At 38.6% G+C, this 72,089-nt stretch overlaps 1 protein-coding gene across 3 annotated transcripts; it reads left to right on the top strand.

Moving 5' to 3' along the window:
• The first annotated feature begins 27,495 nt into the window (after positions 1 to 27,495).
• Positions 27,496 to 49,314, top strand: ZNF366 (zinc finger protein 366). 3 transcript variants are annotated; one of them, XM_054004262.1, is made up of 6 exons: positions 27,496 to 27,520; positions 30,538 to 30,542; positions 32,235 to 33,548; positions 35,411 to 35,602; positions 41,273 to 41,447; positions 43,382 to 49,314. In XM_054004262.1, the coding sequence occupies exons 1-6, from the start codon at positions 27,496 to 27,498 to the stop codon at positions 43,915 to 43,917; spliced, it is 2,247 nt and encodes a 748-aa protein (XP_053860237.1). In that variant the 3' UTR covers positions 43,918 to 49,314. The 3 variants fall into 3 exon arrangements, with proteins under 3 accessions (XP_053860237.1, XP_053860236.1, XP_053860235.1); XM_054004261.1 differs by lacking the exons at positions 27,496 to 27,520; positions 30,538 to 30,542 and adding an exon at positions 30,876 to 30,940 and having other exon boundaries at positions 32,220 to 33,548; XM_054004260.1 differs by lacking the exons at positions 27,496 to 27,520; positions 30,538 to 30,542 and having other exon boundaries at positions 32,157 to 33,548.
• Positions 49,315 to 72,089: the final 22,775 nt, after the last annotated feature.

The raw sequence follows: 72,089 nt of genomic DNA, 5'->3' as shown, positions 1-72,089 counted from the left end.
AACACTAGGGGTCATATTTAGATAACCCCTGACATACTGCAGAGCACATGCAGGAGAAAAACAACCACTCACTCATCAATGATCCATGAATTTTAAAACATTTCCAGAGGAACAGCAGTGATTTTCATAGTACACATAGTACATAGTACCAGCAATAACTGGTTTGCTGTGAAGTGCTAGGTTGACTCCTGTATTTCTGTGTTTTTGACAGGAGCTGGGAAACAAAATGGGAAGGCTTACAACATGCTCACAACATCAGACGAGCCCTGTCTTTCTCCCTAACAGGGACTGCCCTGTGCAGGTCTATTTGGTCTTTTCCTTTTGTATTTTTGGTACCACAATAGCTCTAGTTCAAGAAGGCAGGGGCAAAACAATTTTTGTTGTTGAGACAAAGTGCTCAGGAGAAAGCTGCAAAGTTAATTTAGGAGTCAAAATCAGAGACAGAAGCATGGGTGTTTTCATCAGTTTTACTAAGCTTTTGTATACTTACACATTTCCTGTAGTTAATTTTCACTGCCAGAGAACAGGCTCCAAACAAAGTACCTTGAAGTTAGTTTTCCACCATTCCCACAGCAGTGGGAAGACACATCAAGGAGATACATGCATTTATGGAAGTGAAACCCTACCAATGTTGAGACATAGATGTGTTCCCATACATCAAGCAAGAAAGATGAGAGGTGGCCTGGTGCGTGTCTTTGCATTCCCACTGTCCCCAGCTATGCCATGGTTCCCCAATGGCTGCAGAAGGCTTGTTTGCTCATGCTGCTATGGGTTATCGTAATTCTGAGTAGACCTCCACTTGCAGCATTGTGCTGCTGCATGAATCCATGCAATGAAATGCAGATATAGAATACAAGAGTCATCTCAGGCATAGCACCTTTCTGGCCTCACGGCTTGCTTGTTTCCTGTGTTATAATTTCCACTATATAATTGTCCAGTCACCTTTAAAGTCCTAAGTACTGGAGTTTCTAGCTTTTGCTTTTGAAGACTATTTCACAATTCAAAATGTCTTGCTGTCACAGAGTTATTCTTGATGTCCCTCCTAAAATTTCCTTTTCTTAATTTCATCTCACTATTCCTAATTAAACACCCATGTGAAAAATTCCTTCCCACACCTAGAGACAGACTATGGCTGATCTTTCATGCACATGCAAGCTAAATAAGAAACAAAGAACCTGAATTTCCCCTTGCCTGTAAGATAAATGCAAAAGTAGCACCAAGAAAATATCTAAACAATATTCTTTCAAATTTGAAGTGATGAGTGTGTTAATATATAGTTAGTTTGAACTCAGATCCTGTAGAAAACATGAAATAGAACTGAAAATAAATAAGCAGCGCAGGACAAATAGAATGTCTAAGGTTTTTTAAAAGCCTTTACTGCTCTTTCATACTAAAGATATCATGTCACAAACATGTCTTTCAATCTCTCTTTGAAAATGTATTGCCACACTTAAATATCCCAACTATTTTGTGGAGCTTCTTGTGAAACTACCTGACCAGTACAACAGCTTTCTCAGACGGTTGACAAGTAATTCCAAAGCCTTATTTCTGAAAACTTAGTAGTAACAGATTATTAATTGAAGCAAGGATTTTCACTCAGGCAAGATGGTAAAAAATTCTGCATTCAGAGCTTTGACTTAAAGTCATCAGCACTTTGCACACTAATAAGAGATTACTCCATGTTTTCCTGGTTAAATTCTAATTAACCTCTATTGTGTTAACTTTCAATTTTCCTGTAGTTTCAAATTGAAAGGGCTGGTTTTTAATACCCCTTCTCAAAAATGACTGTGTTTCTAGTACACAGTGGCTGGTTTGGTAACACGTATCTCAGACACTTAGCCTCAACACTGAGTGGAACCATGGATGAGATACTTCAACCTCTAAATACCCTGCAGGAAATAAAAAAGTTATATTAATATAGAAATCTAGCAGTATAGATACTTTTTAAAAAAATATGTAATTGTTCACAAAGTCTGCTCTTCAGAAATCCATGTTATTCCATATATCATGTTTATCTCAGATTCAATTGCAGAAAAGCCAGAATACAGAACTGAGACTCAAAAGGACTAAACTAAAAACAGTCAAAACCCTAAAGAAGTAAAAAGAACCTTTAAAAAAATGCTCCAATCCAAATGAAATGACAAACATTTAAAATAGCCTTGTTTTCTTTAAGATCTCTGGAGAGACATCAGTCTTCAAAAATTGATTAATTTTAGAAAGCACACTAAACACCAGCTACTAAAAAATTATATTTTTTATTCCTTTTTGCTGCTTGGGACAGATAAGCTCCACACAACTAATTGCTGAAACATGCTTTTTCCTACATCATGCATGGCTGGATTTGTGGATTCGTTTCAACCCTAAGTCATGCCAAAGAGTGTTGCATACGTATCCCTCTCCCAGTTCATCTCAACAGGGTGGATTTTGTCTGGGGACAGTCAGTAACATGATGCTGACCCTGATTTCAGGGTGGATGAGGAGAGCACACGTCTGGATTATGGCCACTAGGGATGGGAACTTCTGTGGATTTCAGGTGAAAAGCCTGCTCTCTGCTCTGCCAATTGGAAAGGGCCTTGTCTGGAGTAAAGCCAACCAGGCAGTGAAATTAAAAAAAAACCCCAAAATCTGTTTTCTTAGAGGCCTATAGACAATTTGTATTACTACAACCAGGTGTAGTAATAGCATAATTATATATTAACATAATTTTTTCCCTTGGGTGTGATGTGACAAGGTAAGCATGTAAGGTCGAGGTTGGTAGCTGAAAGAGTCTTCTTTGAGTTTTCACAAAGCTTAACTGGTAGTATTTTCATGCTGGTAGGTTTTATATCGTTTGTTGCAGTATATCATTGTGGCCCATTTCAAATCCCAAGGAGTACCCTATTAATTCTGGAAAATGTCATTTCAAAAAAGGGAAAGTTTTACAAATTGTTGGAAGCTCTGTGTTTCGCTAGATCTCAACCTCAACATTTTTAACAGTAGGATCTCCACCCCATACTACATAGAAAATTATTTTATTCAGCATTTATGTTTATTTTAGCATAATACATTTCTGTAATCAGATAAAAACTATAAGAGGAGGATAAATATTAAACTACAGAGTTTCTACCCAGTAGCAATAGAGTACTATTTTTATCAAATGTGTGACTTTGGGACAAAATAAACACCTGATGTACTAAAGTAAGGCAGATGGGGCAACTCATCAAAGGCAGGTCAGAGGTTGGAAGAATTAGCACAGGACTTTTATGCTAGACTCTTAGACTCACCTCTACTTGATATGTTTTTGAATTCCAATAAGAAATCACATAAACAAAACCTGTGGACTTAAATATTGAATTTAGAATTTCAAATCACTAGATGGACACCTTTTAAAACCCGGTGAGAAGATTTAGCTGGGGAACAGATTATGCAAAACACTGAAGCATGGACATTTGCTGTGACAATGAAGAGGAGTACTCATCTTTGGAGTACTAGCTTCATGATTTGACTCTTCAAATCACAGTTTCCCTGACTGGGAATAGAAAAGGCCCCTACAAAGCATGGGGCTGAACATCCTCACTTCTTCTTTTTAATGAGGATTGGTGAATTCAGCACCTTGCAATAACTGGGTTATGTTTGAGGAACTACAGTGCTGTGTTTTGCTGTAATTTGCTGTAAAGCTGAGAAAATCTTCCCTCAGTAAATTGTGGTTGGAGAATTATTTGCACACTGAAAGTAAAATTTTGTTACTGTAAGAACCAGGCCTATATGCTGCAATTTTATCTGGTGTTTTTTCCAAAACATGTAAATAAAATGTCCTGATTCTTTGGGGAATACCCCACAAGTCCATCTACACCAAATATTATTGTTCTGCTCTAGCAAAAAAGGATATAAAAGAAGGAAGTATATTTCTATGGGCTGTCTCAAGACACATAGCAGCAAACCAGCAAGACAGCTCAAGAAAGGGAGAGCTAATGACCACTTGACTGTAGCTTTGCCTAAGGGAGCGAGAGGGTGGGAGTCCCTGGCTGTTCTAGGAGCTCTCTTTGCTGCAGATGTGGAGCTGTTGATCCAAGAACTCTGCAGGACTGCCAGGTGGCCTTAGGACGAGAAGCTAAAATGTCACCCCTCCCCTTTCTTCCTCATGCACCTTTCAGAAGGTGGTTGATTCATGCACCTGTGGCTTCATGACATGACATTTTTGCGGTAGAACCTGCTCAAGATGTTGCAGTCCTGATTTCTGCACTCTACATGCATCCTGTGTGGCATTGCTGCTGTTTCTAAGTGACCTGGCAAACAGAGATTATTCCTTTAGTTTGGGATGGATGAATCATTGTTCCAGGTGTGACTTTTAAGCACATATTCTCTGCACCTCCTGCCCAAAGCACTGCAGGTCTGTCCTGAACTTTCATTTCCTCTGTCACCAATAGCTCATTCTTTCCCCATTGCATCGCAGCTGGAAGAATGACTGCTAGCACTGGGGAGCCTGCTAGGGAGGTCACAGACATATAGCAGGTTCTCTCATGCTCTTTCTCATATTCCAACTGGTCCCAGGGCACAAAGACATTTTAGGGCTAGATGGAGAGGGAAGTGAGACAGCATGAAAAAAGTGAGGGTTGTTGTGGATTCAATTCTCCTTTGAGCTGTGATCAACTCATAGGATGCTTCATAAGACAATTAGAGCTTATCTAAGGCAACATAAGCTCCCTAGAGATGTGTTCACACTGTCTAATTTTAGACATCTAATGTATGTGCTCTGACTAGGCTTCTGAACAGTCCTGTCTCTTTCTCCATTAACTCTGTGGGAGCTCAGGCACCCAGGCTCTCCCCAGGCTCTTCTGCATTGTTTCCTGCAGTTACAAGTCCAAAGTGGTCCAAAATATTGAGACTATACATTTGCAGAAGCTCCACGCTCTTGAACTTCAGCAGCAGGGGCTGCTAGCTAGTGCAGGGAGCAAAAATCCCCCAGCATTTCTTTTCCTGATGGACCAACCCCTGTGGGGGAGGGTATGAGTGGGGCATGGGAAGGTCTCCCCATTAGCAAGCACTGCTGTGTGTGTGCTTGTGCCCATATATTCTCTGTAGTATTCATGTAAAGAGACCGCTTTGACATAAATGGCCACGCCTGAGTTTCTTCTGTCTTCCAAGGGAATGGCAAAGGGACTAATGAGGCTAGGATTGTTATATCAAAGATATACTGAATGCAATAAAAAGCCTACAAAATGAACATTTTTTTGTGCTTTCCAAGAACGGGTGATACATTTATGAAGTGTTTATCTCCCACTTTATTCTTGAATAGGTTGTGATCTGTTTTGGAATTGCAAAGTGCTTCAAATCTTATCCTTCAGTGACATTGTGTTGATGTGAAAATGAGATGCACCAGAGACTGAAGACTTTTTACTTTATAGGTTCTAGAAGCAAATTGTTATTTATAACACACAGGTGATCTTTGTGTGACTATCTCTCCATGTATCCGGTTCAGTGACAGCTGTTGGCAAGGAAGATAAAAAGGAAATCTGTATTTCAGGAAGACATGGGAGAAGTAAAAGAAAAGAAAAGGAAAATATCTTCATAATCTATTAGCTGTTTTTTAAAAAAATATTGCATTAAAGAAGTTTTAGGACACAGCTTCTTCAGAAATACTCAGGAACCCTGCAACACTGTTGCTTGGGTGGCAACTTCTCAGAAGGGATATTCTGGCAGTATGCTCATATAGAATGATCACCAGCAGAGTTGTATCAGGATATGCTTGTGGTGCATGAACCAAAGCAAGCAGCCCTGATGGACCAAAGGTGAATATAGTTGCTAAAGAAATCCTAGTAACAAGACTTCTAGTGTAGTCTAAAGTTTTTCCTGTAAGTGGGTTTTTTTAACTGTACTTTAAAACTTAAACAAATGGTTTTTTTTGCAAAACAATAGGAGTCTCAGCAAAAATATTTTGTTAAAATAAAAAAGTGCAATCTGAAAACAAAACCCATTTCAGCTTTTGGAAGAAGAGAGGAAATCTAAGAAACCTAAGAGGTCTGCTTTTCTTTCCCCCAAATTATTCTTGGCTACATATAGTAACAATCAATTTTTTATGTTTTGAAGTACTGTAAGCTCATGCTTACAGAACTTGATGCAAATCCACATGCTCTATCACAGTCAGTTAGTTTAGATAGTGACTACTAGTCACCAATACATGTATGGAGCCTAAAAAATTATCTCCAGTTATGGAGAAGTCTTATAGAAGTCAATAAGAGCATCAGATGAAGGAGGACTTCAGGACTTGAGGAGGGTTTGCTCTGCTGAGTATTTTGAAGAAAACAAACCTCACAATACCAGAACTTTCCTTCCTTCCTTCCTTCCTTCCTTCCTTCCTTCCTTCCTTCCTTCCTTCCTTCCTTCCTTCCTTCCTTCCTTCCTTCCTTCCTTCCTTCCTTCCTTCCTTCCTTCCTTCCTTCCTTCCTTCCTTCCTTCCTTCCTTCCTTCCTTCCTTCCTTCCTTCCTTCCTTCCTTCCTTCCTTCCTTCCTTCCTTCCTTCCTTCCTTCCTTCCTTCCTTCCTTCCTTCCTTCCTTCCTTCCTTCCTTCCTTCCTTCCTTCCTTCCTTCCTTCCTTCCTTCCTTCCTTCCTTCCTTCCTTCCTTCCTTCCTTCCTTCCTTCCTTCCTTCCTTCCTTCCTTCCTTCCTTCCTTCCTTCCTTCCTTCCTTCCTTCCTTCCTTCCTTCCTTCCTTCCTTCCTTCCTTCCTTCCTTCCTTCCTTCCTTCCTTCCTTCCTTCCTTCCTTCCTTCCTTCCTTCCTTCCTTCCTTCCTTCCTTCCTTCCTTCCTTCCTTCCTTCCTTCCTTCCTTCCTTCCTTCCTTCCTTCCTTCCTTCCTTCCTTCCTTCCTTCCTTCCTTCCTTCCTTCCTTCCTTCCTTCCTTCCTTCCTTCCTTCCTTCCTTCCTTCCTTCCTTCCTTCCTTCCTTCCTTCCTTCCTTCCTTCCTTCCTTCCTTCCTTCCTTCCTTCCTTCCTTCCTTCCTTCCTTCCTTCCTTCCTTCCTTCCTTCCTTCCTTCCTTCCTTCCTTCCTTCCTTCCTTCCTTCCTTCCTTCCTTCCTTCCTTCCTTCCTTCCTTCCTTCCTTCCTTCCTTCCTTCCTTCCTTCCTTCCTTCCTTCCTTCCTTCCTTCCTTCCTTCCTTCCTTCCTTCCTTCCTTCCTTCCTTCCTTCCTTCCTTCCTTCCTTCCTTCCTTCCTTCCTTCCTTCCTTCCGAAATTCCTTCCTTCCTTCCGAAATTCCTTCCTTCCTTCCGAAATTCCTTCCGAAATTCCTTCCGAAATTCCTTCCGAAATTCCTTCCTTCCTTCCGAAATTCCTTCCTTCCGAAATTCCTTCCTTCCGAAATTCCTTCCTTCCTTCCGAAATTCCTTCCTTCCGAAATTCCTTCCTTCCGAAATTCCTTCCGAAATTCCTTCCGAAATTCCTTCCGAAATTCCTTCCTTCCGAAATTCCTTCCGAAATTCCTTCCTTCCTTCCTTCCGAAATTCCTTCCTTCCTTCTGAAATTCCTTCCTTCCTTCCTTCCGAAATTCCTTCCTTCCTTCCGAAATTCCTTCCTTCCGAAATTCCTTCCTTCCTTCCGAAATTCCTTCCTTCCTTCCTTCCTGCCTTCCTTCCTTCTTGCCTTCCTGCCTTCCTGCCTGCCTGCCTTCCTGCCTGCCTTCCTGCCTGCCTTCCTTCCTTCCTGCCTTCCTGCCTTCCTGCCTGCCTTCCTGCCTGCCTTCCTTCCTTCCTGCCTGCCTGCCTTCCTGCCTGCCTGCCTTCCTGCCTGCCTTCCTGCCTTCCTGCCTGCCTGCTTGCCTGCCTGCCTGCCTTCCTTCCTTCCTTCCTGCCTTCCTTCCTGCCTTCCGAACTGCCTGCCTTCCTTCCGAACTGCCTGCCTTCTTCCCTTCCTTCCTGCCTGCCTGCCTGCCTTCTTCCCTTCCTTCCTGCCTGCCTACCTGCCTGCCTCTCACCTTCCCACACTCAGGCTATAAAAAAGCCTTGGAGACACAATTTAGCACCATTCACACTGGTATAGAGTACACATTTCCCTACAGTTCTTTGTCTCTACAGTCTAGCAGCCATAAACCAGAGGTGCCACACTAGGTAGCACTTCTTCATTTTGCCCTCAGAAAGGGCCTTTGAAAAGTGCCCACAGAGCTTCAGCTGTAGCACAATCACTGGATACTTTGGAAAAAGTGTCAGAAACTAAAGGGCAGAAAGTGTACAGCAGCTGGAGACCGATTGAAAAAAAAAAAATCATACTCTTTTCAAATTAATCTTGACACAGAATATCAGGCTTCCAGAAGAAATAGTTCTATTATCAGACCTAACAAGGTAAGAAACATCACAATACAAGGAAGAATATGCAAAAATGCCTTTTCTTCATATTTTGTGAAGATTCACACATTTTACCACATTAGATGCCCAGCCTTCACCTGTAAACATATTAAGTAATTTCAGTACTACAGTATCTTAATCAGACATCAGAGTCCGTGAGCATACTTAACTGAGCAAGACAACCAAGATCGGAACAAATGCTGGATTTACTTTCCCATCTAAGTAGATGCAATAACTGCAGGTAAAACTGCTGTCAAATGGCCATTTTGCAAAAACACCAAAAAACTTGGTGGATACTTTTTCAATTTCCACATGTTGCAGATCTTCATTGTGACACTAAATTCAAACATAGTGCCCAAAGCCACATTTTTGTCCACCTCTGACCTGAGTAAGGCTAACAATCCTGCTCTCCTAACTTCATGCATGTTAGAAGATGAAAACACAACCTCTTAATCAGATCATAAAATTTTAAAATAGATTTTGATTGCATTGTTTTAGTAAAGGCAGTTGTGATGATTGCATACAGGGTACAGGAAAAGCTGTCTTTAAAAGACTGCAGCCAATGTAATTTACTAGAAATTATCTTGGCCCAGAATAAGTTTTAAAGGCCACTTTAAATTATAGTAAGATATTTATTTCCAGGAACACTACTCTCTTTGATACAAATTTCCCCAAAACTATCAACATGTAAGTGGTTGGTCCAGAGGTTATGGTCTGCAAATGTTAATTGTTCTTTAAAGTGGCAATTGGGTGTTATCTGTCTCTCTCAAAAGTAATACATTGATAAAACAGTAGTAAATTTGGCCGTGAAAACACATACTCATGAGAATACTCTGGTCATACTGTAATCATGAAAGATAGGCAGTAGAATAAAATCTTTGGAATATCTCCTAGCATTCTCATTTATTGTTAGCTGAGAAACTAAATTATATACATACCAGTGTATGCAGATTTATTTTGTCACAATACAATAAATTGCAAAACATTGGTAACTAGAGTGATGTCCTCCACATGCTGCAGCACAAGGGCTCTTTTGGCTCAGCCTGTACCTGTCTCTGGTCCCATTAGCCTTCTGCCAGATTGTTCCAGAACAATCAATGTGGAACATGCAATGCAGAAAATAGACCAGGAAAGCACATAAGAGAGGGATTTATGCAAAACAATTATGTGTCTTTCAGTACTTTTGTCTCTGAATGAGAACTGTATTATTTTTACTCAGCTAAAATGCCACAGGTATGCTGTAGACCAGAAGGAAGATATTGATCTTATTTTTTCACAGGCAGTTCAGATATACATTATTATTGTCCTAAAGCAATGAAGAAAGCTAGTAAATTTGTCTAGGCTTTGCCTCTGGTTTAATTTTTTCAGGATAAAGTAGGTTCTCTCCTATTATTCTGGATAGAGTTTGAACTTATTTATTCCATTCTTATTTTGAACATATAGGAAAGTATCCCTGCTGTCACTGGAAAGAGGCTGTGAAACACAATTTATTCCTCAATGATGCAAAAAAGAAAAATAAAAAAGGGCCTTAATTTCACATATGCTAATCAAATTAAAGGTCTAGTCTAATCATACAGACTGGTACTAGGGGAATCTTCTTGATCTTCAGAATTTACCTTGACCATGAACACAATACTGGCTTTTTTTTCTTGACCACTCCTTCCAGGACATTATGTACTGGACCCAGGAAGTATTTACACTCAACAGTGCTCATCTAACTGCATTGAGGCTGACACTGTATCTGTCTGAATTTGTATCAGTGCCTTCATTTCGATAACAGTAGACTGAGAAAAGGTTAAAATAAAAACAACAAAAAAACAGACAAACATTTCTTCCAGAAATGTTCTGAAAACCACACCAACTTGTCCCTTAAAACTTGAGTAAATATCATGCCTTGTTACTTGATTTGCATGACTCTAGATACTAATAATTTTGTACATGCATTTTTTTTCCTCCACCATCAGTAATTGCACATTGACCTGACATTGCAAAAGACACGCATTGCAAAAGACATAACCTTGCAAGATATTTTTATGACATGAAAATCTCAGTGCCTTTTCCTCATTGGGTTGTGATTTTCTGGCAGCAGTTAGGAGAAATTGGCAAAAGTAAGAACAGGCCAAGTACTTCAGTGGCTGCATGCTGGGACTTAGCTGATTGACTAAGTAAGTTCTGGCCTCTTGGATGGGTGGACGGGCTGCCAACAATGGAACATGAGATAGAATTAAGTGAAGAAAGACCTTACATCTCCTGCTGTCCTTGCTGAAGTAGGGGTCTCTCACAGTCCCCTTTAATCAGGATTGCAAAGTACCTGTTGAAGGTACTTCATAGATATTTGTGTCCAGCTCCTTAGCTTTGTAGTCTTCAAGGAAAGGGAAGTGGCTCTTTGAAGAAGTATAGGATAGCTGTGACAATTAAGTCCTTCACAGAGGACTACAAAGACTATAATGTATGTTTAGAGTCTTACTTAAGAATGATCCTAACTTAATCAGTATAGGTTTTCAAATATGCTTCTGCACTGGGTTCCCAATGGGGAGAAAAAAAAATGCTACATAATGGCAGTGTACAGGGTCTATTAGCCTGTTCTGCCTGGAAGATAAATCAATTAAACTATCTGGAATGGCTTGGAAGCTGCTACTATCTTCAAGATGATGAAAAACAACTTTGAAACAAAATTACAGGTTTTGTGCTATTAGGTTGACCCTGCAGGACAATACATTACTTTGGTGGATTTCCATGCCTCTTTTCTTTCCTTGTGCCCAGTATACAGAGGAGATCTATTCAATTAGGACCTCCATTCCCAAGGAAGAATTAAGGACTTCACTTGCAATATATAATCTAAGTGCATTGCATACTTTTGCTATTATATGGTTTTACCCATTTCAGAAAACTCTGGTGGTGTTGAAAGGCCAGAGATCACTCATAGCACCTGCACTGCTCTGTCAAATGCTGATGTCCATTATCAAAGATTTCATTTTCTGAATATTAAGATAAAAGCCTCTCCAACCAAATAATGGCTAGATAGCTCCAGGAAATAGCACCAGGAATCACATGAAGGAACACAGGTGCTAAAGAACTACTTGCTATGTTGGTTTAAAGCTTATCAATTCTCATTATTGTACAATAAATGAAATCATAATCTCTATGGGATAACATACTAACTTGTCCTTCCATTAAAAGTGGATTTACAGCAGTAATCTAAATTATTTCAGCAGCATTGATCTAGATACTGCTTCCAGAGCAAAGTCTGAATGCAGACTATGTTGGAGAGGGCCTTTTGAAAGGGCTTTTTTTAAAAAGTCTTTCACAAAAATCAACCTGAATTGCAGCTCCATATTCACTACTGCATTACCAGACAAACTAAAGACATAGTGCATGACAGTGCAAAGGTGTTTACTGGCAAGTATGTTAGAATGAAAAAAAAGAAAATGGGAAAGAAAAGGGAGCATCTAATCACTGTAAGTGACCTTCATATGATAGATAAATTTAGGGGGAAAGATACAAGCAAACAAAAACACAGTGGAGCACAATGGGCTAAACTTATCCCAAGTTAACTCCAGCCAGCCTTCCAGTATCTGGTGGTCAAAATATGTTTAATGGGGCAAGAACAAAATAAGCAAATTAAGTATAAAATCTGTTCTAGGACACAGTACATTGGTTCTGTTTGGTTAAATCAGTGTGCCTTCTATAATAGCATTCTTTGAGATCAATTACTCATTATTGCACTGCCAGTATCAAGCTATGATCCTTGCAGTTTTTCTGACCCCTTTCATCACCCTTCTTGTTCCCCCACAGTGTTCTATAAATAGCCAATGTGCTATTTTCTTATGATCACTGTAAACAGCGGTTTAGGCATTTTTTTACCTATATCACCATGGAAACAAGATCTGTGTATACATCTATGATTAGTCTTTCTCTAGAGTAAAATCCTTCATCATCTATGCAGGCTTACAGCTAATTGTTCTGCATAAGATATGGGTGTCTTATTCCTACCTACCACTTCGGAAATTCATTTCATGTAGTTGCACATAACAAGCTGTAAAGAAGGTTTTATGAAGCCAATAATGCAGATATAATACTTGAGGAATTCCTTTTGGATTGGATATAGTTATTTTTCCAAACATTTTGTTTGAGAGAAAACGAGATTGCTATCTGCTGTTTCCTTATTTTTTTGCAGGAAAGCAAAGGGTTGTTGACTTCCTCTCCCCTCCCTTCCTTCCTTCTTTCTGAAGGTACTGTACTCATCTGAAAAAAAAAAAAAAGAGAACGAAATGATTGTTCCTGTTCTCCTTCTTAAGTCATTTGAAACATTGTCCCTGCTAGTTTTCTAAGTTTACTGCAATCTCTGCACGGGGGGAGGGAGACAGCGGGAGAGACAGATATTACAAACATCAGAGCAGGTAGTGTTTAGGGCAAGACTCCTTCCAGCTTCAACAACTGGTAAGTTGAGTAAAATGCTTTTATGTTAACTCTTTAAAAGTGCAATATATATATCTGTGTTTTTATTAAGAAAAGGTGTAAATCAGATACACATTTAACTGATAAAAGAGTAATAACCATATGCATTAATAAGCAGTCTATTTACGCTAGAGATACCTATAGTCTAGTTTTTAGATACTGGTGCTATTACCATATAGTTTAACCTATGCAGAAAGTATTTTCCAATGAGGCTGATAATATTCATAATATAATCCCCTGTGAATTTTGCGTATATAAGTCCTGCTACGAGAATCTTACAGGCTTCGCTAACTTTATCCCAACAGTTTCAATGAGATTAACTGGGCCATTGCTAAAATATAGAGAGGAGCTGTGTCAAACGGGAATCAATGTATGTCATTTATCATCTGCCAGTACTGAAGTCTCCAACACACCAACCTGTGCTATATTGGGAGAAGAATTACTGGGGCTGTTTTTGTTCCCTTCGAGCTGCATTGTGTTTAGGATTATACATGTTTATCTCTACTCATCTGTGTATATGATTAGTCTAGGAACAATGACATTTAAGAGGTGGTATGATGGTTCCTGGATCTCACTTGGAAAAAAACAAAACAAAAGAAAAGTTCATGTCATGCAGTACATAACAGCACTGAGGCTGATCACCCACATCAGTAATAGGATGGATTCAATTGGATATTTGTTTGCAATTTTTTAGACATCAATAATGTTTTTCATGTTGATCATAAATGCATCAGAATGATCAGAAACGCTATGTGAAATGAGTGACTGAATGCAAGAGCATTTTTCAAATATTGCATGAGAAAAATCCCCCTCTGCACACTTTTATAGAAGCAGAATGCAGAGGTGGGGTAAGAAATAGGATAGGTGTCCATTTCTTTGCAGAAAGAGAACTTGTTCATCTTGTGATTAAGTGTTTCTTCAAGCTGCTGCTCTCTGAAGTGCAGGGTCCTCTGAAGTGCAGGATGGCCAGAACTCAGACAGAGAGGCTACAAATGGTAGGCAGATATTGCAGAGGGCTGTCAGGCAGCTCCAGCTGCCCCGCTCCAAATCCTGCTCCCGCCAGGGTACCTGAGCTGAATTTCTGCCCTGGGACAGCCTCCTGCTCCCACCCCTCACTGAAATAACTAGTGGAAAGGACTTTCTGCCTCTCTCTATCTGGTGTCTTTCTGCAGGTTTTTCCATAAGAAGGAATAATCTACCACAAATTCAGTCCAGTTTCTAGGTAAGTTGCATATTGCTTTTGCTTTGGGAGCAGCCAAAGGGGGTTTTGCCAAAGGAGATGGAAATAACTTGTTTCTTGAACTCCTTAGCTTAATGTTGCCACTCAGTCTAGTTTGCTATGAGTTAGTTGTTTATTTGGTTATACTTAACTCACAAACAATTTGTTATCTGCTAATAACAAATGTGTGCCAGGTCTTGCCATGAAAACCATCTGTGACATCTTCCCCTTGAGTCATCTGGGTTTATTTTTATGTGACTATATACTGATTCAAATTAAAGACATGATTTGGACAGCTATTTTGACAGTTACATGTCAAACACCTGGAATCCTAGTTTTTACATCAAGTGAGACGTATAGGAGTCTACCAAACACACACAGAAACTTACATAAGCTCTGTGTTTGTGGTGGTATTTTGTTCAAACTGCAGGGTATTAGTCTGGATTGCAATCACTTTTAAGTTTTTGGTCTGGTTGGTTCAAAAGTTAAGTTTGCCATGTAGGTAGAAGTAAGCTGTAGCCTTTAGATCCAGGTTTTATTTCTGAAGATGATAAACATTTGTACTTCCTTGAGTTAGATTATATATACAATAAATCCTTTCTCCGAAACATCATCTGAAATACATAAATATGAACTAATTTGTTCAAATCATAGTAGGAGAACAAAAGAAGTACATATTGTTTTAAAACCCAGTTCCCAATAATAAGCACAGAAAAAGCTTTTTAAAAGGAATGCTTAGTAATTTGACAGTAAAAAAAAAGACATTGAATTTTAAAATTAATTCTTATATTTTACCCATTAGGTTTATTTTCCTTTAAAAGATACATCTTTGCAATCCTTTGGAGTTTATCTATTTTCACTTTGTATAATTTATTGCCAGAACCACTGCAACATGATTTAGTGCAACAGGAGCTTGTAACAGAACTAATATCTTTCTTAAGGTGTCAGAAATAAGTTTTTTTGCTGAGATGTTATTCCTACATCACTGAGCTATTTACAGTAGAGAAAGGTATAGTCTGAGTCTGTATTGTGTACAGATTTGCTACTAGTTTACGGCACAAATTAAATATTTGTGCAATTAGTTTTCAGTTATTCACCCCAATGTTTGTGAGAGACTGGACTGTTAATGATTAATGACTCAACTCTTAAAATTATAAGCCAAGAATAAAAAGAGACAATTTGTGTTTATTTTGCTTAAAGCCTTACTGCTTCTACTGGTAATAGTCATATTTATGTATATAACATAAATAAGTAAATGATAAGTCAATGTATGGATTTCCTCAGAGAATTATTTCAAGCCATTATTTCCATTTGATGTGTTCTCAATTATAATGAAATAAAACATAGAAGATTATTGCTATTGTTTGGAAATAGAAAAATAAAGCTATACCAGTAATGGCAGAGAGGTTACAGAAACAATTTGTAAGCCTGTGGAAATCCAGAGTTAACAGGTCTGGTTCAAAAAGCATAGAAGCTAAGAGAAATCTTCCTGTAAATGTCATAGCCTTTTTATATTTAAGACCAGTTTCTTTAATGGTATAAACTATTAAGACTTTTTGGATACAGAATAGTAGAATAGTAGAATAGTAGCACTGAGTTACATTCCTCGTAACACTGGCATGTCTAATGCACTTTTTTGGCCAGGAGATAATTTGAAGCTTTGAATCCCAAGGAGGTGTTGGGATTTTTTTTTTTTTTTTTTTTTTTTTAATGTGTTTTTTTTTAAATTGTTTTTCATTCTTACAAAAAAGCACATCAACTAGAGCCTTGTTTTAGGACTATCTGGGTGCAGAGCAGATAGTGGTGATTTGAAAGACATGATGTGCATCTCACATCTAAACATAGTGTTGTATCTTTAAGGTGCTGTTCCTAGTAGTGCCAGAGAGATAGACAGGATTTAGACCAGGACAAGCATGAGGGGATGAATCATGGAAACAACCCAATTCAAGCCCTACACACTGAGACAGAAGAGTATGGATTTCAAACAGAATTTACATTGTTTTGAATTTTTGAAATTGCAAAGACTCAGTGGTGCAGGAAGATTTCTGAGTGGACTGTTCCACTCTTCTGGACATGTCAGCAGAATCTCATCATAAGAAACAAAAGCAGTAAAGGCTGCATAAAGTAATGGGGATTTTCTGTGTCTGTGCTGAAAGGACACAAATCAATGGTGTGTAAAGCAACATCTTATTTACGAATTGATAAAAAATAATCCATATTTTTTGAGCACCAATGCATGGTCTTCAGTACCAAGGGATCGAATCAAACTGCTCCTTCAAATCTTATAAGTGCTGTGAGATTGCTACAGATTGTTGTCAAATTATTCGTTTATTTGATGGACTAATTTTATAACCCAGCAAATTTTAAAAAATAAACCACCTATTAAAACCAAATATTTACTTTCTTCTTAAGTGCAGTAATTTTCCATGCTCTATTTTACAATCTCAGAAGATCACTAAAAAGAAAGCAATGTCATCTTGGAGAAGAAAGAATTATAGAGACACAAATAATGCAAAGCCTTTGAAAAGAAAGAAACAAATCCAGGGGGAAAAATGATGGGATTATTTTTGCTGAAAATTTGCTATTCTGAAATTGAGACTGGAGCTTTCCATTTCTGTAAAAATGCAGTGGAATTTTATAAATTATATTCAGATTTTTATCCAGTGAAAAGACCTAAATTAATCCTCAGCAATTATTTACAACAAACATTGAGCTGCATGCTGGATGTGTATTTTTTGTTTATATCTACCTGACAGGGACTAGTCTTTCATGCTTGACTTCTAAAATACTAATGATCCAGTGAAAAACATTGCTTAATGTTTGGTTTAGATCCTTCCAAATGTAAAAACGTTTTTACTAGTTTCTGTAAAACAAATGGTTTTATACATATTACTGTGCTCTTGATAAGTGAAACACAGTATTTTCTTTCTCAACCAACAATTCTTAATGTACTGTAAAAACTGTAATGTTACTGGTAGTAATTAAGCTAAGTAATCATGTAGTAAAAGAAAATATTTTTGTGCTCTGGAGGTTATGAGAAGAAATTATGTGAATAATTGCTTTTTTCTTTTTACTTTCATTTCTAATTTCCTGCTTTTGATATTAGAAAAAACTTGTTATTAATTATTTAAATGTAGGATGAAAATACCACCCTATTTTGAATTTCTCTTCCCTTCCTCCTTCTTCTACCGTGGAAGCAAAACCCTAACACATTTTTCTTCTACTTTGTGGATATGTAGGAATTAATTTGATTTAAAGGAAAAAAATCTTAGGTAAGAACTGTGTTTCCTGAAAACCTATTTTTTCCTTGTCAATCTTCAAAAAAAGTAAACCTGGAAACACCCAACTTTTCATATGCATATGCTCATTAGAAGCACTAGAATTCAGAGAACACTGAAAAATACAAAGTTGATGATTGGTTTAATTACTAAAAGTGATAAGTTAGTCTCCTACACTGATAACATCACATTTTGCTAAGAGCTTGAGACAGGTAAAACTGATTTAAAATTGAGAGCCAAGGCTGTGAGAAGGGGCACACATTTTTAGCTGTTCTCCTTGGATGATGCTGTAGTAGAAGGGATGTTAATGCACCGCAAGTAGGCATCACCCACACAGTCCTCTGGCTGCAGGCCTGATGAAGAATAGACATTGCCTAATTTCCCTGCATGGAAGAATCTTGGTCTTCCCACAATGGAGGACCAGACGTGGTGGCTCTGGGAGAGAACCATGTGGCTTTGCCCCTTCCTGTTCTGACACCAGCCCCTCCGATAAGCCACAAGTGTGTTGGCTGGGAAGGACAAGATGACTTCTAGCCTTCCTTTTAATGTCTTTGTTGCTATTGCTGGTTGTGAAAGAGACACTTATACTTCAGTCTTCCCTTTTTAGGGTTGCAATGTAACTGCTAGACCCTTTTTGCAGTGATGAAAGACTTCCTGTTTCATGGTGGGCTCTAGGCTGGATCTGCCACTTAAAACTTTTTAAATTGGAAAGAGTATGTGCTCTTACCAGCATGCAATACATGGGATCTAAATCAAATCGAAAGATATCCAGGATGGATGTGTTGGAATGTAGTGAGTATTTCAGGTTTAGTTGTTTCTCTGAGCTGCTTTCTAGAGCATATAGTGTTGCAGCTTTGGTGTTTCAGCTCCAGATAAAAATTATTTGAGAGCATTATTTGAAAAGGCAGCCTCTGTCATACGATACCTCCAGTTAGCATAACATTTTTCTATTAGTTTGCTTTTTCTTAAAAGTATTTAGAGTACATGTGCAATGAAAACAATACCAGGAGGTGGAAAGGGAAGGAATGACCTGTTTTTAGAGCATCTGTCAGCTTCTAAGAAACAGCAGAAGTTGTTTGAAGCATCTGGTCAGCACAAGCCCACCCTGGATCTATTTCTTAGTGCAGATTTCTGAAGCTGTGAAGATCATCCTGTATTTGTCCAAAAGTATCATCCTGTAATAGGGATTCCAGAAAACTGTAGAGGACCTCCTGGAAGAGCCCCCGGACAACAGTTTGTTCATAGGTTCACCAGGAATTAAGCCCATCCATTTATAAATGAGGAGGAAAATATTTTTTCTATAGAAACACAGAGCAAGGAATCACAGCAGTGTGAATGCTATATCAAACAGTTTTCCTGCATAATGCTGCACTCACAATATAAAGTCACCAAGATTTTTTGAAGAATTTTGTGTCTGTAGCAGCATTTTGTCAGGATATCACAGAAAGTGTCACATATATCAGATGACTAGTGCTCACCAACTCCTCTTAACTCTGCCACACAAATGGAAATACCAATATTTAATTCCAAACACATTAATTGGTTTTTTCACATCCCACAGAAAGTGAACCCCACTTAAACTTCAGCCACGGGTAAAAGATGCAGTTGAATGGCTATCACTGGATTCTGCAGGACAGTGATCAGGACCCTAATGACTTGCTGCAAGAATTTTGAGTAGTTTGTTTCCTGCTAGAAAACAATGAACAGGCTCCCTCTAGAAGGCAGTGAATCTGTTTAGGACAGTGAGTTATGACAGAATTCACTGGGTAATGTTTCCATGCTCAGACCAGAACCTTACCTGTTATTCCTCCTAAAAGACTGCAATAATTCCTGTTAATTTTTCCATGTTTTTGTATAATTAATTTTTTCCATATTTGTGATATTTGTTTTTTTCCAGGGAAAAGTCCCTGGATACAATGATTGGGTGTGGGGTTGTGGATGTATGGGCAGGGATTGGTAGAGACAGTTACATTAATAGATAAGCTGATTTCTCACAAAACTTCATTTTATGATGCTAGTTGGCCATTCTTAGTCATGCTGTAGAGTCACAGTGGTTTGATGGGGCTTTTGGTTTCCTTTTTCTTGTGATGAAAATCAGAACTGAGTTAGTATCCAGAGCATCACTCATGGTGAAGGATTAGTACTAGAGTGGTTTCGGAAATGTTCAGAATTTCAGGTTTCAAACTGCTGATTTTCTTCTTACTTCTTTTTTTTTGGCAAAAAAAAAAAAAAAAAAAAAAAATTGCTTATTTATTTGTGATTCTAGTCTCTGTTCCAGTATCTGCTTCAGTTTAAAATAATTAACCTCAGGAATTTTTCCCCATATTGAACAAAGGTATTTGTTTTCTAATTGATGAAAATTGTAGAAGCAAAACAGAATTTGTTTTGAATTTCAGATTTTCTGTAGTTTTGGCAACTAACTAGTGCTTATTTTTAAAACTTTCTAAAAGTTAATAAAATAATTAAGATGCAGGATGTGTTTTGGGGATCAGAGAGGGAAAGTATTTTTGTTGTTCAGGCACAGACAAGACTCAAGTTTGGCACCACAAGTGAAGGGCAAAGGCAGAGAGGAAGGTATCTTAAATTACTTGCAGGTACTTCATACAATCAGACAAAAATGCCATTCTGTGCTGGAACTGAAGAAGTAAACACATTTCTCTTCACACTAAATATTTTTTTTTTAATGAACCCTCATTGAATGAAATTGTGAGATGAATGTGCAAGTGATAATTTTTCTGGACAATAAATACATATTCAGCACAGTTTCAAAGCTTTTACGGAAGTTTCATGCTCTGGCAGTTTGGAAAATCACGATCACAATCCCTAATCACAATGCAGATATATCAAAAGAAGTTCCTTCCAATGGCTCAGCAATTTGCCTTAAAAGAGTTTTTAAATGCTGTTCTATTGATATGATTCTTATTTTTTTCTTGTTGGGTCTCAACAAAATAAACACAATGGTGTCCTAAGAACAGCACTTATATGTCTAATTCCTTTTTTGTGTTTTCTGTTGTACTTAGGTTCAGAGGGAAATAGCTAAGTCATACTAAGCCAGCTCAATTACAAGTAATAGAGGCTAATAAGGATTAATCAGTCTTTACAGCCAAGCAGCTTTTCCAGAAAGAAATTTGCTCAGTCTTCAGCTGAAATAAAATTTATTCATCTTTCCTAAATGAATAGGAGGGCATTATCTGGTGATTACTTTTAATAACTGGACACTAAGATAAGTGCTTGGTAGCAGATATGTTTTTATAAAGCACACACACACAAACACACATACACACACATAAATATATACTCACTTCTGTCACTTTGTGGATGAAAACCTCTTCTTTCAATTCTTGTAGGATAATACATGTCTCACTGAAACACAAGGTACCTACCACTTTAGCAACCTTCAGTTTCACTATGAGTTTTGAATTGTGTGAAACGAGGAATTGAGCACAAACTAAATAGAAAAAGTAATGGTTCTGCTGAAGACTAATTATACTCCTCCATGTTTAAAAATACCTAACTTTTCATCAAAACTTAATCTGTTTCGGAAACTTTTTACAAAATCTCTTGCATACAATCCTCTAATCCCCTGGCTCTTTTCCAAACATGTGTACACATTTTATCTGGTCCTTTCTTTTTTGAGATAAATGCAATGCCCATAAGGTCCCATTAACTGCTGATGGGGAGCCAGCTGGCTGGCTTGAAGAACCAAGCTGAAGGTGGCCCTTAGCTACCCTATAAGACAACAAAGAGATAGGAGAACAGACCATCTCTCTGGCTTCCATATAGGTGATAAGGACACTGGGATTACAGTAGGAAGTGTATTTCCTTTTTAAAGGTCATGAATGCCAGTGAAAGGTTTGCTTTCAAAATAAAAGCTCAAATAGGACAGCATGAGGGTTATGGAAGGGCATGCCTTTTTGATCACTCTAATTTTTGATGTTCTTCATAGCACTGTTATTTTTCTTAAAATAACAGCTCAAACCCTCTGTGTTCTGTTTATAGTGTTTAATGATTGTTCATTGTAGGTGGAAAAAAAAAAAACCTAAAGTTTCCTGGATGTTATTTGCTAATTTCCAGAGGAAAAACTATTTAACACATAGAATTCCCACAGTGCCAAAAATGCATTATTTTAATTTGCATTGGCAGATATGGCATAGACAGGAAACAGGGATGGAGTGATAGGACTTCTATAAACAGTGATTAAAGTGATTCTGCATACTTTATAAAGGCAGGGACACATCCATGGTTCCAGCCAATGATATGAGATCGCCTTATCCACTTAAGAAAAGGAAGAAATGTGTCTAATTGTCATCACCTCACATCAGTCTAATCCCAAATCTTGTTCTCAGCTACACCCCAGATATTCCATAATTATTTCAGTGCAACACAGATGATGTCAGAGAGAGAATTAAATCGGCTGCTTAGGATGAGAGTTGTTTAATTAAGCAATTAATTGAGCTGGCCAATCCATCATTAATTCCAATGCCGAGTGAAGGCAGGACCAAATTGCACTTCCACCCTGTCTGCTGGCACCAGTTACACTATGCATGTTTGAAACTCTTCTACTACATGTGCTGCAAATGTCACCATTATGGCCTACCTGATCTTGTCAGCCCTGAGCTTTGAGCAGGGTCTGAAAACTCAGGATACCTATGCCCAAATGCTCTCAGGAACCAAATTCTGTAAGAATATTTACATGTAACTGAATATACACTGACAACATCAAATTTTGGGAAAAATACAACAGCTACAAGACGGGAAATTGATTAATTTTCCTCCCAAGGAGTTTGGACCCACATCACTAACCTCTATGGGGAGTGCCCTGCCTAAAGCTTGTGCTGGTGACTCTGGTCTCCTTTGGATGGAGCTGGGCCTTTAGACTAATAAAAGCACAAGTGCCAAGGGGCAGGGAGCAGAGGGAAGTCAGATGTGATTGTTAGGGGCTGCCGACTCCAACCCTCTGGAGTTTGGACTCCTCCTAGGTGTAACTTCAGGTTACAATCTGTTTGCAGGAAGATCAGGCTGGAAAGCTGACTTAATATGCCTTCCTGTTTCTTGTATTCTTCCCAGAACCAGTGTCTTGGGCTAGCTACACTGCTAGACTGACCTGACATGCCTGGTTTTACATCCTCCTGTGCCTCCCAGAGGCTCTGTTTCCTCTAAGATACACTTAGCAGGTTTTTGCGGAGGAACAGGGAAAGGCAAGAGGTTGGGTCTGAGCCCACCCTGCTGTTGGAAGGGATGGGGCAGGGCTATGCTGTGGACCCAGAGGTCTGCCAGCAAGCAGCTCTTCTCTTTCCCTTGCACTCCAAAGCAGCTTTGAATTCCATGTTAGTACCAGCAAATCAGGCAGATGCAGGTGCTTGGTTGAGGACATAGACTCTTGGTCCCTTTACACACTTTAAGACTGTATAATTTGATGTACCTTGTAGGCTCCCATCATGTGTAGCTGTGATTTGGGGTGACTTTGTGTAAACAGGTAACACTTCAGAGGCTGTTGACTTAACATTCATTTCATTATGCAGGTTGTCTCTCTGTTGCTGATCATTTTAGGAAAGAGAATACAGAAGTAGAAAGGGAGTGAACAACAGATGGAATACAGAAATGAAGAGGGATAAGAAGGACTAAGAAAAATGAAGAGGAAGGAAAAAAAAAGAAAAAAAGAAGGAGAAAGAATGATTAGAAAAAGAAAAAATAAAGATCCAAACCAGCACTCTAAACTATAGTCAAAAATGACTTTATTCACAACCTGAAATGACTAGAGAGGTCCACAGAGCTAAGTACTGCTGGAGGCATTGTCAGTAAGTCCCTAGGGTAGATGGTCTGTGGGTAACCCAGACATACTGCTCTGTCACCCTCACCCACTCCCTTGTTAGGTGACAGAAGGGTAGAGAGAATGGTAACAAAGGTGTCCCTAGAATAAGGGATGAGCACACATAAAAGCAACAAGAGGGATAGCAAACTATTTTGCTAAACTGACAACTAAGCACTCACACTGGAGAGAAGAAATATATCTTCAGCTACCTCAATACAGCATCTGTCAACTTTTTTTTGGTTTAAATCTAATCAATGCAAACATGGAACACAAATTATGCCACAAACCCTATAAATGCATCTGTTGCCACAAACAGTATGCCAGCTTTGGCAGGCTGCATGGTGGGACTGCTCCAGACTTTCAGCAGAGGAAATCTGAAAATCTTGTTTAATACTTTCAGTAATTACCAAAATAAAAATTATCTGTAAGTTATGGAAAAGTGAATGTGTATCATTTTGATACAATTTTAAGGTATTTCCTCTATTATAATAAATACCAAAGTGACTATACTCCTGTAAAAGTGCTCATAGTCTCTTGCTCACTAAAAATGAATAAAAACAATGAAACAAATAAATACAAGTTATACACAAATCCAAGATGATTTCAAAGACAGTGTAGGTAAATGGGTATGTTTAACTTCTGCGTTTCTCAGCTAATATAGAAAAAAATTATGCAAGTTAAAATATTAAAATTTAGGAGAAGCAAAGACAATGCAGGGAGACTATTTCTATTGCACAGTTTCCTGTGAGAAGACCCATTTCTTTGTATTTGTGACACCTCCCAGACAATATTAATGCAACTATGCTGGATAGGAAGCCTTAAACCAGCAGGAATATATAAAATGACTGAACTTCAAACATGAAGCTAGGATGATACCAAAATAGCAAATGAAGGGGAAAAAAATTTAATAAATGAGGTGTCCTTGAAAGTTCATTACTTGTTGTATCTGTTTACTGTGTCATGTCAAGCTGTCAAATTTTTATCAACTAACTTCCTTTGATTTTCATTAAGCTTGTCTGCAAAGGTTGCCACCTGCTGACATATGTTTTGAAGATGTAAGTAGTTTTTTTATTTGTTTGAGGAATAGATGGGTTCCTATCTCATTGGACAATAGAACCCATAACAAATAATAAGGCAAACTGTGAGAAGTACTTTCAGATGCCATTGGTAGTCTTCCCACAGGCTTTAGTGAGGTCTGATTATGTCCTATGAAGAATTATAAAGGTTATCAGTTTTATTTTATGAAGCATTCATTGAGAAAAAACCCCACATTTGTTGATGGAAAGAAGAAGTTTTATCCTGAAGCCTACTACCAGCAGATGAAGGTATTTTCCCAGGGAGAAGTGAAAAGACAGTGATCTTCTTAGTACTATCATACTAATGTAGGAAGAAAAAACCTGATCTGGTCCAGTTCTCATTTTCAGTCATTCCAGATCCTGTTAATGAACAATTGCTTACTTATTTCCAATTCTAGTTCTATTAGTGATGAAAATCCAAAAAGGGAAGAGGAATATTTATGGCAGTATCTTTATCTTGATAGCACTCTCCATTTAAGAGGACATATCCCTTGTAAAAGGCATGGGGCAAGAAACCTGATCTCCATAGACAATTAAGGTAATGGTTAAATAATGGACTTCATTTGACATCTCCCTTCAGTGCATGTGAGACTGAGAAAACTAGTGTTTGTAGAAGTGGCATTGAAAAGATTTGACTAAACTCAATGAGTATTATTCACAGTTCAGGTTTGTTTTTCTAAAAACTTCCACTATATTTGTGTCTCCTCATCAACCTCTGCACTCATTGATTCTGGGTACTTTCTGCAAATCCATATTTATTTTTACAAGGTAGTCCAAATTTCACAAGGTAGCCCAAATTTTTGTCTTCTCCCAGCTCCAAACTATGACAGAAGAAAAGCTCTTTTCATTTAAAACATAAATAATCTTTTAGGTTAACTTCAAATATTGTAGCATAGAAACTTGAAGGCTGATTTAGGTGTCTTAATACATACTTAGTTATGCATGCCCATAATATGCACAGAGTTTATATACTCAGAATTGAATTTAATTTATTAGCATACACTCCATATGTGTTAATGGGGTCCATTTTTCAAAATGTTCCACTTGAAATGTGGATATTTATGCCTGGAGAACATGGATGGAGAGTACACCTTGCACTGGCTTCCCTAAAGAGCAGGATGGTAGGTTTGACACTGATTTTAGAGAAATTCTGATGTGGGCATGGACATGTTTTATTACTTTCTGCCTAGAAGGATTCATACTTTCATTGAAGGCAAATAGAAGGGAAAATTCTAAGGAGGGATCAGATATGTGCTACCTGAAAATACTTGGTTACTAGTATTGGACATTTTCGCCTTAGTACAGGTGTTCTTGGCATTTTCAAAGTCTGACAAATAAAACTGTCTAGATTCAGTAGGGATCACTTCACTGAAATGAAATTCATTCAATATAATAAAATCCCTCAATCAGATCCTGAGACAGATGCAAGTTTTGCGTAAATAGCAGATGAGAGAAAACTGTAAATAATTTGCTGCTTAGTTCAACAGCTGTATAACTGAATACATTTAAAACCAAAACATATTTGGAAGAGCAGACTGAGAGCTCATTAAACCTATTAAGATAATGATAATTATCGCCATAATAACAGTTGACAAGAATCAGTGATTGAAAAAAAAACACCCAGCTGGTTGTTCAATAAAGCTGAAGCTCACTAACTGCTCAACTTCAGCTCAAGAAATGTAATGGTGTTAAATTTGTCAGGAATCCTTATCACATACAACAGAAGAAGCTGTTAGTTTTAATTCTTTGCTTATAGATGTCCATATTTCAGGCTTCAAAAGGAGTGCAGAATTGCACTCTTACAGGGCATGGTTTCTACAGTCCTACACGTTTGATCAGCCATGGAATTTCTCTTCCAGAGAAGAGAAGCTGTTTGGCCAGTTTGGCCCCCTTTAGACTTACTCCACTTTGTGTGTTTCACAGATCTTCTGAAAGAGCAAACATAAGTGCAACCTCCTAATAAAGTAACCCATTAACCTTTGTCATATCTCTTTCACTCATCTTATTTCTGGCTTTATGATTGTGTTGCCCGGGAGAAAAATCAGAATAGTTGTAGTCAGTGTTTAAATTGGAGAAATTTCATAACCTCACATTTTTATGGCTGGACATGTTATTAGTCTCTAGACAGAAAGTACTTTTGTCCAGGAAGCAAAATCTTGATTCTACTGAATTCTTAAGAAAATTTGCTGTTGATTCCAGTACTGGATATTAACTGGAGACTGTAACAACGTATTTCCTTCTTGAGTAAATAGCATCATTTACATACTTTCTCTAATCCTTTGTCTTAGAAATGAGTGGACATGAGAAAGTAAATGGTGATTTATATTCTGCATTAAACTCTCTTCCTCTTTCATGGAAGTTTACAAGAATATTAGCTGCTGCATAGATATTCTATTTCAGAAATTCCTCAACAATTATCTCAACTCACTCTAACTTTTCTTTTCCATGTTTTTAAAGGGCAGGAAGAGTTAATTTGTAGTTCTATTCTTCAAAATATTTCCATTTACATAAAGAAATAAAATTTGAGGATGCTTGTCTTTCTTACAGAAACTGACTTTAGTTCTGGAGTGCTCAGTTTAGTGGGTGGTCTTATGTTTAAGGACCAATACAGCATGGAAATCTCTGTCTCAGTGAGTTTCCAACTTTTCAAAACCTAGTAGCTTATATATTACTGATAAAAGCTAAAATTTTCAATGATCATCCAATGTTTAGAATCACACTACATAGCATTACATTTTTAATAATAAGTTCTGCAGAAAGAAAGAAGTTTAAAGTTCTTATATAGGAAACACAAAAGGTGCCCAGGTGATATCTGAATATAAAAACATGTAAATAAAAAAATTAAAATAATTTAAATTCAAACTCCCTGGTGTTGAGTATTAAAATGACATCTGCTATTCCAGGGCCAGGTTGAAAAAGAGTACTGTGGACCTGTACTACAACTTTAAATTTCGCTGTTGAAATTATTTAGAGAACAAGAGACTGTTCCCTAAGTATGTTTTGCACTGGGATCAAACCTGTTGTCTCTTCTATGGTTTCCTCAGAACTCGTGTTTTTGTGGAATTAAGTTCTGGACATAGTTAAGATCATGCCTCCATTCAAATTAGCAAGGCTTTGCCACCAGAATGAAAGAAGAAATAATTAATGTATATATCATGGTGGTTTCAGGGGGAGAAAAACCAGCAAGGTGATCTATATATAGACTTCCCCTTTCCTTTTAAGTCCTCTTGTATTGGAATATACATCATATCTCTGATTGTGCTGGTTGCTAACTATAAACACTTTCCCTTGTAGGATTGGTCCTGTGATGCCTGTAGCTGTGGCCAGTGGAATAAGCCCATGTGCTCAGTGAAAGCAGTCAAAGGTTAGTAGCCCAAGGAAAATGTTTCTTTCTAGTAATTTCAAGAGGTTCTACAGCTCCGTGTTACAGAAAGAGTGAAACTTTGCACAAAACCGTGTATGGAAGAAGGGAGCAGCCAAGAAACAAGAGAGCAATTAGAAACAACTCACTGTCATTTCTGTGTACTTTTGGCAGCATTTCAATAATCCAACAAAAGCAGTAAATAACATAGCTGGGTCCTCAATTGCTATACACTTTCTAAAGAATTTTGTACCGTTATTGCTGGGGGAAAAAATGAGACAAAGCTGGAAGATATTTGAGGCACATACTTTGTAGGGAAGATTTTGATCTATAAGTGTTATCTTCAAATTGTGTGAGTTTACTCTGCTAAAAAGGAATTTTTAAAGCATTTTTTTTTCTTTTGGAAAGAAGTTGAGGGTTTTTCAATATCTGGGGGATTCCGTTCCCTTCTCCCTTTTTAATAAGCCAAATATTTGTACCCAAAGAGTTTTCGAGATCTAACTGTTCCTTATTTTGACTAGCAAACTAGGGTGACAAGGAAACATTAAGATAAATACCCAGTAGAAATTCTCTCTGATGAAACATACATACATATAGTATATACATATGTATGCATGCACACAGACATCATTGTGTCCAGTTTTGGGTACCACGTTATATGAAGGATATAAATTAAGATGGTGAAGGGCCTTGAGGGGATGCCATATGAAGAGCAGCTGAAGTCGTTTGTCCTTTTCAGCCTGGAGAAAGAAAAACTGAGGGAAGACCTCATTGCAGTCCATAACTTTCTCATGAGGGGAAGAGGCAGGGCAGGTACCTATCTCTTCACTCTGGTGACCAGTGACAGGAATTGAGGAAACAGCCTGATACAGAGTCAGGGGACATTTGGTTTGAATATCAAGAGTAGATGTTTCACACAGATGGTGGTTCAACCCTGGAAGAGGCTCCCAAGGGAAGTGTCACAGCACCAAGCCTGACAGAGTTCAAGAAGCATTTGGACAACTCAGGTTGTCTCAGGTATATGGTGAAATGCTTGAGGGTGTCCTGTGCACGGCTGGGAGTTGGACTTTGATGATTCTTGTGGGTCCCTTGCAAATCAGGATATTCTATGATTACTTGAATCGATATTGTGTATATATATGTGCACTATTTTCAGTGCTAGTGACTGAAAGTAATATTGTGGTATAATTACGACATACTTGTCCAAGTTGTAAGCAATTATTTTATCTTTTCCCTCTATCCAATGTGGTTTTTGAGTCATAAGTTTAGATACCCTTCAATTTTTCCTTCAGTTAGTCTTCCTTCTTTGTGAGTTGTTTGATCATTTTATCTAAACTTTTGTCTTAGAGTTTTGTCACTGGGCCTTTAGTTTCACATTTTTATCTCAAAGGTAATTACTGAATCTACAGTATTAGAAGGAAACAGTCTGTTTGCAGAAAGTTTTTTAAGATGCCTTCTCTTGCCCATGGCTTAACTAGGTCACAGAGATGTGCTTTCATCTATCTTTGGAAGAAGGCTTATCCAGCATGGAGATTTCTGAAATAGAAATAGGAGTGTATTTAGTGCTCCACTCACCTTCATGCTCTCCACCCAGCATTTCCAAGAATGATGCTATTAATAGAATCAACATGTCACAGACGATAGAGGGAAAATGTGTCTAGTTTTTCAACGTAAACTTTTACTGGTTGGCTAGATACATGCACACAAACACACACATTCATATAAGCACATCCCTCAGGAGGGCTACAAGGATGTTGCGAATTTATGCAGAGAGAAAACTGGAGAGGCCAAAGCCCAACTCAAACTTAATCCAGCTATTCCCACAAAAAATAACACAAAATGTTTCCATATATACATTCACACAAAAAAGAGGGCCAAGGAGAATCTTCATTCTTTGTTGAATGTGGGGTGAAACTTAGTGTCGAATGGTGAAGAAAAGGCTGAGGTACTTTGTGCCTTCTTTACTTCAATCTTACATAGGCAGACCAGTTGCTCTCAGGGTGCTCAGGCATCTGAGCTGGAAAACAGAGACAGGGAACCAAATGAAGCCCCCACACTCCAAGGGGAAATAGTCAGCAACCTGCTACAACACTTTGACATGCTCCCCACTCTGTGGGACTGATGGGATCCACCCAAGGGTACCAGGGGAGCTGGTGAAAGTGCTCACTGAGCTACTTTCCATAATTTACCAGCACTCCTGGATGCCTGAGGAGGTCCCAGTTAACTGGAGGTTGGCAAATATGGCTCTCACCTACAAGAACAGTTGGAAGGAGGGTTATGGATCAGCTCATCCTGAATGCCATCACACAGCATGTACAGAACAGCTCAGCAGGGGATCAGGCTCAGCCGGCATGGGCTCATGAAAGGCAAGTTTTACTTCCCCAACAGGAATTCCTTTTATGATTCGCTTAGTGGAAGAGTGAAAAGCTATGTATTCTGTCTTCCTGGACTTCAGCAAAACTTCTCACACCATTTCCCACAGCATTCTCCTGGAGAAACAGACAGCTCATGGCTTCATGGCTGCACTGTTTCCTATGTAAAAAAATGCCACGATGCCCTGGTCTAGAGAGTGGTAGTGAATGGAGTTACATCCAGCTGGCAGATGGCCACCAGTGGTGTTGCCTAGGGGTCAGTACTGAGCCAAGCCCTGTTTAATATCTTTATTGATGAACGTGGGGATCAAGTGTACCCTTGCTAAGTTTGTGGATTACTCCAAGCTGGGTAGGAGTTCTGATCTCCTGGAGGGCAGGAAGGCTCTGCAGAGTGATCTGGACAGGCTGGATCATGAGCCAAGGCCAGTGGTGTGAGGTTCAACAAGGCCCAGTACCAGGTCCTGCCCTTGGGTCACAACAACCCCAGGCAGTGCCCCAGACTGGGAGAGAGTGACTGCCCACAGGAAAAGGACCTGGGGGTGCTGGTGACAGTGACTGAATGTAAGCCAGGGTGTGCCCAGGTGTCCAAGAAGGCCAATGACATCCCGGCCTGTGCCAGCAATAGTGTGGCCAGCAGGAGCAGGGTAGGGATTGTCCCCCTGTATTTGGCACTGGTGAGGCCACACCTCAAATCCTGTGTTCAGTTTTGGGCCTTTCACTCCAAGAAAGACATTGAGGTGCTGGAGCGTGTCCAGAGAAGGGCAATGGAGCTGTTGTAAGGTCTGGTTCACAAGTCCTGTAATGAGTATCTGAGGGAGCTGGGGTTGTTTAGCCTGGAGAAAAGGAGCTTCAAGGTAACATTGTCACCCTCTACAACTGTCTGAAAGGAGGTTGTAACCAGGTGGGTATTTGCCTCTTCTCCCAGGTAACAAGTGACAAGACAAGAGGAAATGGCCTCAAGTTGTTCCAGGGAAAAAAACTCTTCACAGAAAAGGTGGTCAAGAACTGAAACAGGCTGCCCACAGGAGTGATGGAGTCACCATCCTTGGAGGTATTTAAAAGACGTGTAGATGTGGTGCTTAGGGACATGTTTTTGTGGTAGATTTGGCAATTAATGGCTGGACTTGATGATCTTAAAGGTCTTTTCTAATGAAAGTTTTCTGATTCTATGACTCTAGAAGGATGAAGGAAAAGGTAGCAGCCTTATTTAAGATTAACCAAAATTTATAACCAATGTTTTAGATGAACCACAAATTCAGCTGAAGTTCCCCGTATGATCTTAAGGTCTTTTTTCTAATGAAAGTTTTCTGATTCTATGACTCTAGAAGGATGAAGGAAAAGGTAGCAGCCTTATTTAAGATTAACCAAAATTTATAACCAATGTTTTAGATGAACCACAAATTCAGCTGAAGTTCCCCGTATGATCAGTGGAAAATAAAATTTTGCCGGGAGAAAATTATTAATCTGCCTCATCACATTGTATCATCAGGTACACTCAGAGTATTTTGAGGTGTCAGTTACTCTGGAGTCCCAGGGGTTTTGTTGACATCAGTTCTATATTTAGTTTTATAGTGGTCATTTTGCCCACCTGTTTAGAAGCAAACAAACAAAAAAAAATCTTAGATAAAACCTATTAAACTGAGAGTAATTTGGAGAGTTGTCAAATATCTTTCCTCCCCCAGATCTGCCAGGCAAATATCTCTGTGATTAAAACAAAGAAAATAAATTAATGTCCGCCTTCTTATTACAATACAAAGTGCGAGCAGCCAGGAAACATGGCGCAAAACCTGATGGTACACAGTGTCCTTAGATCACTTGGCCATTGTTTTCTCTCACAGCAGCACATGTTAATGATACAAAGAAGTTTAACATTTTTTGGCTTTGGCTTTTCATGTCACAACCATAATAAATGTGCATATTATTGTTTGTATTGCCATATCCTTTAGATGCACCGCCAATTTCTAAAGACTGTTCATGCGCAACCAAGAACAGAATTTTACCCACAAACAGACTGACTGAATAAAATTAGGCAGAAACATTGCCATACCGATTCATCTGTGAAGTAGTGTGTCACAGTACAGAATGTTTATGTTGTAAAAATGTTTTGTGGGTCAAATCTGCTGCAGGAAGACCAAAGCTTTTTTGCTTTTCACTTACCAATTTAATTCTGCTTTAAAAGGCCTTTATCCTATATGGACCTAAGAAATGCTTAGTTGTATTTATTTAAAAAACCCAACAACCTTCAAAACAATAAAATGGTCAATAGAATGTTAAATCCAGAAGAACATGAAGAAATAAACAGATTTGGGGTTTCTTTTGCTTATTTTAAGGAATTTGGGCCACAGAGAAGAAAATTGAATATGATGAAGAACAAAGAAACAAGTTTTAATGTGGACAATACCCGAGCCTCTCCCTTCTCCCTCTGCCTGCAGCCTCTCAGCCCCATTACAAAGCCACACAGAACAACTCAATTTGATGAAGAATTCAGAACACACCTCTCACATTTCCACTATGGTCCTCCTCCTCTTGAAAACATGGAAACATTCCAGGGGTCCTTGGAAGGAGGGTCTCGTAAACGCAAGAGCATGCCAACAAAAATGCCTCCTCCCATCACCCTTGAGGATTCCTCATCATCACCAGATCGACCTGAGGATCACAACGACATAGGCTCTTCCAGTCTCCCCTTGGTATTTCAACAGCCAGCTCAGCCCAAGTACAGTTCCCAGATGATTGACCTCTGCAACTTTGGTTTTCAATTCTACAGAACTCTGGAGCATTTTGGATCCAAACCCATTAAGCAAGAACCCGTGAAGCCGAACATGGCATGGCCCAGTAGCCCAGCATTCATGCAGGCTCCTTACCCTTATTATCCTAAAGTCCACCCTGGCTTAATGTTTCCTTTCATTGTACCACCAAACTTTCATTTCAGGAACCCTTTTCAAATGAAAAGACCTCCAGAACCACCCTTCAGAAGGACTGAAGTAAGAGAAAGTGGTGAAAACAAACAGAAAGTGGAAAGAGTAGATGTAAACCTTCAGATAGATGACAGCTACTATGTTGATGTGGGGGGTGAGCAGAAACGCTGGCAATGTCCCATGTGTGAGAAGTCCTATACATCCAAGTACAATTTGGTCACCCATATCTTGGGTCACAGTGGCATTAAGCCACATGCTTGCACCCGGTGTGGCAAGCTTTTCAAGCAGCTGAGTCACTTGCACACGCATATGTTGACACACCAGGGCACTCGGCCACATAAGTGCCAGGTATGCCACAAGGCTTTCACTCAAACCAGTCACCTTAAGAGACACATGATGCAACACAGTGACATCAAACCTTACAACTGCAGGATCTGTGGCAGGGGTTTTGCCTACCCCAGTGAGCTGAAAGCACATGAGTCTAAACATGAGAGTGGACGAGAGAACATTTGTGTGGAGTGTGGTCTGGATTTTCCAACTCTGGCCCAGCTGAAGAGACACCTAACCACTCACCGTGGCCCTATACAGTACAATTGCACCGAGTGTGATAAGACCTTCCAGTACCCAAGTCAGCTGCAAAACCACATGATGAAACATAAAGACATCCGCCCATACATCTGCACTGAATGTGGCATGGAGTTTGTGCAGCCCCACCACCTGAAGCAACACTCCCTGACTCACAAGGTAAGCCAGCTCTCACCTTGTGTCTGAAGGTAGTACGAGGATTACAGGCCAGAAAGATACATATAGGTAGGTACCTCCTCAGAAACGTGGTCTCTGGCCAGCTGCAAAGGCTTATGCAGAAACTCCAGCATTGCTGGCAGTCGTATCAGCCAGATGTCTTTGTCAGCCTTAAGAAAGTACACACAAACCCACCTTTGTTATAAGCAGGAATTCAATTAAATCCCCGTATCACTTCCCCAAACTGGATTCATATCTCTCTGTTTCTTGGGTTTTTTTTCAGAATGACCTTCTGCAAAATTTTGCAGAGCTGTATAACCACTCCCCACTCCCTTAATTTTAAAAGTTTTTTTTACTAAAAGCCAGTTCTAATACTTTGTTCCCTTAATTAGGAAGTAAGTGGGTTTGTAGTGGACTGTAGCAAAAAAAAAAAAAAAGTATGTTATTACTCATCATATTTTGAAGAATCATTATAATGCGACATTTAAAAAACAAAATAACCCTCGGAAAAATTCCCCTTTGTGCATATGTTATCCAGAATGCCAGTTAATAGAAATGGACAAGCGGGATCATAATAACAGCCAATTTTTATTAAGGGGCAGTCTTGCCTCTGCTGACCATGGTGACAGCAGGGTCAGCTTAGGGTATGAGAAAGTTTTGGAACTTTTCTGAAAAATTGCTTTCAAAAATAGGAAAAATGCAATTGTTCCATTCAAGAAGCTCTGAAATTGACTATCCACTTTTACAAAAATAATAAGACAAGTCAAAATCTTTCACTTTAAAAAAAAAGTTTGCTTCCAGATTTGCGTATTTTTCCTTAACATTTGAATTTTGGCTTTTACATGAAAAATATTAGAAATACAGAAAGCTACAGCACTTGAGTCTTATAGTCACATATTCTTTGAAAACTGGACAACCTCTACTTTCACATTTGCTTTTTTTTTCTGCTTCATGCTTATAATTTCTATTCTTTCCGGAGATTCCCTGGTCTTTGGACTTACCATGTAAGATTCCACTAATTGAAGACTTTGTAGGTTTTTTTGTCACAGAAATGAAATGCCCCTGAACCCTTAGAGAGCTTCTGCTTGTTTGTCCCCAGCCACAGGTGAATTCACCGTGAATATAATTTATAGTACTTAGCTGACTAAATGCAGCCTCATATTAGATGAGCAGACACTTGCAACTGCTGGTGATGTTCAGTTTTAGCTTTGTAATTAACTGTGAAAACCACTGACAGTCATTTCACATTTTTTTAAAGAACGCATGTGGAAGGAGTAATTGCTCTCAGCACCTTACTAGTAAATTCTTATTACCTTCAGCAAGTTAAACTCTTAAGTCTTTTAGTAGCAAATTCTTTGATTTTCATAGTATCTAAATCACTCTTTGAGAAGCTGACAGACCATGTGGATGTGAGTAAGAATATTGAATTATGCAGTTGTAAATTGAGTGGATAGCATAAAAAGTGATAGAAATGTTCCATAAACCTCATATAAAATGAAATCATTCCATAATGGTTACTGAAAATCCCACCAAGAATAAGCAGGTTTTTCTCTCTGCAAAAAATGTAAGATGCATAATCAATATTTTACTTAAGCAGCAGAACAGGAGAGGGAAGCTCTGACACTGACAGTCTGATTTATTTGAAAACAGACTTCATTATTTCATTAAGCTTACATTTTGTTTTACTTCTCTGCTTGTCAGAAGCTTATAAGAATTTGTCAGGAGAAAATACCTTGAAAAATGTTAAAAGTGAAATAATTTATTATCAACTTTGCTAATGCAGAATGAATAATTCATAAGTTGCCGTACTGACGATTAAATTGCCTAGAAAATTTTCCACCTACAGAATTTTTCTTTTCTTTCAGGGTGTGAAAGAGCACAAATGTGGAATTTGTGGCCGGGAATTTACTCTGCTGGCCAATATGAAGCGACATGTCCTGATCCACACCAATATCAGAGCCTATCAATGCCATTTGTGCTTCAAGAGCTTTGTGCAAAAGCAGACTCTCAAGGCTCACATGATTGTTCACTCTGATGTCAAACCCTTTAAATGCAAGGTAAGTGCATTTGGTGGTAGAGGTATTAACCTAAAGTATCAAACCTAATAATAAACCTAACCTCTGATATCATCTTATCATACGGTAGAATTAGAGAAACAAAACTTGCTAACTCATACTGCACTTACATTCAAAAATTAACATAAACCAGTCTGATTTTCTTTCATTATCCAGGTTCTGCTTATGTAGCACAAAATATTGGAGATAAATACCTGTGGTTTACTCCATTTCCCTTCAGGATCATTCATCCTCACATAGTTTTGGGGTTTTTTAACCCTGTGATTGTTTAAGTGCCACAGACATTTGAGGACAATAAACATACCTGACATTTGCTTAGTACAACGATTCAAACAGAAGTTTAAGCGCTTAATAGCTTGAAACACTGACAAAAAGCAGAAATCAAATCATGCACGTTGCAGAGGATCATGAAAAAGCAGCAGCTGTGACTTCACAGTGATGCTATGCAACAGTTCAAGAAAGGAGTCAGAAAAAGCCACAGTAAAAGAAAACTACATACAGGATTTGAATGGGTTGAGTGTAATTACCAGACTGGAATTCAAGGTGGGATATCAATATGCTAACAAAACAGCTTCTGAGACCACCTGGCCTTTCTACAATCCTATGCACATTCCAGTTTGCCACTTCCCCACAGCACTGGAGGCTGGCATTCCCTTTCCATCCTCGCTTCTCCTCCCTCCCCATAAACCTTTAAGACTTTATTGACCCTATTTACTTCTAATATATTTCTTAGGAATTATTAATCTCTGTATTCTTAATCAGTATTGAATGCTACTTAAGTTCTTTTGCTGCCTGTCTGGTTCATTACTGTAGTCATACTCTGTGAAGTCAACAGCTGTAGATTTTTTCCCACTTTAATTTGTTCTAAGATGGCTGCAAATACAGAGTGGAGCATATTACCCAACTAATGCATATATAAAGACTGATTTGGAAGCAATTTCTAGAATGCTTTCATCTTACATCTTTATGGTATTGAATATTTTCTTAAAAGGAACTTCTCATGAAGAAGCAAAGATGGATGAAAAAATTTAAATGGAATTATTTTGTTCTGAAAAAATGTACAATATCAAAATGTCTTAGGAATATATGATATTCAATGCTAGTTTTAGTAAGAATATGTCAAAATGGATCTTTCTGACTTCATAATTTTTCTTTTTTAACTTCAAAACACTTTACTTTGAAAAACTAGCAGCAAAGTCTTCCAACTTCAGTATTTTGTTTTATTTTAATTTATGTCTTATGAAAATAGTATGTTGTATAGTAGTGCTTACATTACTCTATATTGATAAAAGAATTTCTTTTACTGAAATTCTTAGGATGTAACAAGTCAGGTCTGCTGGAGGTTTTCATTCTTTGAGAACATCTGCAAACCTGCCTTGTAATCCCCATTTGGTTGAAGTCCTCTGACTCCTCAAACTTCAGAAAATAATCTCAAATTTTGGATCAGATTTTGTGGATGCAGTATGTGGATCCACATGACTTTTTGGGTACGTGCAGAATAGCTGGAAGGTTGTGTTCAGCTCAGTGTTTGATGATGACAGACTATTGAAACTTGGAGAGGGCAATAGTTGGAACTAGGAAATGGAGTATCACCAGTATGTTTTCCAGACAGTAACAAAAGCTCTACACGAACACCTGTTTTTCTTATTTTTTTACTTTTCTGTCCCCACCCAGTGTTCCAATGAGGAAAGAAACAAGTAAGCATAGTGAATCTTTTTCTCATGTGTCTGAAGGGGTATGAATCAAAATCAGTGCCCTGACAGTGAAGATTGCAACAATAAGCAGAGGCAGAATCAGGAACTGCGTTTCTGTATTAGGAACATCCTAACATTACCTCTCTGACTGAGCCCCTGAAGACTCTTGAAAGCAAATGTTTCTGGCTGGTACTTGGAGGGTTAAGGCAATGACCAGATAGCAGCCTTTTGGCACCAAGCTCCTCCTCAGCAGAAGGAAGGATATAGCTGTATGAACAGCCTGCTTAACAATGGCTCACATGTCCCTAGGGAACCGCCTGCAAATAGATTTCATCTTGCTTTCTCTTGTACTTTTCAAAGCTTCCTGTTTTCTCACGGTCCTTTTGGACAGTTTACAGTCATTCTCCCTCTCCTTCTTTCTTTGAGGAAAGGAACACCCTTCTTATGAAGAAAAAAAAAAAGAAGAAGAAGAATGCAAGGGAAAGACAGCACAGCAGTAGCCTTTATACTTCACCGCATGCAATGGTTTTCTTTACCTTTTTCTCACAGCAAAAGAAAACATGAGCTTTCCTATGTGTCTAATCACAGCTAAGCACATACTATCAGAAGTGAAGGAGTAGCAAATAGCTGTCCCTCCAGTTTCCTCACCCAGCTGCAGCCTGGATCTCTGAATTTCTGCTGAAGAGTGAACTTGTCTGTAGCATTTAAAGGCCTGAGCCTATGTTGCCTTGTTTATTTCTGTTTAAGAAAAAAACCTGAAGAGTTATGAGGGTATTCTAACAACTGGTGCAACAGTACTAATTTGGAATTGTAGGGAAAGTTTCCATGAAATTTACTGTTGCTTTTAGTGCTGAAGAAATCAATGTTTCAGACCTCCAATAAAGGATGCAATGGATTTTTCTTCAGCCCAGACAAATATCTGCAACAGTTGTTTTGAACACCACTTTTTCCCCCCATCTAAAAACATGTTTTTTAAACAGAAGTCAAAATCAAAGAAAATGTGAGAGAGAAGTACTTTGAGAAGAAACAAAACTGGTGGCAAATCTAGAAGGACAATACTTCATGTGCTGGCTTAGGAGGAAAAAATCTAGGGTTGAACTAATGTAGACTATTCTGGCAAATTATACTGAAGTCCGTTTCATCAGGCAGTGCAACTAAGTCTGTTCAGCAGACTTGCAACTGAGGTGTTCTCTTCAAGACTTTAATTATATTTTTTCTAAACATTTTGTCTAACATTATTTTGTTAGACAGCATAATAGAAAGTCCACAAGTAAACCATATTGTTCCTGCTCTCCCAAGTTTTCCTGCATAAACTTCTCATCTCCCTGAGTGCTATGGTGCACTGTGTTCTGCTGGATCTCCTCCCATGCAACTGTCTCAGGGTCATCTTTCACACTCTGCTCACAAGCCTGTCATGTCAGAGAGAAAGAAAATCTTCTACAATCTTCTAGTTTGATCTGCAGACTCAAACTCTTCATTGAGCATTAGCTATGTACTCCAGCTAGATTTTAATTGCAGTCTTCCAGCATACAAGTAAGAAACCTACTTCCTTTTATATCTGAATCATAGATATTCATCTGAAAGGTGTCTTGTGCCTTTTTGAAATGTCCAGTAAAACAGAGATTATGCTACAGAGACTAATTCTGGAAAACAATTTTCCTATCTGCATTTCTTTAATTTTCCTGACACACCTCTGCACTCTAGTACCATTTCCTCATGTCCCCAGAGGAGATTTCAGGACCAAGAGCACATTACATATCTTGAAGATGTGCTTGACTCTGGGAAATGGAAAACCCATCAACTTTATCAGACACAGAACTTTTATGCTGTAAAGAACTGTCCTTTACCAAGTCCATGTCTTTTCAGTATGAGGAAAAAGAAACAAATACTCCCTTGACAGAAAGCAACTAAATGCTCCTTCTAAATAAATTTTAATACTCAAGACCTTATAAAGATAAGCATTTGCATGCAGTACTGAAGCCACTCATCTACCCAACATGATTTTCCTTGGTTACCAGTTCAGAGAAGACCTAGCTATAGGAAAGTAAGTTCTGGTGATAACATATGTCAGCCACAATACAAGCAGATAATCAGAAGCCTTCAGCAAAGAGGTGTTAAGAGTGAGACTATTGTTGACATTCTTGAAGCAAGAGTAATATTGACATATTACAGATTGTTCCAGCGGCTGTCAAGATACAATCATGCTGTTACTCCTTGCAAATTTTCTGTGCTCATTAGTAGTCTCAGTAGATGAGAGTCTGTTTTTTTCCCAGCACTTTCTGAGGTATTTTGTGGTTCTGTCATTTCTCTGAGTGTAAATAATCCTGCATATTAACTTTCTTTGAACATGAAGAAGACCGTATTCTTTTGTCAGTGGATGGATGACCCTTGGAAACAGTTATCTTAGTTTTAAAAATTAATTATTCACTTTCAGTGGCTATTCTTTTTTTCCACTGTCTTGTCTAACCTTTGCTGCTAAATTTATTTGCTAGAGTTTTCATTTTAGTAAAATCACAGACTAGTAAAATCACAGACAGAAAAATACAAATGGTACATATGCAGCTGAAGCAAATAATTTTTTGAAAAGCAAGTAAATGTTTTCAAACTCTTTCTTTTTGCAGTACTGACTCAGCTCTAGTTTTTATTTTAAAACAGAAGACCTGCTAATTTTTGTATTAATGAACTGATTCAATTTTCCCTCAAGAGAGGGCTTAAAACACAAAGCACACAGTACTGTTTCTCCAAGGATCCTTTCTCTATCTACATTTTCATTCAGATATGCCAGGTAATGACTTTCTGAATTTACATCTACAAGTTCTGTATCAGTTCTTCTGTAATACACAAATAAGTAAAATTTGAATTCAAAGCATACAAAAAAATGTGGTGGAGTCGTAGTAATTTCTATTTATTAATTCTCTGCCAGAGGGTTTCCCTGCTAGATGAAGGTTTCAGTTTCAGTAATGGTGACTCTGTTTCACATAGTAACAAGAATAATTTTAAGAAATTAAAATCCAATGATAAAACAAGTCAGGGGAAAAAAAAAGTAGAATGCAAACACAATAAGTTTGCAGAGGATGGAAATAGCCACTTGAATGTGAATAAAATTATAAATCCTCATAAGGAAAGACCAGAAGACAAGTAAGACTGGATGCCTGTAATAATGATGTCAAACTCTCATGTTTTAAGAATACATAAGAGTCCAGACTACAAAAGGACCCATCTAAATAAACAACAATGAATAAAACCCACCCTTGTTGTTCCATCAAAGGAAAAATTGCACGATCAATGGCTTCAGCTGGCAAGATCATGCTTCAGGGAAAGCTGAGTCATTCTTGCAGCCTCATGACTGCTTAAATTGCAGCTCACCAGAGACACCGAAACACAGGAGTTGATAAACAAATGATGAAAGAATCAGGGAAAAAAGGGGTGAGCAAGAAACACAATAAAACAAGGAATTGCCTTTTCTAGCTTTAAGCAAAATTCCATTTAAAAAGAAGTAATATTCTGCTTGACTGTTTCACAGAAACCCTTAATTGGTTTTATTTTACAATTTCATTCCTGCCTGATATTGTAGTTGATTAAAGGCTAGATGTATAAACTAAAAATGGAATGGTTGACCAGGGCAGAAACTTTTATTTTGAATCTCATTCAAGTTAAGAGTCTTCCAGATTACTCCCTTAAGTCTTTCCCCTCCTTACAGCAACATTGACTGCTTTTGGGGAGTCCTGGACTATGTGTGCTGGTCACCAATATTTTAAAATGTCAGCAGTTCAGAGTGCCTTAGATACTCAACCATATGGTTTTGCCTGTAAGATTTTTGATGGAACTTTGAAAAACATAATGCAGCCAAAAACTGCCAGAGTTTAAGCTGAGAAGTGTAGGTCCTCTTTCCTTTAAAAATGTTGTCTTTGAAAATACTGCTTCAGACTAATAACTTTCATTTTTACCATTTTTACAGCTGTGTGGAAAGGAGTTTAACAGAATGCACAATTTAATGGGACACATGCACTTGCACTCAGACAGTAAGCCGTTTAAGTGCCTCTACTGTCCCAGCAAATTCACCTTGAAGGGGAACCTAACCAGGCATATGAAAGTCAAACATGGGGTCATGGAAAGAGGATTTCACTCTCAAGGTAATAATTTTCAGCAAGATTATTCTCTGTGAGATCTGAATATGCATATCAGTAAAAACAAATGGGCTTCATACTACAGATCCACAAACTTGTGCCATAGATACAATGCTATTGCAAGAGGTAGAATCCCATAAGCCTGTGAAGTTGTTATTAGCTAGATTACTATAGCATTACATGGCAGCTTTACATGTCCCAGATAAATAATAAATTAATCCTAAATTGACAGAAAAAGAAAATCTGGAACACTTATTGTCCTTTCTCATGGCTTATTGGATTCCATTCCGGAATGGGGATGGAATCCTCAATGGGTCTACATCCAGGAGCCTTGGTCATTCTACACTGTGTTGGCATAGCTGGTATCAGATGAAGGCCACAGGCTCAAGATCTCATTTACAAGGAAGCACATGAACAGGAGGGGATATTCCTCAAAGTATAAGTCTCACAGTATATGGTTTTCTGACTACTGAGGGCATCCTGCAAAATATTTCCTGTCTGCCACCTACCATATATACTTCCTGAAGTCATCCTCATGAGTGTAAATAGATCAATTCTATCTAAAGAAGTGGGGGAATTAGGGAGAATTTTTTGAGGGCTCGAGTATCCAAGATACATTTTTTAAGATTTTGCAGATAAATAATTCTTTACTGGGAAAGATTTCTTTGCATTCCTCATATATTCAAACTTTAGGGCAGCTTAGCACATGTGTAAAACACTTACTCTAATGACATTTGGTGTAAAATTTATGAAGATCCTAATGGCTAATGAAATAAGTATTTTTCTGTAAACCTCCTATAGCATCATGCTAGTTAGGCGATTGCTCGTAGTTGGAGATTGCCTAAGAGCTTTTCGTTGTACAGAGATTCTGTGGCCCTTGAGACTTATCAGATACGAGAAAATTTGCGAGGACTGATACCTGTTTATTAATCCTTTTAACAAATATGCCGTGCTGCAAAATAACATCTGCTAGAGAGACTGCACAGATCCTTCAGAAACTGGATTCACTTATTGAGAGGAAAATAAAAAACAAACAAAACAAAAGCAGGTAAAGTAGTGACTTTCATAGGTATTTGCTAATGGGTGAAATCCTCAGCATGTATTGTCACTAGTCTTTAATGAAGCTGGCCTCTGCCTGCAGTATCTGAATTTTTAAAATATATCTTGATTATGTTCAGAGCATATTTGAGTCCATAGATGCCTCTTGGATAATCTGTATTTCCAGCAAGAGGGAAGACACTGACAAATACTAAGACAAACCAAATCCAGGGTTAGATGCATATTCATATATACTGCTCAAAATCACCATTTTTTATAATGATTTCCTCAAGCTGAAGCACTGTCTAGTGCATAGAGCTTTTCAGTTGATTGTTTCTCAGTGGATGAAAGGGGAAAAATTAAGGAGAGTCATAGACTGCTGAGACCGTTGTCTTTTCATTTTTAAAGTATTAACTTTGAACGACGGTGTCTATAGAACAAATACATTACCATGTTTTTAGTCTCTTCCACCCCTCTGAAACATAAGATACAAAACCTGGGACTTGGATTATGGACTGTGATGCTTTAGATCCAAGTTTTATTTTAGAAAAAGAATAGGAAGGAGGAAGAGAGTAAGTTGATTGGCAAAATTCAGTTTACAAAAGGCCAGACCATTTCATTTTTCTTCCCAGCTGCATCATCCAGAGTCTGGCTGTATAAAACAATGTTTTGTGTGTCTTAACCTGGCTGTGAAGTGTATATAATAGCACTCCTTTTTGCAGCATCTCGAAGGAGATGCCATGAAATGTAAACAGTGAAATACTTGGAGATAGTTGGATGGAAGACAAAGGTAAAAATTAAATACAAAGACACCTCAGATTTTGTTTTTTAGCCATATATCAAGTAGTAAAATTTCCTATATATATTTTTTTCCTTTTCTCCTCCCCTCAAATCACTACAAGGTTTTGGAAGAGGAAGGATTGCTCTGTCCCAGACAAATGTCTTGAGAAGCTTGGAACAGGAAGAGCCATTTGATCTTTCCCAGAAAAGCCAAGCGAAGGGAATCTCATTTCATTCTGATGGTGAGAGTGCCAAGGGAAGCTCATGTCAGGAAGAAGAGGAAGACAACTGCTATGAGGCAGAGCGATACAGCCCTGCCATGTACCACCATGACGACAGCAAGCTGTACATGGCTCAAGACCTCTCTGGCAAACCGGAATGCATGATGAAGGACTTCAGAGAGTCCTACTGCAATGAGAAGGAAGAGGTGTTAAGTGAGGGAGGACTGGGGAAGAGAATAGGAAATTCAGACAAAGAGGAGAGATGTGGAGAGGGAGAGCTTGCAAACAACAAAGAACATCTCAGCTTTAGATCCTTTGAAAAGGCCAGACTTGGTCACTCTCTATCTGATTACTTGTATTTCAAGCACAGGAACAAGAGTTTGAAAGAATTGCTGGAAAGAAAAATGGAAAAACAAACAATGCTTATAGGCATTTAAAATGGACATTTTGAAATAGCTGGAAAATGGTAGCCAGATAGATTTTAACATGAATTGTAAGCTACTAAAGCCTGGAAGTCTGTAGTAATATTTAGAAATAAATAAGCCAAATTATTAAAAATAATTTAGGGTAAAACACATAATTACAAGAATAAAGCAGCTTAAGGTCACAAAGAAATGCAATAGATATTGAAAAATAACACTTATATTTATCCATTTAATGTATAACAGACAATGGGTTGGGTACAGAAGTTTACTTCCTATTACATGGGGATAGATACTTACATGCAATTTTCTTAGCAGAAAGCATCTCATTTATTATCTGACTAAATATATATGAACACTTCTAACCATATGCCTCAAAAATATCTGAAAATAAAAAGTATTTCACATTGTAAGGCAGAGTACTATTAAACATGGCATAAATGAAAATGCTGTCAACATTCAGAACTAACATAGTCCAAATAATTTGATTTACTGAAGTGACTCTTAGTGAAACTACTTACAATGGGAAATGTGAAACAAAATAATAAGAAAAACTAATGTCTTGGGAGGCAGTAAAGGACAGTTCTTTAAGGCTTTGAAAAGACTGGAATTTATTACAAAAGCTAGTTCTCTGGCACAAGGAATGTTTGTGCTTTTCTGTGTTTCAGCCAGTATAGGAGTATTCAAAAGTTCTTGAAGTGAAATAGCATAGATTGTGTTGGCATTTTGTTCTACTGCCTGCTTAGACCAATACATATACTGGGCAGCATCAGCATGCAGCATTCATATAACACAGTATGAGTCATTTAATTGAAAAAATAATGTAGCTTTGCCATTTATCTCTTCAGTTTATCATGACTACTAAGGATAATTTTGGATAACACTGATCTGGTCAATTTTTGTTTCAGAAGATAAAAATCACCCTTATAGAACAAGCAGTACCTCACAGAGGAAAACCTTCCTCTTATTAAAGTCAGAAAACTTCTCTTATTAAAAATTTCTTGAGCAGTAAGCTGCAGGCCTTTCAGACAAATTTCACTCATGCTGTTTTTACAGAGTCAAACTCAGTTTTTCATCCTCTGATTCCCATACAGTTATAAGCTTATAACAAACATGAGAAAAGCATATTCCATTAAACTTTTCATTAATTGCATGAATACTTTGAAAAGCATATTAGTTCCTGCATCTTCAAGAAAGATGAAAAGCAGCCCTGCATCATGCTATTGCTTACATGGAAATAAAAATCTAATTAATCATAAAATTTGTTCTATGACCTTTGGACATCCCAGCTCAAAAGGCTAAAATCCTTATATGTGGTACATCTCTTCTAAATATTACTGCCTTCTTCACTTACCTGCCAAGTTCTTGATTTGAAATGCAATCAAATCATGCTCTCTATATAGCGAGTTATAATTAAATACAGTCATCTACTTTTACGGCTTACTGAGACAAGTCATATAGCTGCAGCTTTCTGCCCCTATAAGAAAACACACACTTCTCAAATTAATGATCCTCATGTCTACCAGTTAATGATCCTCATGTCTACCAGTTAGGCAGCATTCACAAGTCATTATTCCTCATATAAAACTGGGTTTTTGTAATCCAAAGTTACAGGCAGTATTTTCCTTTTTCAAGGCTCAAATATGGCATAACATATGCAGAAATTCATGCAGAAAAAGCTGTTGATAAAAGAAAGAATAACATCCAGGTGACTCTTCTAAATTAATTCCATGTCTGATGTGCATATTTTTTAAAATAAAAATGTTATGCAAAATTGAACTGGAAGGTAGGTCACTTCAGAATTTAAAAAGTCTTTGAGGTGTATTTTAGAGGTACATGGCCATATTTCTTCAGGAATTAACTGTTCTATCATAAACATTCCTCTTCCTTGCTTTAGCTGTAAGATGATGCCTATTGAAAAAGGAGCCATCTTTCTTTCAAGGAAGGCATTGTGATCAAGCAAAAAAGTTAGGAAATTTTTAGAATAACGAGTGTAACTGTATTATTTCTTAGACTATAGGGGAAATGATCAGGTAGAAGTTCAGCATGGTCTAGTAGATGGTCCCTCAGAAATGGGAGCAACTCCTTCAGTTAACTTCTTGGCACTAACATGTCTCTGCCAGACAAAAGCTCCCATTTGAGCATGTATACAGCCAAGAGCTGAGAGTTGCTAACTCTTAGAATTGTCTCCCTCTTGGTGGTATAGTTTCCAGCTGTGCATGGTTCAATATCAGTCCACTCCACCTTTCCAGATATATTAGTTCACATGGTGAGAAGAACAAGCAAGGATTCAGGAATCTTTTCGCAATTTCTAGAAAGGCAATCATGCAGGTGAGTGGAATTTAGCAAGTCCTTCACTCCTGTGATGTATAAAGCAGGAAAGTATACAGCCCTTCCATTGCAGAGTCTTGTTTATTAAATGGAGTGTGCTATGGGACAGACAATCCTTCCCAAGAAAGAAACAAAAGTATTACATATCAATTGCAGTCCAGACAAAAGGAGCAAAGGAGATGTTTTCAGCAGAGTTTAGCTCCCAGCACTAATATCAAAGGTTGTATTCTATCTGGGCTTCAGCAAAGCCTTTGATACTATCTCCCATGGCATTCTCCTTGAAAAGCTGGCAGCTCAAGGCTTGGGCAGACGAACTCTTTGCTTGGGTAAAAATGTGGCTGTATGGCCATGCCCAGACAATGGTGATTAATGGAGTTAACTGCAGTCGGCAGACAGCCACCAGTGGTGTTCCCCAAGAGTCAGTACTGGGCCCAGCCTTGTTTAATATCTTTATTAGCCATCTGGATGAGGGGATGGGGAGCCCCTTCAGTCACTTTGCAGATGACACTGAGCTGCAAAGTGGGAGTGCCAATCTGCTGGAGGGCAGGAAGGCTCTGTAGAGGGATCTGGACAGGCTGGATCACGGGCTGAGACCAATGGTCTGAGGTTCAACAAGGCCCAGTGCTGGGTCCTGCCCTTGGGTCACAACAACCCCAGGCAGTGCCACAGGCTGGGGCAGAGTGGCTGCAGAGCTGCCCACAGGAAAAGGCCCTGGGGTTGCTGGTGACAGCAACTGAACATGAGCCAGCAGTGCCCAGGTGGCAAGAAGGCCAATGGCATCTTGGCCTGTACCAGCAATAGTGTGGCCAGAGGACCAGGGCAGGGATTTTCCCCCTGTACTCAGTACTGATGAGGCTGCACCTCAAATCCTGTGTCGAATTTTGGGCCTTTCACTCCAAGAAAGACATTGAGGTGCTGGAGCATGTCCAGAGAATGGCAACAAGTCAGACATCCCTGGAGGTGTTCAAGAAATAATTGGATGTAGCACTTAGTCTAGTTGACCAGGTGGTGATTGCTCAAAGGTTGGACTTCATGACATTAGAAGTCTTTTCTTACCTAAATGCTTCTCTGATTATGTGATTCTGCGACTGCAAAAACTAGGTCTACTGGAAGCATACAGTCCAGAGTTTCCATACTGACCTTGTAAGAGAATGCGCCAGATGAGTCCTTAGGAAAGGAAATCACTGCAGACGGTTCTGGGCTGTCTAAATGGTTAATCCAAACTCCTTCAACCACAGTCACTGCAGTCAATTTACCCACTTCTACAGGTGCAATTCTTACTGGAGCAGAAGTACTGGACAAGCACATACAGACAGCTGGAAAAAAGTCCCAGAATGGCAATACAATTTGCAAATAATTAATAATGTGAACTCTTTTCATTGTATTTTACTAGAAAGCAGAATATTTCTTCACAATGAGACTTTGAGATTATGCCCAGACATAAAGTCATACTAAGCTAATTCTCAAACACACAAGTCTAATTCATGTCAGAATAGTAAAGGCCTAATTTAAAACTGTAAATTATCAATAAGAGAAATTACAAACAAAATTATTACTGAGGTAAGAAGACAATGCCAAGTGACCCAAGCAAAGTTGTTAGGAGATGACAGTCCTCCCTACTGTAGAACATAATGTAGATGGGTCTAAGACACTAGTTACAAAGAGGCCTCAAGGGACAAATTCAAAGAGAAGTAACAGCCTTCATTGTGAAGCACCTTGCTTTTCAAACATAAGTTATTTTCACACTATTTACATTGGCACTGCTGTGGGAACAGACAGTAACAGCCTTTGCTTTTTAATAGCTTTGAAAATGCTTTATAGAAATTTGCTCTCATAATGAAGCTATTTCCCATTTGTAATTTTCAAGGGATTAGCTTCCTTATTTTGCCTTGTGTAGAGGCTCAGAAGTCCAATAGAGACATTGCCTGTGTCCTGGACATTGGGGGATATATTTTCTTCTTTTTCTCATTCCTAATGTGAGTTTATCTATCGTCTTCTAGCTATGTTGTGGAAAAAAAAAAATCTTTATCTTACTATTATTCACTGTTATTTGGGTTTTCAGTTTATGGGGACACATGAAACTAAAGCCCAGCCTCCACCATCTCTATATAAAAGCACATCTATACCATTTCCCTGCATTGTTTATGCACCCTTCTTTCATCCTTTCAGAGAGCATTACAGCAAATAATAGTGGCTACAAACTTGCACATCTGAGATGCTTTCAGACGTCAGGCTGAGGAAAAGATAAATTTGCCCTACCATAAAGAGTCTGGGCAAGTGAAGGCATGTGGTTTGTTAAGCTAGGGGCCTTTCTGATGTTAAGGGTAGCAAGGAAAGTTCTACAAGATACTTTGGAGCACAGAGTAGGCGAGGAAAACCCAAAATCTGGAATAGTAAAGTTTAAGGGTGAAGATAGACAACATATTTACAGAGAAAGAGAAGTTGTACATGACCTTGGAGCAAGGTGTTTTCAGTCTGGCCACAAGGACTCAGCCATCTAATTGTGAAACTGAGTTTTCCTTTCTGCCAGACAGCCTTCAGTTTGTGACAGCAAAGACAGGTGCTCTGTGTTCAGAAGCTCAAAGGGTAAAATATTTTGTGATAATATCATAATTAAAGTTTATCCTGTGCTGTTTCCTGTAAAACAAGTTAATGGAAAGACCAAGTAATGCTACTGCACTCACCTTTTTACAGCTCTGTGTTTGTCTACTACCTATTCTTTGATTTCTCTCTTCATATGGTGCTGCTGGACTCTGCTGTTTTGAGTGTACAGTTAAGAAGTAATAAAAGTATCGTATTTATTATTCCTAGAAGTTTTAAAAATTATTAACAGTTTTGAAAATGTCGTGTCTGCTTAGCTGAACAAGATGTAACAGAGCTAACATTTTGTACTCCTAACAGATTTTGCAAATAATGTGTTGCATATTTATTTCATGTAGAACATTGAGTTCCTATTTAAAGCCACAGCTCATGAAGTGAACCAACTATATGTGAATCTTTAGTTTCTGGCTTTCTATCTCAATAGTAAAAGCATGTATGATGTATTATATTAATTTAAGCAAATAAATATGTACTGGAGAAGCTGCTGTACTTTGTATTGAAATGGATATGGAGTTCTTGGCATTCTTGGTATTTTATATGGTAAATGCATGGGTTTGGTCTGACGAGGTCATTCTTCTCTGAGCACCACTGAAGAGTGGTTCTTGTAAAGGGAAGGCTAAATCAATGATGGAGGACTAGTTAGAAGACAAGAGCAGAGGAGCTGCCAGGTCCTTTAAGGCAGAGAGATAATTTTATTATTACAGACTACATGGAGGACATAAAAAATGCCCTGAAGTGATTATGGTATTTGTCAATTTGGCTTCAGACAAGCTAAAAGACAAAGATCTCTTTCTTAGGCATTTTTTGAAGAACTGCATCATGTAAAAAGAGAGGAAAAAACAACCAGATGTATTGTAAGATTGAAGTTAAGAAAATAGAAATACCATTCTAGTTTAAGGAATAAGCCGAAGATTGGAATAAGAGACTTAATGTTATTTTTCTAAAGGAAAGGGTCACTTTTAAATACTAATTAACCTCTTGAATTTGTTTGTTCAAACGAGATCCTGATTGAATTGGCATCATCAGACTTCCCAGAGAGCATTTCAAACTTTTTGAGCATAGAAAGCATCAGGAATGTTTGCTATAAGATAAATAGTAAAGATAGATATTCTGTTTATAATTCTCAGAGCTATATGCCTTAAAAAGTGGAAGAAGGCTTATGCAAACACTAGGAATACATTTGGAGGCTAAAAAGACCCTCAGAACTAAGCCTTTGTTTTCTTCCCCATTTTCTTTTGTTTTCTCTGATGGTAGATAACAACTACTATTAGGATTATAGACTACCTCTTCATGAGGAAAATGAGGATATGTTGGAGAGTGACCTAGTTCATTCCCATGTGACTCAGTATACGTGAATCTCAAAGTTTCTCCTTTGTCAGTCACAAAAATATTATTTAGAAAAATATGTGTTTGATATTTTTCACAAACTTCTTCTTCAACTTAGTTCAAAACTGAGCCATGTTCACTTAAGTTTTAAATTACATTTTCAAACCATCAGAAATTAAGTAGAAGAGAAAGAGAGCCACTCAAATGCTCCTGGGGGGCATTTCTGTGAAAATAGTGACATCTTGAAAGGCCCAGAGTATCTAAAGGTATGGAGACAGCCAAATTATTATACAACCTCTTACCAAATTTGACCCATTAATACACTCCTAGGCTCATGTAGTGTGATACAGTTGAATGTATTTGCCCACTGGCTCCTAAAGTGAAAATCTGATCTAAAAAACACATGCAGGATGTCAGTAATTTCAGCATTTGCAAATGATGAAACACACTGCTAATGCTGCTTCTATATATGATAATGTGTGATGTGATGGTGTGTGCTATATGATGAATATATAGCATAATTTTTTCCTAATGATTGCCTGTAATGAAAGTACGGTTGAACAGAGAATAGATACATTATGAATAAGTCTTCTGGTGTCCTATCATTTTGATTACCCTCTCTGAAAATATACTTTACATTTATCCCATCACAGAAATGATTTAATTTGGTGAAGCTAGACTTTCCCTTTACTGAATTATTTCCTGTACTGACATATTTCTTGTAGTGGGAACATTTTATTCAAAAGATCTCTATCAATTTACATTACTAGAGAAAGTTGGCTTGTGTTTTTGGAGTGGGGATTCTTTGATGGTACTGCACTTTTTTCATGACTTAAATATCCTTACACTTCTGAATGGAAAATCACTGAGAAATACATTATTCAAGACACTAAATTATTATTCAAGACACTAAAAATTTCAGGACACTAATTAACCAACTAAAAATGGGTTGCAGTAAAACTGACAATGATGGGGTTATGTGAAAATTAGAAAGGTATTTCTACCTTGTGAAGAACTATTATGAAATTAATGGAGATAGATACTGTCTAATAATGTCAGAGAAGGTGTCACATAAATGTCTCTTAAAGAAATACAGTTATACTAGATAAGTGGCAGATATAAACCCAGAAGAATATTTATCGATACAGAGTGATGTGTTGCAAGGGAATTCTCCAAGCTGCTTTATTCTTCACAGAATTTCTACTACATATTATAAGACTTTTCTAGAAACAGTAAATCATTATTTTTCTATTTGTTTTAGAGGCGAAAAAGATTTTTCAAAATCAGGTTATAAAGCTAGTCAGCAACATAAATACAATGACAACTGACAACTGTGGTAGTCTTGCTGTGAAGAAAGTTACACTAAAATGGAAAGAGTATTGTGCCTAGTACAATCTATCCTGGAGGCCTGTGAGAGCAGCACCAAGATAAGATAGGTCTGATAAACATACATGCAGACTCTGCCTGGAAGCTTGATCTTACATTGGTAGAAAGCATTAAGAGCTGTTCCCTAATGAGAGTTTTTCTGAAAGCTACTGGATAACAGTAGTAGCTAATCCTTCTAAAAGGATGGTATGAGACAGACTTCACATGAACAGTCAAGACTAGACACCAGCAAAACTAATCCCACTGAAATGTTTCCTACAGAAATGTCTGGGGTTGCTCACGACCACAGTGGCTCATACATGTTTGTTACCAGCACTCTGTGGGAGGAACCACCCCCAGCCAGCTGGCAGAATGGATCATGAGGGAGCATTGTGAAAATGTCACCCATTACACTGCAGCTACTTCATTTTAAATATATTATCCCCAGGTTAAGCAAACCTGCGTAATTTCACTCTGAAGGGGATGAGGCATGCTTGTGCTGCCTGTTCAACCCACTCTTTTGTAACATGCAGCTGTAAGACATAAATATTTTAAATAGTTTGACCCATTTCACTAATGAACATCTGATGAGGACATGCACTAGCATTCATGATTTCAGCAGTGATATCAGTGGTCTTCCTACCTGACTTGTACTAGCAGATCCAATACCTGTACAGCATAAAACCACGCCACTACTCATTCCTGTTGGATACTTACAGATTTATTTAGGGCTTTTATCTAGGGCTTTAATTGTGCATTTTTAAGCTTCATGTAAAGTCATTTTTTGTGTAGATCCTATTATGCATACAGAGAGGAGTGAAAGATTAATTGTGTGTTTTGAACAGATAGTGGCAAAATAGCAAAATTCTCACTTTTCTGCTCTTTTTTTTTTATTAAAAAAAAAGTTTATTCTCTTCTCATTTTACTTGTTCTCGTTAACTCCTTAGGACTCTAGTGCTTAGACCACCAATCACCTTTCTATAAAGCATTCTAAGTGGTCAGGATGATCTCTGCAGAATACTGCTGCAGAGCCATTTCTATCCTTTTCTTATGAAATACTTGTAAGGAAAAGAAGCAAGCCAGTGTGATGGATGGGCAGACAGAATGACTGACAAAAGGGCCCTTGCCATTTTCAAGAGACTGTGAGTACAGTACAATAGTCCTTGCTACTAAGAAAAATGAAGATTTAATCAATTTTAGATTAAATTTAATCAATTTTAGATTAATTTTAAAATGTGTTTCAGGGTTTGCACTTTTCAGATTACAGAGTGAGTATGAGAGTAAGAGCACACAGTCAGAACATACAGATTTGCACAGAGCGGTCAAAATTCTTAACCTCACTTTTATATTTAGATCTCATGAATTAGTCCAGTCAGCCAGATTATATTTATAATGCATCAATTGCCATATGTGAAATTTTTCAAAGACAAATGAAAACAAAAATCCCTTTGGATTGACAGCAACCATAAATTCTGCAATCAGATTATTAAGAGTGGTCTCATCCTGTTCCTATCATCCCAAAGCAACAGCTTTATAAAGCAGCAGAGCCAGCAAATCTACACTTGATTTTGCGTATATGTGGGTTTGTTGTACAGTTAAAGATCTGTTTGCCAAAAATTATCTGCCACCTTCTGTGGAAGTGCCCAAGTGGAAAGGGACTTGGGGGTACTGGTGACAGCCGACTGGACATGAGCCAGCAGTGTGCCCTGGTGGCCAAAAAGACCAAGGGCATCCTGGCCTGTGTCAGGAATAATGTGACCAGCAGGAGCAGGGAGGTTACCCTTCCCCTGTACTCGGCAAGGTAAGGTGAGGTGCACCTTGACTGCTGTTCTGGTCCCTCAGTTTAGGAAGGACATTGAGATGCTTGAGTGCATCCAGAGGAGGCAATGAGACTGGTGAGGGGCTTGGAACACAAGCCCTGTGTTTGTGGAGGAACGGCTGAGGGATCTGGGGGTGTTTAGCCTGGAGAAAAGGAGACTCAGATGTGACTTTATCACTCTCTACAACTCCCTGAGAGGTGGTTGTAGTCAGGTGGGGGTTGGTCTCTTTCTCCAGGCAGCAACTGACAAAAACAGAGGACACTGTCTTGAGCCCCATAGCTCAATCAGGGGAGAAGAATGCAGTCATAACTGAAACACAACTAAGTATTTCACCTCTTCTGGCTCCTCCCATCACTTAGCTCTACCTTCATTTTCCCAGGTCCTTCACAACTGCAGGCTACCAGCCATTCTCGTAACACCTTCAGCAGCCATCTGACAAGGATATCCAATCCTTGTGCTCTTTTTCTCATTTTACTGGTATGGGTTTCCAACATCTGTAAAGCAAACATACCACACCCTCAGCTTTAGCTTCAAGCTCAGGGGAAACAGCACTTCTTCCCTTCAGCCCTCCAGAATGCCTCTCTCCATCTTGCTGCTCCCTCAGCACGGTTACTGACTGATCTCCCTCACTGAGTGTGTGAGCTCTCTTGGTTTCCATGCTGATGGAGACATTTGAACCAATTTCTTGTCCATTGCCTCACACCCTTATTTCTACTAGCCTTTTTGTGTTTGACTTTACAATCTGAATAATGTCCATTTTGGGTATACATTTAATTGTTATGGAGCTCTCCTTTGTGAGAGGAAGAATAGCATCACTTGCCTCAAGTGCCATCAGCTGCCTTTTCTAGTAATCTTTTTTCTCCTTCTGCTCTATCTTCTTTTGCTCATTCTTTCCTCTAGGCAGCTGCTACTGGCACATCCTCTTAACAAGTGGGAAGCCGTAGGCGGTTATATTAGCCAGACTGTAAGACCAAATATAGAGCAAAACTGCATGCTACTCCAAAGCATGTTAAGGTTCACTGTGTGAGAAAGTAAGAGTGGCTTGATATTTGTGGTGGATGGGATTGCATTCTCCATGTCTAAATGCAAATTTTAATTCTCTTGTCTTCAGCCCTTTTATTAATATTGCTTTTTGAACGGTAAATTTTAAAACTATGATCTATGGGAAAGTTGAATTGATTTTTAGAACTGACTAGCTTTACTACAAGCCAAGTTTAACACATGTAAGAGTAAAGAGGACTTAATGGAGACAGTTCAGCATGCTTGAACAGCATCTCAGGTCTGCCTCCTGTCTTTAATGGGCAGCAGATTGGGCCTGATAGCCAGAGCAGTGGTCTCCTTATCCAATGGCAATGATGATATCAACAGGAGTTGCTTGTCCTTAGGCAAGTCACGCAAGCAGAACTTACAAGACAACACAGTCCACTCCACAGCTCAGATGGAAAAGAGCTTTAGCTCTCAGTTGAGGCTGCTGTCTGCAGCTTATATTTTCAGCCCATTACTTCCCATGAGGAAGGGATGTACCTAAAACAGGTGCCACTAGACCTTTCAACTTTGAATGCCTGACCAGCTGCCAGTTGTGTATTTACAATAGAAGATGAAATAAGGTTTCTGACAGCCAAACTTCCTTTGCTCTCTCTTCCCTCTTCCATGGCTGAGCAGACTCTGAGCTGAAAATGCTCATGTGCTGGTGTCTGACTAGACAGCATTACCCTGGCAAAGTGTAAACCCGACCCAGTTTGACTTGGCACACAGCCAACTTGCTACCAGTTGGGCTATTCATGCTGCAATAGGAAGTAATCTTCCTGACATGCAAACTTCCTTCTTCTTCTGCCTGAGCAGCAATGCAGTCAAAGATGCTGAGCTAGATAAAGAACAATTTGACCCTATAAAATATGGGTCTTGACCCAAGACTTTACTTCAGCTTTATTGTGCTAGCCAGCAGAAAAAACTATCATTTACCCATGGAAAACTGGAAAAGACAAAAATGAGTTCTTGCAATAAAGAATCACTGTTATAGCTCCTAGAGAAGCGCTTACTCCATATTCAGATGTAAATTTATGACCTGCAAATCCCAGGGAAAAATTGGACCATGACAGGTGGTAATCAAAATAAGATTCAATTCAAGGTGCCACCGCATAGTTTGATTACATTCATCTTGCTGGCTAGAAATACTAACACAGTAGGAAGGGCTTCATCACTTATCAAATTGGTTATACAAGATCACTTTCTTCCTATTCTTTTCTGTGCTCATGGAAACTTCTAATCCTATTAAAGAAATGTCTACAACGGGTTTCACAAATGGGTTTCACTAGTCTTGCCACTTGAGCTGATATACAGTATTCTTCCTGGAGGACAGCAAGTTAGAAGGAGTATCCACCTAAGAAGTTAGACAGCAAGTTAGAAGGAGTGTCCACCTAAGAACATCATGACATCAATATAAGCCATGTGTTTGAATAAGGGTTTCCTTAGGTCCTTATCTGAAGGGGAAGGAGAAGCTTGGAACAGCAGCAGGAAAGAAATGGGGAGCCTTTATTTTAGTCTCCAACTGAAACAAAAAAGACCTGTTACAGCCAATACCCTAACATTTACATTTTTTAATGTTCAATTGGGCAACTGGAAATTAGTCATTGATAAGAAAGACTTTTAGGAAATTAGAATAATTTGAAGTTTGTAATATCCAGCTGTAGGCTCTGTAGTATACTCACTATTTGCCTAAGCCAGAGATTTAAGAAATCCACAACAGGAATGAAGTAGGAGTATTCATAGAAGAATACAATACTTTTGGCAGACTATACTTTTTGGTAGTCCCTCCAAGCTACTTCATCATTGTGACCATGGTGTTTTTGAGTCAAGACCCCATGAGAATCTTTTACCTCTTGCTGATCATTTCTGCTAGTTTCTACCAGTTTCCCAGAAAACTGAGAAGTGAATTAAGGCAAGGGACATTCACATAAAGTTGCACAGTAGGCTGTGGGTCCATATTGGCTTAAAACAGCCCAGGCCAGCACCTAGGGAGCTTCCTCAGGAATAAAGACAATGTTAGCCAATCCCCTCCGTCAGTTTGCAGGTGACACCAAGCTGGGTGGGAGTGCCAATCTGCTGGAGGGCAGGAATGCTCTGCAGAGGGATCTGGACAGGCTGGATCATGGGCCAAGGTTTCCAGGTCCTGCCCTTGTGTCACAACAACCCCAGGCAGTGCCACAGGCTGGGGCAGAGTGGCTGCAAAGCTGCCCACAGGAAAAGGCCCTGGGGGTGCTGGTGACAGCAGCTGAACATGAGCCAGCAGTGCCCAGGTGGCCAAGAAGGCCAATGGCATCCTGGCCTGTACCAGCAATAGTGTGGCCAGCAGGAACAGGGCAGGGATTTTCCCCCTGTACTTTGCACTGGTGAGGTCACACCTTGAGTGCTGTGTCCAGTTTTGGGCCCCTCATGACATGGGAAGTGTTGAGATGATGGAGCATGCCCAGAGAAAGGCAACAAAGCTGTTGAAAGGTCTGGAGCACTAGTCCTGTAAAGAGTGGTTGAGGGAGTTGGGGCTGCTTAGACTGGAGAAGAGGAAGCTCTGGAGAACGTTATTACTCTCTACAACTACTGGAAAAGAGGCTGTAGCCAGATGAGGATCAGCTTCTTCTTCCAAATAATAGACTAAGAGAAGAGGTACTCAGGTTGCTGCAGGCAACCTGATTGGATATTATGAAAAATTGAGATTGGATATTATGAAAAATTTCTTCACAGAAAGGGTTGTCAAGTGTGGACTAGTCTGCACAGGAAATGGCTGAGTCACTAGCCCTGGAGGTGCTTAAAATATGTTAGACATAGTACTAAGGGACATGTTTTAGTGGTGGACTTGACAGTGTTATGCCTCAATGATCTTAAACATCTTTCCCAATATAGATTCTATGATTCTATGCCTTTCTGGAGGTGTGGTTGACATCACCAGGGAGTACTGCAGGGAGAGAAAGATACAGTGATGTATTCTGCTATTTATGTCAGTGCACAATATGCACAAAGGAAAAAAAACAAGTTTCATTTAGATCCTTGAATTGCCTAGTTTTCTCTGCCTAGGATAAATACTCACTTGTAACCGTGTAAGAAAAGCTGAGTAGGAGAGTCTGAAAAGGCAGTCAATTTTAGAAAAGTGGTAGCTTTTAATCAAACTTTGAATCAAGTATCCTGATGTGTATGTATCTGCTTTCAGCCAAGAGTCTTTACATAAAACATGTTAAATCTGGAAAGTTTGCAATTTGGGGTGTGTGTTGCTCTCTGTTTACAAAGAAAGTACACAAAATTCTCTCTCTTTGAATACAGTCGGGACAAGCAACAGGAGGTAGCTTCTTTGTTCAGAAAATCAAATCTGTTTTAAGCTAGCATTCTGTCCAAAATTAGAACTTTCTCTCCCATTCTGGATCTTTTCCAGGACCATCCATGCTGCTGGTACTTCCTTGGCTGGTTCTGGCGCTTTTTTGACTTCATTTTTGTTAGATTCAAGTGACACTCACACATATGCACTGATCTCAACCAGTCATCTGTGTTTACAGAATGTCCCAAAGAAAGCTTTTTGACTGATACAGACCAGGCTTTCCTTAGAACCTTGCTGGTCTGTGACTCAGATAGCAGTTTCTACTGTTTCCTCTCTTGCTAAACAAAAAAGGTATCTGAAAATTTTCTTAGTGAGATTTATATGAGAGTCTACTAGCCAGCTACACTTAGAGAACTACCAATATTTCAAATTATGAACCCTGATAGTTACCAACATCTTTTAGTGTAGAAGTATTGTATTTGTTAAAAGAAAACAAATTTCTGACAAACAAACGCAGGAGTTCAACTGGCAGGTTGGGTATTGAGAAGATGAATATGAACTATATGTAAGTACATATGTAAAGAGGAGCATTCTTACAGATTTAGATAATTAAATGCTACAGTACTGTGTATAGGACTTGAATAAATTCCCTTTGAATATTAATTAAACTAGATAAAAATTTGATTCTTAAAAACAGTATACAACAAGGTTAAATGCAGCTTACCTTAGGTACTTTAAAATTAATTTTGTTTCACATATTTGAGTGTCATTTTTACGTCTAAACCTTCCTGACTCCTTCTGTGAAATGAAATGTCTGCTCAGTGTAACATTAATATATATTGACATGCTTGAAGCAGTATGTAATAAGCATTCAGTATTGTTCTGAAAAATTACTCCAGCTGATACACAAACCAGAAGGTGTAACAATGTGACCTCTCTGCCAAAATTGCTCTTAGCAGCAATGGCTATTAGCTGAGTCAAAACCACTCTGATTTAGTAAATTCTTGGCTTCTTGGAAGTGTGGCATATCCCTAGGAATATGCTCAGTCTAGGAATCAAATAGGAGTATTCGTTAATTCATCACTAGGAAAGGGGCATGAGTAAGCTGATGTGTTGGTCCTAAAGCCAGCTGAAATAGTGTAACAGAAGAGTAATTTGAAACAACTTGAGCCTTCTGAGCTCAAGCTTTTCTAGGATTCCCTTTCAGCAAATGGACGGCAGTAATTGTCTTAGTCTCCAAATCTACTCTCCCTGTTCCTATAATTCATGCTCAGAGAAAACAGACACACACATAATTTTCTCTGCTGGTTGTGTAAGGATACTCTTCCTAGTGAGCACCCAACTTACCTGAATAAAAGTTTGTAGCAAATACACCAACTTTTTGTCCACAAAATGTTTCAGCATAATGCAAACCTAAGTCACACACTACACTAAAAATAAAGAGATATTGATGTTTCTATTCAGTGCCCAGAAATATCTATAAGGACAACTTACGTTACTTTTGTAATATAATTTAATGGCACCAAGTAATTTTTTTTTTTTCAGAATAGATTCCAAAATGCAGTCTGAAGCTTTTCTGAATTAAAAACCTTTCTGACTGCAGAAATTTTCACTGAAGCCAGTACAGCTTTTCAGGAGAGAAACAGGTTGATTTGAAGCAACTTTTTTTTGATAGAAGTTACTCAGAAAGCAGTTTTCAATTGTAGCTACTCCTGACTTTATAAAAACTTGAACTGTTCTCTAAAACTTGAAAGCTGTGATGGTTACATGTACAGAACTGTGTTCCTTTGACTTTTCCCCTTCCCTTAAAATGTAAACCCATGACAGATCCTTCTATTTGTTTATCTTTCACAGCACAGAGCCATGCACATTTCTTGTCTTATACAAATGATTAATAATGTCATGACTTTTTAGTCACTGACTATGAAGAAAGACGGCTTCTTACCCTCTGCTTCATAATTTGGAGTCTCCCACCCCCATCCATGACACACAGGCCTGTCATTCTCTTTCACTGTCATTTCCTTCTATTTTATCTAAGTGTTTCAGGGTTTTCCCCAGGAAATTCTTTTCTATTCATTTTTAGTGCTTTTAAGGGAGCAAACAAGATGAAAGCTTAAGGAAAAAAAAGTTGTCTTTCTTGACATTGTAAATATAGCTGATGTTTCCCTTTTTGTAACTATGTGGGATGCAATCTGAGAACTATTATGGTAAACAGCAAAAAGACTTAGTTTTACAGCACCACAGACACTGCTGAAACTGAGTATGTTCTATATCACCTAAAAAGCAACAGAAAATCAGAGAAACAGAATAAGAGATTTCAGTGGATATATGAAACAAATTGCTCCTTTCCAAAGCAAGTAATATAAAACATTTAATTATTTGTTGGTTCATAATAATACCTTTAAATCCAGGAATATAACCTCATTGCTTTTTTTTATGGTATAAACCAGAAGTAATAATTTAATGTTGAGTTTTTCTTATGTAAGGGGCTGTTAACAAAAGTCCGGTAAAAGAGGTAAGATTAGCTTCCTTTTCTCTAGCTACCTTTGTGCAATAAGCAGATGGCAAAATATCTCTCCACATGTTTTACTGGCACCAACAGCCTCATGTAGACAATTTACTGAACATTGTCTTCTAAAATCCCCGTCTGACAAAGAAACAGCATGGTGAAAAAAAGATAATCCTGTAGTAATCAGGAATTCCTTCACCTTCACTTAGATCTTCCTAAAGTATGGTAATTAATCTAAAAAGTGGGAAAAATTGAGATATAAGAATTCCCCTTGTTACCCTGGAAACTACCAGCTGTCTGACTGACAAAGGAAAATAGATTTGTTGTGTTAATAACTTCAGCATCTGAAGAGAACACAGTATTTATGGAGTTGGAGAATCACAGGATAAGTGAGGTTGGAAGGGACCTCTGCAGGTCATCTAGTCCAACATCTTGTTCAAAACGGATCTAACCAAATCAGGTGGCTGAAGATACCAGCTGAGTTTTGAGTATCTCCCAGGGATGAAAACTCCACCAACTCTCAGGGGAATCTGTTCCAATGCAATGGAAATGATCCAATGAAAACATTTTCTAATTCTTGTGCTCTGATTTGTTCCTGTTACCTCCAGTCCTGTCACTGTGCACTTCCATGAAAGGTTTGGCTTTGGCACTATCAAAGATTACTTCCAACCACTCAGCCCATTCTCTGTAGTGCTGCACCAGGGCTTTGGACTTGTCCTTGTTAAACCCTCTGAGGGTCATGACACCTCGTTTTTACAGGTTCTTGAGAATTTTAGCTTCTTCTCAGCATGCCCTCCAGCATATCTGCCATCCCCTGGCTTGGTATCACTGGCAGGTTTACTGCAGCTGAACTTCCAATCACCCAGGTCATTAACAGAGACGTTAAGCAGAATGGGTCTCATGTTGGTTCCCGGAGGAGACACAGTGAGTAACCAGACAGCACTCTGTACTCACGGTTACACGATCCTTGAGTCCTGCAATCATGCCAGTTTTCCATGTACTTGACCATCTGTATATCCAATCTCTAGATCACCAGCTTGGGTACTAGGACACTATGGGAGATCATGTCAAAAGCTTTGCCTAGTGTGGTGCAGCTATCTCATTATAGGAGTAAGTAGGTTTGGGAGCAGGGATGTTTGAGCTGCTAAAGATTTATTTTGATTTCTTGATTTTTTGCCTGTTTCTTTTTATTTCTTTTCTAATTTTTACCCTGCTACTTTTATGCAGTTAAAACTTGTGGTTTCAGTTGTCCACTTGACACAGTACTGTCTGAAATTTCAAAAAATCATGTGAAAAGGGCAAACAGAAGAACAGGAGCCCATGAAAAGAGACCAAGAGGCCTGCACTGTCTTATGGCTCCTGCTAGTTGGCACAATATGCATATGAAATGTGTTTTTCAGTCAGAATGCTATTTTTCTTTACTGGCCATGTTCCCTGCCTGCCTGAAGCCTCTGGGAAGGGCACTATGTACTCTCCTTTTCTGAAAAGAAAGAAACTTTTTTGCTCTTGCAAAGCCAAGACCTGTGATAGAAGATGCTGTTTAATCATTGCTGATAGATAACAGTTTGCAAAGGCACTATTCAGAAAAGAGGTCTTTAATTTCAGCTAAAAAATAATAAACTTCAACCACAATGAAAACTTTTACTGATTTATAGGAATTCCACTATTTGGCCAAAACAAGGGTTAACTTTCCTTCATGGAAGACTGAATGTACTTCGGGAAAATATTCATTAAATAATTTAGTTTTCTGCCGAAGACTAGTTTAGCCAGAAAATATTTTCAGTCTGTTGGCTGAAGCTATGTGTGGTGAATCCCTCGAACCTAGTTGAACATTAAGTAATGTCATTTAAAAGTAAAGATAGAACTGATAACCCTTATGCACTCTTTCTGTAATGACCCAAGGCACTAATAAAATGTCTGCTTGCAAACCACTGTTGAAACGTCTGTTGCAGTTATTCAAATAAATATTTCAAGTATATGTTTGAATACCCAGCATTAATAATAACAATAATAACCTATAGTAATATAATTATCATAATAATAATTCATACTATATAGTTATGAAAATGTTGCATTATTATATATTCATTATATAAAATTGACAAATTATTACTATATATTTATGATATAAAATAGACTAATATTATTTTATATTATATTTTATATAATATAAAATAATATATAATAATAATTATTATTTTCGTTGTTGTTGTTGTAAAACACATCAAACTGTGTGGATGGTCCATTTATTTCCTTACAAATCCCTATAATGAAGGAGACCAACACAGATTTACAAAAGTTAACATTGTTGTGTGATGTGTCCAACATCCATGTGACCTCATGAATGACTGATGTGGTCTAACAAATCTCCACTGCATTCTTTCTCAGGACATTGTACTTACCTCCTTCAACTTTGCAGCAAAAGTATTAGAATTCTAGCTCCTATGTCATCCTTGCATGACATCAGTTCTTTCAAATCCCTTATTTACACATACCTGAATAGTTTCCCATTTGAATTCGTGTAAGCATTTTGTGCTACTCAGCTAAAAATCACTTAATTTTGCACCTGTCCCTTCCTCAGTTTAAATAATGTGCACATATTTCTCCTTCCTTCTATTGTTCTCCCATATAGGAAAGGTAAGAAGATCCACTGTGGGCACCTTGTAAAGGAAATTACATTAATGTATACTGGAAAACTGCATTAATAATAAATGACATAGCATGGAGATGTCAATGTGTCTTGGTGTCAGTTTTTTCTCTTAATTGGAAAAGGATGACTGTATAAGCAGCACAGCTGCTTATTCTTAGGGAAACCACATTCCCTCCAATCACATACAACAGAGAAATAATTTTAAGAGTACACATTCCAGAAACTTTGTTTCTAAAGTATTAGTAGAAAGTTATTGGAATGGTTAAGCTTTCTCATTATGGAGTCTAAAGCATCTCTAGTCACCTCTGTAGCAAATGTGAGGGAGACATCAGTAGCTCTGTGGACAAGCTGCAGATTCCATATGACACCAGCCTTCATAGATGTGCATCCTAAATATGTTGGAAAAAATAACATTTTCACACTATGATATAAGACCTTGGAGAGAGCATTTAGAGCATCATTCCTGCAGTGATTAAACTTTTGTAACTATGGTGATATATGAGGGTCTATTTTTAGTCCTGCTGCAGAAACAAGGTGCAAGAACAGGGAACTCCGACTTTCTGATTTTGCATTTAGTGAAGATTAGTTTCATTTTTGTGCACTGGAATATGTTTGTACAGCATGTGACCATTTTTCAGACATTTCAGGAGTTTTTCAAGGTACAATATTGCTCACGTAATATTTAACTCCTGTCTGCTCAGAACCATGGACACCAAATTTGGGGCACCAATACAAAGCAGTATAACATATATTCAGAATACAAAACCCCACCATGTTTACTACATATTATAAGAGTTTTAAATTTTTTTATTTAGCATTTTGGTAATGCATGTACTGTAAGTCAAGAGAAGTAAATATATTTAACCACAAAATTCTTCTAATTGTTCTTTTATGTGTAGAGGTGGATGGATGAAGGTCACTATAACCTCTGGGGTATCTTTAAAAACAGAACTTCCAGCATTATTCTATATTTTCATTACTGCTTGAAACGATTCAAAAAATGCAATCACTTTGCTAAAATAACAGTTTATTAAGTTCTTTACAGTAAACATCTCATGCTCTAAATTATAGAGGGCATATTTTTATTTTATCAGTGCCACAGTAAGACAAATTTTGATTTTGTGAACAAAGCTTTTACACAAGAATGTGTTTCCTCAATGTTCTGTCTTCTGATAGCTGAAACTAAGGTCGTAGCCCCATGAAGTTGCAAAAGCAGTAGTGGGGTTTAAGCAGACCATCTTCTAAGTACTTACAAGTTTGTTGTAGCTAGTAGATGCCTGTTCTATCAGCAAATGCAGTACAGAATTCAGCAGGTATGCGATACAAACCAAAGGTCATATTTACCTGCAAAGTATCCAAAACAGCAATATTTTCATACAGATGTTGAACAGAGAGAAGAACCACGTTGGAAATACCTCTTGTAGGTTGACATTGGTGTCAGGAACCCACCAAAGCCACTCACTCACTCCCCTCTGCAAACTGCCCAGAGAAGAGAAAATTTAATGAGGGGTTCTTGGGTTGAGATAAGGACTGGGAAAGATCCCCCACCAAATACCATCACAGGCAAAACAGGCATTACTTAGAGATATGAAGAGAATTCATTACTAAAAAAATCAGAGCAGCATAATGAGAAGTAAAATAAACCCTTAAAAACACCTTCCCCTCACCCCTCCCTCCTTCCCCACTCTACCTCCTCCCGCAGTGGCACAGGGACACAGGGAATGGGGGATATGGTCAGTTCATGACCCATGGCTTCTCTCACTGCTCAGGGAGAGGAGTCCTTGCCCTGCTGCACTGTGGGGTACCCTCCCATGGGAGAAAGATCTCCATGAACTTCTCCAGTGTGAGTCCATCCCATGGGCAGACAGTCCTCCCCAAACTGCTGCAGCATGGGTCACTCTTCCATGGGTGCAGTACTCCAAGGACAGGCTGCTCCAGCCTGGGAGCAGGACCCCTCTCTCCACGGGTCTCCCACGGGGTCACAGCCTCCTCCAGACATCCACCTACTCCAGCGTGGGCTCCTCCACGGGCTGCACTTGGATCTCTGGCTGCACTTGGATCTCTGCATTCCCCACAGATCTCCATGGGCTGCAGGGGCAGGACTGTCTCACCATGGGCTGCAGGGGAGTCTCAGCATTTGGAACATCTCCTGCCCCTCCTTCTTCACTGACCTCAGTGTCCACAGGGTTGTCCTTCTCACATGTTCTCACTCTGCTTTTCTCTGGCCGCAATTACAACTGCACAATAACTTTGTTATCACCATTTCTACTTGGCTCAGCCTTGGCCAGCAGCATGTCCATCTCTTTTTTTCATTGTCTGAAAAGTTCTTGCTTTGTCTTACCTTCATTATCTTGCCTTCTGCTGTTGTTGATTCAATGTGATGATGCTATCTGTATTGCCAGGTCTGATTCCAGATGTAAATGCTTTGTAATACTGTGAGCTGATCTAACATTATTTCATTTACCATGTTTCAAAATGCACATGAAACAGCAAAATACTGTTCTGTGGATTTGCCCAGTTTCTGTCCATGCTGCTGAAATTTATAGCCTACAACCACAGTGTAAAGTTTATGCAGACAAAAAGATGTTCTATGCCAGAGGAGCAATGTCACATTCTTCATTAAGGAGAGGAAGTGCATGAAGCACCAGCTGGCTTCATTGGAGTGTGCAAGCTTTTTTTTTTTTTTTTTTCCTCAGAAAGCCCTTTGGCCTTACTAGTTTTCAAACATGTTAATCCATCAGTAAATTTAATTACAGTCTTGCCTTAGCTTTGCAGAAAAAGACATAGATGGGTCCAGATGTAGCAAGACACCTTTACCACTGCTTTGCTGTAAGAATGATGAATTCAGAGTGTCAGTTTAGTGCATATGTGTAAAGGAACAAGAAACAATAAAGAATGGCTGCAGCCACAAGTAGCAGCAGCTGCAGTTGTGAAATGCATGAAGAAAGATCTCTCTATAGCAAAGGTAAAACTCTGCCTCTTCTTTTACATGGCAGAGCAGGAGGCATGTGCTGAGCAATAATACTGCCCCCATAGAGAGAGGCAAATATGTGTGCACAGATAAAGATCAATACAGGGAGAACTGCTTCCTTGAAGGCCAGGGCATACCAAAATAACCTTGCCAATGATAAGGCATGAATCTTAAAAATATAAAGGCAGCATTTATTGACTCACACAATAAGGAAAATAAAGTTAGACTAGACCAGGCCAAAATTAGGTTTGTGCAATAAATTGCAAATCTGCTGTGGATTTTTCTATGCTTCTGGGTTGAATTTGTCTCTATTACCCAAAAAGGCAGTTTTAAGAAATGTCTGATAGTCTCAGTTTTATGCTTTCATTTGTCCCATTAAGGTCATTTAGACAAACAGGAAGCATTTTCATGTATTAAGTTTCTGCTTATTGTTTAAAAAATAGCATTTGCTGAGCTGGCCTTTTAAACACATTTACAAGGTCTAGAGACTGGGTGCTTGGTGTTGGAACCCAGTGAAAAGTTCTCTTACAGAAATAATCAGAGCTGAAACGAAGCAAAGTGGCACAGAGGAATTTACACCAATGGGTCTGACTTTTATGTTTTCTTGAGTTTCTACATAAGTCCAGGTGCTTCATGTATCTGAATGAAATAATCAAAGATACTGTAAAACAAAATTAGTTCTATTTCAAAATAATGTATTATTTATGGAAGTTTTCAGATTAACTATCAAGATTTCAGGATCTTTGGATTTGCAAGGCATGTAGGAAAAATACAAGATCACACTGTTTCCCATCATCCTTACACACATGTATTTCTGGCACAAGGAAGGGCTTGTGAAGTAACCCGCCCTGGTTAAGTACACTTAGAGTGACTTGACTGTGACTTGACTGCCAAAAGCTATTAATTAATTTCACAGTAGGAAGTCACCAAGATACCATATAACTGCCAGCCAAAACTGCCAACAACAATTTTAAGGAAGTCTGAGGTGCCTCATTTCTGGGATGCATTACTTGTTCAATTTTCTGAGCTGCCAGGCAGATCCATGTGAAACAGTATCTGAAATTCTGTCCCTAAATTTCCAGGGTTGATCTCTCTAAAACGGAGGCAAATATCAACATTTTGGCTATAAGTACATATTTGTCCATAAAATACATGGAGTAATCCCTTCACATGAATGTTATTTCTTAGACCCTTGGTGTTTCTGGCTAGAAGCTAAGGAATCAGGATGGCTAAATTATCTCAGGTGTTTCTAAGGAACAGATTTGAGTTCTCACATGAGTTTTTGGTTATGGTCACAGCATCATTTTGAGAATACACCTCTACTTGCACTCAGAATCAGAGAAAGATGGCAGTCTCTCATGCTATTCACAGGAAATGTTCTAAGGTATAGCATAGTAGACCTGATTTAACTATTCAGCATTACAATAATATTCAGTGTATTTCCTTTTAAATATGTATATATTTATTGGAAGCGTACTGGGCTATTTAATAAGGTACCATGGGTGTTGAAAGAAATGGGAAACATTCTAGGCATAAATACAGACCACATGATTTGTTATTACCCTTTGTAATTTCTTTCATTTGCCCTGATTCGCTCCAGGAATTGTGACTGCAGCCAGGATAGGAATACATCTCTGATGAAGTAAACACACAGTGATGTACTTTTCTTCTGCCATGGAGAAGCAGGTCTTTTTTCCTCTCCCTGACACCCTGTTTTCATGGGTCTCCTTTCTGAGTGTGCAAGTGTAAGAATAGAAATACTAAGAAATTAAACAGAAGAACAGAACAGTATGACTCTAACTTGCTGCTCCCAGGTTGCCTGCATAAATGTCTGGACTAATTACAGGAGCAGTCTTGCTCAAAACACACACTGATGGCCTGACTCACTATTTGTAATGTCCTTGAATATTTGAAAGACAAAAACCACACATAAATTATTCCCTGCAGCTAACAGGAAGACTTTTGGCTTTTTAAGCATGTAGGTGAACAAAGCATTACAGCAACATCCATGATAATAGACAAATTGAACACAGTTTTAGACCTCTTGCTAAATTATAGGGCAGGAATAGGAACAGGCACAGCACAATGGAGGAACAAAATCCCACCTGGCTTTATATTATGAGCATGAGAGAAAAGAGATACATTGACATATCACCTTGGGACTGGAGCAAACATATGACTGCTTAGACTGGGAGAGAAAGCAGCTTTTTGTTTGGACATCCAAACCTGAATAAAGGAGAAGAGACAGCACAGCAGGACCAATAGTACTTATGAGCCTTATAACATACTCTCACACAGGAATAATCAGAGCCATACTGGGATATTGCTTCTTATGGCTGCTATTTCAGCAGTGTGAAAAGTCTTTTTTTGATCTGGACATTTCTAGATATGTCATCAGGATCTGGAAAAAGCTCATCAGACAAATATCACACTCCAACCCCAAGGACTTAAAGGAAAAAAAGTGGCTAATTATGTAAGTATTCCATTAGATGACTGGCATGGGAAGTATTGATGTGGTTCAGGAAGTTCATAGTATATGTACAACTATAAGGAAAAGATATGTATATGTACATGTACAACCTAAGGAAAAGATATTTTAAAACAATAGAGTAAATATAAAAAGAACCTTAATGAAATTTATGGGACTTCAAATTGTGTACTGTTTTTTGTAAAGATTCACCTATAGCAGAAGGTGATAGATTATATTTACCCAGTAGGTAAGAAATAGTCTGTGGGCAGAATAGAATGGAGCAGCGGTGAGTTACTTAAAATCACCTGTCAGTGCAAGAACAGCTCTTTGCTCCGCTCTCTGGAGATCATGGGATACTTTTAGGCACCCCAACTTAGGGACAAAACAGTAAAAGCTAGTTACTCTTGCAAGCCCTAATTTAGAGTGGTTCTCAGCCCATACTTAAAAAAGTCACAGCCATTTTAGGAGTAGGCAAGAACAGGAGCCACCTGTAATCATGTGCAAAGCCAGTGAGTTGACTGAAAATACATGTTTCTTAAAGGAATAAAAAAGTGAAAGAACAAGGTTGATTTTACTGGTAAAAAAAGGCAGCTACATGCACATGGTTACAATTGCACAGGCAAGGCTTTTAATTTCCTTTCTCTGATGATGTTTCATGCTATTCTCTGCTGATATGTAATTGGGGGTGGGACAAGGTGACATCCAGAAATCTCTCCCATTGTAAGTTACTCTGTAGTTCAGTGATTAGTTTGGTAAAAAAAAAAAAACAACCCAAAATAGAGGTGTCACTAAGATAGTTACAAACATGTAAAAAAAGGAAAAATCTAAAACTGTCTTTGGTAATGTAAATATTACAAGGCACCACACTTTTCCCATCACATTCTTCAAGGTAGGAAACTACTTTGTCTGGAAATGCACAGCAGATAAAGATACATGACAACTCAAGGAGAAATGCCTTGCAGTCCAACCCATTGAGCCCATGTAAAGGTAGGTGTGGTGTAAACTCTCAGGCCTGAAATCTGACATGCTGATGTTTTCATCTGTGTGACTGTCCATAAAGAGCTGCATTAAGGTAACAGACACTGCAGGTTCTTTCCTAAATTCAAGCATATGCTTTTCTTAGCATTTTGTGAGAAATGTTTCAAAGCTTTTATTTGCTAATGCTTAAACCCTTCCATAGGGTAGTAAAAGTGCAGCAGAGCAAATTTTGTGGTCTGAATTTCCCCTGAAAGTACCTAACCACTACGGCAATTCTGTAGATGTATCATCCTTTCTCCATCACAGTTCTCTTTTTCTGTCATTCTGATATGAGAACTGATAAAGCTTCAAACATAAAGAAGAAGTTCTCAACAATGTCTCTGCTTTTTATTTCTCCTTTTTATTCCTCCCTTCCCTTTACCCTTCCCCAAATGATGGTATTGTACAGAAGGAGGATGAGAAGTTTCCCAAATTATTTTGCTCGTGTTTAAGCATAAACTTCGGACTTTTTTATTTATATAAAGTGAATTTGTGAACTGATTCTCTTTCTTGTTCTAGTAAGTTATGCTGGGCTCTCTGTTTCCAGTTCTGCAGCACATGGTGGCTGAAAGGACTGCAGGACCACTCTTTCTAACAATTAAGTCAGCAACAAAAAAAAAAAAAAAATTAAAATCTTGCCATCTAGAGCAAGATTCATTTACTGTCATAAAGCTGAAAGAAGTGTTAGAGCACTTGTAAATACTTACAGATGGAATAATTGCAAGAGAGTTGTTACTTGGTGTGGTGGTTTGGGCTGAGGTAGAATTAATTCTCATCTCAGCGGCTGCTATGGGGCTGTGTTTTGGATTTGTGCTGAACACAGAGTTGATAACATAGAGATGTTTTTGTTAGTACCGAGCAGAGCTAGCACAGAGCCAAGGCCTTTTCTGCTTTTGGTACTGCCACACTGGGGAGGGGACTGGGGGTGCTTGGCAGGTTGGGAGGAGACAGAGCCAGGACAGGTGACCCCAGCTGACCAAAGGGATAATACAGACCATATGGCACCGAGCTCCTGTCCTCACCAAGTGGGGACAGGAAGGAGGAGTGGGGGCACATCTGGAGGGATAGCATTGCCTTCCCCAGTATGCATGCAGCATTTGCATGATGGGGCCTTGCTCTCCTAAAGAACTGCCATGGCATTGCATGCCCATGCGAAACAGTGAGTGGATTCCTTGTTTTGCTTTGTTGTGTGCACAGCCTTTGCATTCCCTATTGAACTCTCTTTTTCTCCATGAGTTCTCCAGCTTTCATCCTTGCAATTATCTCCCCAGTCTCTCTGTGAGTGAGCAGCTGTATGGAGCTTGGCTGATGGCTGGGGTTAAATAATGGGAATTCTCACTCAGATGTTTCAAGTGTTACTATTAAGTTATGTTTTCCGATATTCTTTACTAAAAAAATCCATCAAGATTGGTGCTGCCAAGTCTCCTGCTACAAAACATGTTCAGTTCCTAAAGTAAATGTGATAATTTGCTAGCCTGAATTGTCTAGCAGCCACATGACTGGTGATTTTATATTTAATTTTGATGTTTCAGTTTCTGCTGGATATGGGTGAGGCCCTAATCTCTCTTCAAGTAGCTCACACAGGTCATTGGGAGTGAGACTCCATAAACTGCCCTCAACTGCATAGAAACTGAACAAAAGGACTAGCTTACCACTTAGGAAACTGGACACAAAAAGTTCAACTTACAGTCTATTTAGAATATAAACCTTGAAAAAAAACACCTTCATGTAAACTAAGATGGCAATTTCTTTTCTGGGCCAGGTGCTGGAGTGGATACAGGGGCTGGCTGCTGCAAACATACATCCCTTTGTGATGGAATTAGCCAGACAATCTATCATCATGACTATTTGTAGAGCACATGGTTGTCATATGATTTGGGAATTTGAACTGCTATATTCTGGTAGAAAAGGGGCAATAGAGAGGCTAGGTTTGAGTCCAGAACTTCCATTGTAACTCATAACCCTGACATCTCAAGTGAGCATTAGGGCCAGGATAGGTAATCACCAGTCTCAGAATCAAAGAGACTAAAAAAGATAACCTTTTCTGTACAATTGTGTAAAAGACAGCTACATCATGATCTTCTGGGAATATGAAATCTTAATTTGTTTCTCATAAGACAGGATAGGCAGTAGGTCATCCAGGTGTATAACAGAACAATTCAGTTTGAAATGGACCTCCAAACCCCAGCTCAGAGCAAGCCTAATCAGATCAAGTTTCTTAGGGCAGTGTGCGGGTTCCAGGTGAGTCTTGAAGTCCTCCAAGAATAGAGATTTTACATCCTCTTTGGGTAAACTCTTTCAGTATTTGAACTTCCTCATGATAACTTATTTTATCATCATGTTTCAACTTGTGGCTATTGTGCCCAATCCTATCATCATGCATTTCTGAGAATAGTCTAGCTCCACAATCTCTTTGTCATTTCATCAGGATGCAGTAGACAAGAATAAGGTTTTCTCTAAGCCTTCTCTTCTTAAGACTGAGGAAATCCATTTCTCTCAGCCTCTTTTCCTCTGACAAGCTTGGTGGCAAAAAGTCAGACTGCCTCAATCTTCTCACTGTCATTTGTCACTAGTTCCCCTGTTCCCACTGACCAGTAGGGCCACATTCTCCTCAAACTTTCTTTTGCTGCCAATATCCCCAGAAAAGACCTTTCTTGCCAGCCTTCACATTCTTTGCTAATTTCAAGTGAACTAAGCTTTAGTTTTCCTGACTTAATTTCTGAATGGACAATGTCTTTGCATTTCTCCTCAGTAGCTTACCCTGCCTCCATCTTCCGTGTGCATCTTTTTTTTTTGTGTTTGAGCTCAGTCAGGAGCTCTGCAT

This window comes from Vidua macroura, chromosome Z (assembly GCF_024509145.1).
Source record: "Vidua macroura isolate BioBank_ID:100142 chromosome Z, ASM2450914v1, whole genome shotgun sequence".
NCBI classification, from domain to species: Eukaryota; Metazoa; Chordata; class Aves; order Passeriformes; family Viduidae; genus Vidua; species Vidua macroura.
This window is presented reverse-complemented; position numbering and strand designations above follow the sequence as displayed.

Bases quoted from the DNA above. Each gene is read 5' to 3' on its own strand.
- ZNF366 (XM_054004260.1), top strand. From the start codon at position 32,157: ATGTTAAATCCAGAAGAACATGAAGAAATAAACAGATTTGGGGTTTCT. The intron at 35,603-41,272 runs GTAAGTGCATTT...CCATTTTTACAG, and splicing joins TCAAACCCTTTAAATGCAAG to CTGTGTGGAAAGGAGTTTAA. The intron at 41,448-43,381 runs GTAATAATTTTC...AATCACTACAAG, and splicing joins AAGAGGATTTCACTCTCAAG to GTTTTGGAAGAGGAAGGATT.